We start from the raw sequence: 67,699 nt of genomic DNA, 5'->3' as shown, positions 1-67,699 counted from the left end.
CCCAGAGCTCCAGGTAATAACCTAGGGGCTACGCCAGGCTCGCCAGCACCTGAGCCACCGGCAGCAGATAATGACGGGGAAGCTGGGCAGGCAGAGCCAACCCCTCAATCAGGAAGCAAATTAAAAAGGGGAGGAATCTCCCAGACAGACCACAACAATGAGGCCGGCCCCTTTGCAGGGCACTGCCCGCTCTCCCCTCCCTGGCCCACTCTGCCTGCCAGTTCCTGATACCTAACTCCCCTTTAATTGATTGTGCATGGAATCCAACTCAGGGGTCTCTGAGTGGACCCTGGATACAGGTTAGTAAGTAGCTCTGCCTTGCAGGTTAGGACCCAAGACGATAGCGATAGCCTCTTATGAAGCTTTGTGCCAGACTGGCTTGGGACTGGGCACAGCATAGGGTGTGACTGTGGCGCATTACCTGGAAGCGAAGCCCCTACGGGTGGCTGTAACAAAAAACATTCAGAGAAAGACCACCAGCCTCTGACTTGGTGGCTCCTTATGCTCTATAAAGGGAGCCATTCAGTCCATTGTGGGCGCGCACCCAGTATCAGTCACCGAGAGAAGCTAGTGAGATCCAAACGCTAGCAGAGAAAACTCCGGTGGCTCAGTTAGCTCAGCTTCTGTCAGATCAGCTATCAGACAGATATCTGGATTTTTGGCTGAAAGAATAGGAGAAGCGGGGTACAGGAGTGTGGGAAGACACGGGAATGGGGGACACACAGGACAACATGAGTTTCAAAGCCCCTGTATAGGCTCATCCATCAGAGCCCTAATGAAAAATGGGCAAGTGAATGTCACATAAGGGCCACCGTAGGGTACAGAAGCTTATTCTCAAGAAGCATGGGACATGCGTCCCCGAGGCTGAGCACTGGAGAGGCAGAAGGAATATGGCTGGAAAAAAAAGATGGGGGATGGTACTTAAATTCTAGGCCAAAGAGCAAGCTTCCCTTGTCAGCAATGGGGAGAGAGTGAATGTGGTGACACGATCAAGATTTGTCCACCATTAGGAGAAGAATTTTAACTCATCCAGAGGGGGCAATGATTTGACTTCTTCTTGACTGCTACCCAGCCAGCCCTTTATCCCAGATCTTACTTATTCAACCCTTGGCTGTAATAAGATTGACAACCTGGCAGGTTTCAACCTCCAGTTCTCAACCAGCTGGGTCTGTCCCTGGTAGCCTCTGGGTCCTTCCACCTTTGTCAGGTGACATTAACCCACTAGGGGAGACCAGGGAAGCCGCATGCACGCATGCACATCACTCTCTAGGTGATAGATCTCTAGGTCTCTAGGTTTCAGAAGCCCCGCTGTGTCCCCTGCATCTGCCCCAGACTTTTAGAAGTTAGAGGCTTTTAGAAGCTTGGGTGGGTCGCAGAGAGACCTTCCTCTTTCTCTTGGCCATGGCTTCTCCACTTCCTTCACAAAGAAAGGTCCTGGAAGGAGGCCTGTGTGGTATGGAGAGGTAGTTCTTGCCCCCGAGGAGCTGGGAACCAGCAGGAAAGATAAGGCACCAGCCCTGTGGAGACAGTGTGAGGCAATTTAGCTAGGGAAATTCCAGGAGCAGGCCACTGATGTTCCCGATAAGAGCAGATTCCTAGAGAAGCAGGCTTGGAGGACGGTGGGCTTTCCCCAGCCAGGGATGGGTGGCAAGGGGTAGACAGACTGAGCCACAGAGCTAAGGCCAGGTGTGCTAGAGAGCATCAATGGATCCAGCCAACGAGGGCCACTGGGTTTTTATAGGAACCAGAGGAAACCAAGACTGGAGTTTTTAAGGCCAGACATTAGGGTCTGTGGTGTCACAGCACAGGAGAGCCCTGGATGAGTTAGCTAGCGGGAAGGGAATAGCATTTTAGGAGGATAAGTCTGTTTCTTTGGTTTGGTTTGGTTTGCAGGACAGCTTAGGTAGCGGACATAGAGGTGGCAGAAAACCCATAGGAGGGGTTGGGACTAGTGGTTGAGTGCTGACCAGACCGGGTGTTCTGTCCCTGCTGACATGGAGAGATGTGAGATAGAGAGACACAGAGAGTCAGAGAGAGATCCCACAGGAGACCCCAGAAACTCATCCAGTAACTTAAGTTCCTCGGGAAGTTGGCATTTCCCTAGAATTTCCCCAGGACAGTGCTCAGTTCTTCTTAATTTATTCATTTAACAAATAATTAAGAGATAGGAAATGCCAGGCACTGTTAGCTTTCTTCACCTCTACCCATCTGAGACTAGGAGAGAGGACAAAGGCTTTCCACCCACACATACCTGGGGGACTTCAGCATATACTCCACTGCCTCCCTCCCCCAGCTAATCTAGTAGTTTCCCTGCCCCCGCCCCGCCACCCCCCTTTGGGGCAGGCATGTGGAGGAATCTCAGAGACCTGCAGGCAGGAGGGAGTCAGCTAGAGAGTGGGAAAGAAGGTCCCCCTGAATGCAGGGAGAACCTAGGATTGCAGGTCATGGGGGCTGGGGAACAAGGAGAGATCAGAGATGAGTTGAATCTAGGCCTCTGGGGCTGATGATATGGTGGAGGGAGGGAGAGAGGGAGGGACAAATTAGAGAGCTGGAGAAGGAAGCAGAGTCTTAGCAGGTGGGGTGGAGGGAGGGGGACAGGAGGCAAGCTCAGGGGAAATGGGCCCAGGCTCTGGAGACAAGAGTCTGGGTGTCTGAGCTGCCTAGGAGCCACCTGGAAGGTGTAGGCAGCAGAATATCAGACTTAAGATGGAGGGTTGGCTCCAGGAGTGAGCTGGGGCTGGCTTTAGTGGGAGCTTGAAAGCCACCAGACCGAATCTACCATTAACCCTGATGGTCTTCAGCTTCCTCCAGCTCCTTCTGCAGGTCCCTCCCTTAGGACTGAAAAGGGGCTGAGGGTGAGGGCTTACTCCAGAGTATTAATAATGCCCCACTGTTTAGCTCTGAGCCCCATGGAGCCCATCCTACCTCACCCCCATTGGTGGTGGGGAAAGCACATTGTTGGGAGAGAAGTGATTAAGGAGGAGGGGTCTCCTGACAATCAGGGTCCTGGCTGGGTTCATTACTCCCCTCCTCACTAGGCTCTTCACACCTCTGCCCCTGCTCCACTGGCTCTGGGGGAAGGTACGCTGGCCCTGCAGGTCCAGGTCCTGAGCTATAATCCTTATGCCTCTCAAATCCCCCAGCCTCAGATTCTCCCATCTTCTGGACTGGACCTGCTACCTAAGCATATGGAACCGATTGAAAGAATTTGTATGCTCACCTTATAATTTATGCAAATCAACTCTGTAATTAACTATAATTTGGAGGCATCCTTTGGTATTTCAGACATTTATCCATGAGGAAATGCCCTGGTGATAATACTCCCGTATTAACTCTATTTACTCCACCTGTGTGGTCTCCTGCACGCCTCCCCCCACCCCACTGGGATTTTCTAGGCTGGAAGGTGGGGAGGGACAGGGAAGCCCCTCCTTGGAGCCAGCTTGGGTCTTGCCACACAATCCCCTCTGTACTGGCCCTGTCCTCTTAATTTTGCAGAGGACTGAAGGTGCAGCTTTGCCTCCCAAGTTCCCCCATCGCTTTATTCTCTCCTGCTTGATGGGTGGTTTTCTACCACCTCAGTTTTCTCATCTCTGAAATGGGGAGAGGAAGAACCTGCCGGGAGGCCTTTACTCAATAATTACTGAAAAGCTAATGAACAGACTGGGAATCCCCAGTCTGGAGACTGCAGGGAGGAGATGGAGGGGGAGGAGCTAGGGTGGGGGTTCCCTGGCTCACTTCTGGGAGAGAGGTAGCAAGCAAGCCTTGAGATACTGGGTTCAGTGCATGTACGTGTGTGTGTGTGTGTGTGTGTGTGTGTGTGTGTGTGTGTGAAGGGACCTGTCCTCAGTGTTTAGGGTTCCTGTGGTTGGGAATGGGACATGTCCTATGGTAAGGCCGCAGGCTGTTCTCCTATGTGAAGGGACCTGTCCTCAGTGTTTAGGGTTCCTGTGGTTGGGAATGGGACATGTCCTATGGTAAGGCCGTTCTCCTATGTGGGTCAGAATGCCCAGTTCGGAGAGCTTCAGAAAGACAGCCTTCTGTTTAATCTCCTTTCTTCTTCCTAGTCTTGTGTCTCACTCTCTGCTCCAGGACATGCTCCAGTCAGCCAGTGGACACCCTAAATTAGGTGGGGGAGGATTCTGGATTCCCTTCCAGGCCCTTGCTCTTTCCAGTCTCCAGTCTCTTTGCTTCCCTGTGGATCCAGATGGGCTGCTGTCTGTAAAAGTCCACGGTGGGCTTCAACTCTAGTCTAAGAGACACTCGGTCCATCCCAAGCCACCCAGTCCCTGCTCAGTGAAAAAGAGGGGCTTCTCATTCACTCGAAAATGAGGCACCAGACTCAGAAAGTTTTACATTGGCTTCTTCTAGGAGGGTTCCAAGTCAGGATTTGAACAAAACAGACATAAATCACTACAGGGGTGGGGGTGGTGAGAACAGACTCCTGGGAGTAAGCAAGACTGGCTGGAGTAACCAGACCTCCAGTTAGGAGCTTTTGGGAAAAGACTGGCTTGTGTGTGTGTGTGTGTGTGTGTGTGTGTGTGTGTGTGTGTGTGTGTGAGAATGTGAGTTTGGGTGGATGTGTTTGTATGTGAGTGTGAGTTTGAGTGGATGTGTTTTTGTGTGAGTGTGAATCTGGGTGGATGTGTGCGTGAGAGAGTATGTGTGTGAGTGTGTGTGAGTGTGTGTGTATGAGTGTGTGTATGTGAGTGTGTGTGCATGTGTGTATGTGAGTGTGTGTATGAGTGTGTGTGTGAGTGTGTGTGTGTGAGTGTGTGTATGTGTGTGTGAGTGTGTGTGAGTGTGTGTGTGTATGAGTGTGTGTATGAGTGTGTGTATGTGAGTGTGTGTGTGTGTGTGTGTGTGTGTGTGTGTGTGTGTGTATGTTGGGTCTTAAACACTGGAACTTCTTTTCTTTCCCACGAAATCCAAGTCAATGGAAGAAAAACCTCAAAAGCCCGGGGAGGCGGGGTGTGAGGAGGCTGGGACTCAGAGAGTTCCAGCCCCCTTGTCCCCCACCCCCCCTAGCAATGTGCTCATTTCCTACATCCCACAAGAACCACTTGGTCCGTCTCCCACTGTCCACTCTGGACTCTGGAGATGGAAGTCCTGTGCAGCACTCTGCCCCCACCCCCAGCTGCCTCTTCCAGATGAAAGCCTCCTTTCCTGGCAGCCAGGAGAGACTCAGATCTCATCCACTACCACTCCCCCCATGAGAGTCAGGCCACTACTTCCTGGATTATCCTAAAAGCTTCTGAGGCCGAGAGGACTTGGCAGCATCCTGCCTGTTCTCCCACCTCCCTCTTTGGCTCCAACTGTCGCCTCCTTTATAAAGCCTGCCTCTCCTGTCACCCCACGTGCCTCTCACTGCTTCTGCCAGCTCCGGGCTCCATGGACCGGTAAGCGAGGCTATCCCCTGTCTAGCACAGGGACCTCTGAAAAGAAGACCAGGTCTTCACTCTAAAGAGATCAGAGAGAGAGGTCTGGAAAGCTTCTTACTTTCTCAGTTTAAGAAGGGAGATAAAAGGGAGATGGAGGGTGGGGGAGGAGGGTGGGGAAGGACCAGAAAGGATCTCTGGGAAGTCTTTGGAGTGGGTTGGGCTGAGATCTGGGCAAAATGTGGGGCAGGGATTCAAGACTGGGGACTTCAATTTGAGAGAGAGTATGAATAAAGATGAATAGACATACAGGGTGTATACATGCATGCGCGCGCGCGCGCGCACACACACACACACACACACACACACGCATGCACACACACAAGGCTCTTCTAAGAGGGGCTCATCCTTTAGATTGAAAACAGGTCATTGCTAGTGACATTTGGATTTATCAGTGAATCAGTACAGCAGTACAGTGCTTGGCCCTGGTAGATGCTCAATGTCTTTTAGATAAATGAAGGATAAATAAAACTGTCTGATCCCATATCTGAACTCTGCCTGGTTTTCCAGGAATCTGGAGAGTCAACAGTAACAGAAGAAAGAGCTGGTGTCTAGGGTCACCAGCGTAGGAAATAGTGAGGAACTAGGAACCCAGAAACTAAAAGATAAGGTCTAGCCTTCTCTGCCTCTAACTTTCTGGATGACTTTGAACTATCTCTCTCTCTGTTGAAGGGTTCAGTTTTCCTATCGATACGTCAATTAGATCATTTTTATTGTTAGAACAATTTTGTTGGTTGTTGTTGTTGTTTGAGACAGGGTTTCATGTAGCCCAGGCTGACCTTAAACTTACTATATAGCTGAGGATGACCTTAAGTCCCTAAGCCCCTGCCTCTACCTCCCCAGTGTTCATCACCACACCCAGTTTTGTTTGGTACTGGGGATTGAATACATGTTAAGCAAGTCCTGTGCCAACTGAGCTACCTCTCCAGCCCCTCCTAGTGCACAGGCAACATGAGTTCTGGAAAGGAACATGTGTGTGAAATGTGATTTGTCCCAGTGATTTCAAGTAGATCGAGTCACCCTGTCAGACACAAGATGTTAGGACTTTGAACCAAGGGATCTGTTCAGACTGTTGTCTCTTGCTGGGCAGTGGTGGTATATGTCTTTAATCCCAGCACTTGGGAGGCAAAGGCGGGCAGATTTCTGAGTTCAAGGCTAGCCTGGTCTACAGAGTGAGTTCTAGGACAGCCAGGGCTACACAGAGAAACTCTGTCTCAAAAAACCAAAAAAAAAAAAAAAAAAAAAAAAGAATGTTGTCTTGTTTACCTTGGGGACCTTGGGGAGAACCCCCCAGGGCCATCACTTTTTGTCAGAGTGAAGCCAGACAGAGCTGCAGGTAGAATGTGGGCTTTGGAGCTGGACTTATCTGGACTCAGTTTCCTCTTGTGTCTTTTAACATGTCTGTAATCTTGGGCATTTAGTTTCTTTGATCCCTGGTTTTCTCATCTGTCCAGTGGGAATGATAGCAATAATTACTTCTTTGCATGTCGTGAGAATTAGAGGCATGTGTGAGGACTAAGTACCCAGACTACATATAGTAGCTACTAAATAAACAAGTGCTGCTTCTGATGAACATACCAGCCAAGGAGGCTGCTATAGGCACAGCAAGAATCACTTACAGTAAAAGGTATTTGAGGTGAGGGCTGGCAGGTTATAGGAGACAGAGACTTGGGAAAATCTGTCTTAAGACTTTGAGATAACAAAAGAGAGAAAGAGAAGTGAGCCCTGTCCTGAACACGCCTCCATTCAGTTTTGAGTCAGGATGAGAACAGGGGCTAGGGTGACCTTGGTAGTCAAGTCAAAGTTAGATCACCAGCTGTCATTTGGTAGGAAAACAACTAGTAAGAGGAAGAATCGAATGAGTTGGAAACCAGAGAACGAAGTCTAGGATGTCTGAGAGAAAGAGAGACAGGCAGGGTAGAGAGGTGGAATGGCTGAACGGTATAGAAGCAACCTCCCTACAGGAATCTCATGCCAATAAAGCCACAAGCTGTGTGGTGGGGTCTTTGCTCCAGGATGGGGCAGTGTTAAGGTGAACCTGGGGTGGGGTTTCTACCATTCTCTTCCCAGGTGTTTTCCAAGAAAAGATGAGCAGTACGGGGGTGGGGTGGGGAAAAAGGTAGTCTGGCACCTTTAAATGCATATATGGATTAGAGATGACCTTAGACTGGTGTTATCTCATGCCCGCCCGGCCCTTAGCACCAGCTTTGCCTGCCTGACCCAGAGAGCAGTAGACCGGTGGTCCTCAACCTCCCTAAGGCTGTGACCCTTTAATACAGTTCCTCATAAAATTATATCCCTTTCGCTTTATCACTGTAATTTTGCTACTGTCATGAATCACAATATAAATATCTGATACGCAGAATATCTGACCCTCCACCCTCAAAGGGGTCGAGAGAGACCCACACACCACCACTGGTTACAGTAGATGCAACAGACTACGGACAACTGGGAAGGAGGGACTGGCATAGCGAGGGATCTAATTAGTGTTATTCCAGTAGTCACTCAGGACAGGCTCCTCCGCTTCCTACATGACGAGCCTCTAACTCTGCTGGAGGGAACTATGAACTGAGAACCCAAACCCCACTAGTCAGGACTGGGAGGCTGGGAGGACCAACCGTGTTGATAAAAAGTGTGAATTTGGGCACAAGGAGACAAAGGGATGCTTAAGAGTCTGTTATGTGATCCTGAAGGCAGGGAAGAGGAAGCTCCTGACTGACTACCAATCTCTCCCTAATGTCTTCCATTTCCAAATGGCGATCCTTCACTCCCAGGTCAAGTGAAGAAACTGAGGCATAGAACAATCTAATCCTCGAGGGCCACCATATTAGATACAGCACTGGGTTCAGAATTTAGGTTCTTGAATTTCTAGTCCAAAGGGTTTTGTGAATGTACTTTTACTCTGTACATGTAACACATTTATTTAAAAAAAAATGATTAAGGGTTTATTCTGTTCCTAGCAGGGACCTCACAGAATTTGCTCTTTTAGATACAATTTATTTAAACCCCAGGAAAGCCTCACAGAGTGTACCCCGGTTCTCCAGGTGAAGGACTCCGGTTTTAGAAAACACACAGGTTCCCAAATGGCTAGAACACTGTCCACTAGGAAGGCATACATACTCTGGGAAAGCTATACACATACATTGATGTTCTGAAGCCTCATAGACTCAGGTAAGCTGTTTCAAAGTCATACTTCAGTGCATCTCAAACGGGAACAGAGGGCAGGTAAACTATTCAGAGTAAAATGAGAACCTAGGAGACTAGGTGATTCTAGGAGCTGGGAAGTTGAGGCTGGAAGATCTCTGTATGTTCGAGTATGTTCAAGGCTAGCATGAGCAACTGAGTCATGCCAGCCTGGGCGAGACAGAGAGAGAGAGAGAGAGAGAGAGAGAGAGAGAGAGAGAGAGAGAGAGAGAGAGATTAAATCAGCCTAATTTCAGAACTTTCGGAAACTGACTGTAAAATGTGCATAGGGAAAGCCAACAGCGGTAACGAAAGAAACAATGAAAATCGCTTTGAAATCCCGTGTTTGTTTGTTTGTTTGTTTGTTTGTTTTTAAAAATGGGTTAGCAGGGCAGTGATGGCAAACGCCTTTGATCCCAGCACTTGGGAGGCAGAGGCAGGTGAATTTCTGAGTTCAAGGCCAGCCTGGTCTACAGAGTGAGTTTCAGGACAGCCAGGGCTACAAAGAGAAACCCTGTCTTGAAAAAACAAAACAACAAGAACAACAACAAAAAACAAACAAGTCACCTCGGTAGGTCAACGTGCTCTGAAGGCGGCAGGGATGACTCGTGAGCTACTTCCAATCTGGCCATCAGGGCAGAGTTAGGGGGACTCTGGTACCCACCTGAGCTGGGGGTGGGGCAGTGTCTCAGGATTTCCACCAATTCGGATCCTGAGAGTTCTGTGTAGGTGAGTGGCCGTGTGGCTGTGCTGAAAATGTACCAGAATGTGACTTTGCACGGGCGCGCTTATTTCCTCCAAAAGACCTTTCTCTAAACCTATACTCAGCTGAGACTAGGAAAGAGCCCGCGACAAAAAGTCTTGTTCAATCCGCTGCTGAAATGTTCCTTCCCAGGCTCTTTCAGATGCCCGCCCAACCCTCTGATCCCAGTGCGCCGCAGCGAGGGTGTCAGGCGCAGGCTGAGCAACCCGGACCGGGAGGAAAGCGGCGAGTTTAGGAGGTGGATTTCTGTGGTACCCGGCTTGCGGGAAACTGAGGAAGACATTGAGGGCATGGTGATCACCCAGAAAGGCCAGTGATGGGAGAGAGGGGAAGGATCTCTGGAAACCAGGAGGGGAAAGTTCAGCGCATAGTGGTAGTGGAAAGGGACGGGGGAGCGGTGTAGCCAAGATACAACTCTCATGGCTTAGTGCTGGGTGTGAGCCGGCCAGAAACGTAGTTTTCAAACCTGTTTCCTTTTTTCCCCACTCAGTTCTAGCACTGCGGGGCTAGGACGGGTGGGTCAAAAGCACTGGTAGCCACGCGTGCCTTAAGAAGGCTCGGTAGCTTCTCCAGGACCCTCTGTCCTTCGTCCCATCCAGGATCTGAACCTTGCTCCCCGCCTAGACCGGGCCAGCTCCGGGTTAGATTTCCATGGGATCGGACGGGTCTCCGAACTCGGGGGAAAAAACTCTCCCAACTCAAGATCTTAACTCCTAAGTGGTGGGGACCTGGGAGGAGTGAGGGAGAAGGAGGGAGGTGGCCTGGATAGCCATCCCTCTTGTCTGCCCCCTCCTCGCACTGGGCTGGGCTTCGCCTCCAGCCGAGCCTGCAAGGGTTAAAGGCGGCCGCAGGTGAGGTGGGCGGGGCCGCGGGTTCTGGGGAAAAAGGAGCGCAGGGGAGAGGATGAAGGCAGAGAGCGCGGTGAGTCACGGGCGGAGCTGGCCTCGCTCGCTCGCTTACTCGCTCACCGGCGCCCGCCCGCCCTCCGCCCTCCCGCCGGCTCTCACTGCCTCCACCGTCGCGGATCGCCCAGCCAGGTCGCAGCCCCGGCTTGCCCTCGGCTCCTGTCCCACGCCGCTGAGAGCCGGCCAGCGCGCAGGGCCCATGAGCGCCCGTCTGTAGCGCGCCAGCCTGCGGTGCCCCAAGCCCGAGCGCAACCGCCAGGTAGGAGCCCGGGTCCGCGCGGTCACGGGTGCGCGCTGCGGAGATCTGGGGTCAGGGGGTGGGTGGGGAAAGATGTTCGGAACACACCGCAGCCTACACTGGCTTCTTGGGGAGGGGGGCGTCCTAAAGGATCCGAAGGGCTGGGAGCCCCGACGGAGGAAAAACCGGGAGGACGGGAGGGACCAAGGGAGTTTGGGAACTGGGGAAACTGGAGCAACTGGGACAACCAGAGGATTGAAACATTGAAAACCTTGTTTGAACGGAAGTCCCCACCGCCTGAGTACCGGGAAACGGGAGAGGCAGCGGATCCAATGGGACTTAGGGCGTCTCTGCCGTCTTTCTCCAATTGGGGAGCCGATGTGCTCGCTCCTCTTTCTTTTCGTGCAACCTTGGTGGCAGGCCATTACACGCTAGGCCTGGGCTCAGGCTCTCTGTCCAGAGAGGCCCCTCTGCAACCTGGTCACCCTAGCCTTCCCATCCCCCAGACCCCGGGGCAGTTCCCAGGCTCCAAAAGCTCTTAGGGTCCCAGAATCTCACTGCTCCCGCCCCAACCCCTTCTGGGCTGCCCCGCCCCGGCCTGAGGCTCCGTTCCTGCTGCTTCACCCAGTCCCTTTCTTGTGGTAAGGCAGCCCGAGTCTGAGTAGGCACCCGGGTCCTCCTCTTCCTTGCCTCTCCCAGATTTTCAATGCTATTTCCCTGGTCCCAGAGTCGGAAGGTGGTAGGGTCAGCTGAGACCTGCTTGGGGAAGGCCCTAAATCATTGGCCTCCTGCACCCCGGGCCCCACACGGGCAAGGTTCCAAGGCTCTAGGGATAGATGGAGAGAAGACTGGGACCTTCGGGTCACAGATTTGTAGTAGAGAAAGGGGTGGAAGGGGGTGGAAGTTGTAAGCTCTTCTCTTCTCTTCTCTTCTCTTCTCTTCTCTTCTCTTCTCTTCTCTTCTCTTCTCTTCTCTTCTCTTCTCTTCTCTCCTCTCCTCTCCTCTCCTCTCCTCTCCTCTCCTCTCCTCTCCTCTCCTCTCCTCTCCTCTTCTTTTCTCTTCTCTTTTCTTCTTTTTTTTTTTTTTCCTTTTGAAACAGGGTCTCATTGCGTAGCCCACGCTGCTGAAGCCTTCTGTCTAAGGCTCTTGCGTTGAGTACTGGGAATATTTATTAGCCAGTTCCCACCAGGCCCAGCTCCTTCCCTCTCTCCCTTCCTTCTTTTGCTGTGTAGCCTAGGCTGGCCTGGAACTCTGCATTCTTCTGCTTCAACTTCCTGAGTGGCTAGATTAAAGACTTGCATCACCACACCCGGGCCAGGTCTTTAGGTTTCTGCTGGGCCTTAGGTTTCTAATGTTTTAAGAATGAGAATGGATTCCCAGAGGGACTGCACAGAGTGTGTGGGCTGCATAGAGTGTGTTTGTTGATTGAATAATTAAATGAACATTTTATTCTAGTCACTGATCCAAGTTCAGCTTGCTTTAAATGAGAGCAGGCTCTGGACACTAGCTCAGAATACTTGGCTGGACATTAGAGGTGCCTATATGTCCCGTCCCCTCCCCGCTCCCCCTCCCCTGCTTGCCCTTGAGTTCTGGGTTAAGGGATCCTTCAAGCTCGGGTGCTGTCTCCCTTAGGGAGCTGCGGTTAGATTTGACTGAGTGTCTAACAAGCATCTCTGGGTGATCTCCTTCTGTGGTAATTCCACCCCTCCCAGCTTCATATGGAGGGAAAAGGAGGTGGGTGAGGGAGTGGGCCAACCAAGCTAGTCAGGGAGCAGGGGAGTGTGTAGCAAGGTTAAATGCCTTTCCACATCGGTGGTACAGCAGGTCTGGGATTGGCTCTAGGAAAAAAAAAAAAAAAAAAAAAAAGCTCAGGCCTTATTTTGGGCTTTCTGAAGAGCAAAACACCTCAAACAGCCAGCAGCAGACATATCCTACCTACTGTACCCCATCTGTGTCCTGAGTTAGACTGGAGCTAAGACGTCTCCAGATTGTCCATATAGGTTGGCAGCAAGTCTGCGGGGGGGGGGGGGGGGGGTGAAGGTCCAGACGGCTGTGTGGAGATGGCTCCGGTGGCATTGGGACCAGCCCAACCCCCGAATAAGCTGAGTCTTAAGGGCGGGGTCACTTAGTGGAAAGGCCATCCTGTGCCCTGACCTGGACTTTCACATCCATTTCTTCCTAGCATTCCCAAGCTCTAGTCCTCACCCAGAGGCACGCCCCTTTTCCTGATAGGGGCTGGGAAGGAGCCCGTTGCTGAGAAGGGATCTCGGTTAGAAGGGAAAGTAAGCTCTTGCTCACATCTCATCCTTGCGTCTTCTAGGTTCCATCTGAGGTACCCTTGACCGTCCCTGCCTTCATTCCACCCCGGATCCCGGCAATGCTAACCGCTGTCTGTGGCTCTCTGGGCAGCCAGCACACCGACGCGCCTCACGCTTCACCGCCGCGCCTCGACCTGCAGCCTCTCCAGACATACCAGGGCCACACGAGCCCGGAGGCTGGGGACTACCCCTCCCCGCTGCAGCCTGGAGAGCTGCAGAGCCTCCCGCTGGGCCCTGAGGTAGACTTCTCACAGGGCTATGAGTTGCCAGGGGCCTCCTCGCGGGTAACCTGCGAGGACCTGGAAAGTGACAGTCCCTTGGCACCGGGACCTTTTTCCAAGCTCCTGCAGCCGGACATGTCACACCACTATGAATCGTGGTTCCGGCCGACTCACCCAGGCACGGAGGATGGCTCGTGGTGGGACCTTCATCCCGGCACTAGCTGGATGGACCTCCCCCATACTCAGGGAGCGCTGACCTCACCTAGCCATCCGGGGGCGCTTCAGCCTGCTTTGGGAGGATACGTCGGAGACCACCAGCTCTGTGCTCCGCCGCCCCACCCGCACCCGCACCACCTCCTCCCAGCCGCTGGTGGGCAGCACCTTCTGGGGCCACCCGACGGGGCTAAGGCCTTGGAAGCGGCCGCACCAGAGTCCCAAGGGCTGGATTCCAGTCTAGATGCAGCGGCCCGACCCAAAGGCTCCCGGCGATCTGTTCCCCGCAGCTCAGGGCAGACCGTGTGTCGCTGTCCCAACTGCCTGGAGGCGGAGCGACTCGGGGCTCCGTGCGGGCCCGATGGGGGCAAGAAGAAGCATTTGCACAACTGCCACATCCCAGGCTGCGGCAAGGCATACGCAAAGACGTCGCACCTGAAGGCGCACCTGCGGTGGCACAGCGGCGACCGACCCTTCGTGTGCAACTGGCTTTTCTGCGGCAAGCGCTTCACGCGCTCCGATGAGCTGCAGCGCCACCTTCAGACCCACACCGGGACCAAGAAGTTCCCCTGTGCGGTCTGCAGCCGAGTCTTCATGCGCAGCGACCACCTGGCCAAGCACATGAAAACCCACGAAGGCGCCAAAGAGGAGGCTGCGGCGGCGGCCCAGGGCGAGGGCAAGGCCGGTGGCGTGGTGGAGCCACCCGGGGGCAAAGGCAAACGTGAGGCCGAAGGCAGCTCAGCGTCCTCCAACTGAGCCCCATGGATGTCGCATCCCTGCTGTTCTTTATTTGGGGGGCAGGGGGAAGGGGGCGGCCTGAGTAAGAGGAAGGTGGTTATTTATCGGTGATGAGAGGACAGGGAAAGGGACGCTAGGGGTTTTTAGTCTCGGGGGCTACATGGGAGGCTGCTTGGATATTTAGGCTGCCAGGAGCTGAACACGCCCCTTGCTTCTTCCCTTTCTCACTATTTCACCCTCCCCTGAGTTGCTAAGAGTTGGGATGGAGCGCCCCTACCATGTGGAGGGGTTCGCATAGTAGAGATGGCATGTCCCAGAAGCTGAGGGAAATCGAGATTGGGTCGGGGCGTTGGGGGAAGCTGTCTGGACACGTCTTTAGTTCCTGGGAACCCGGACATAAAAGCACCTTGGAGCCGCCCTTCAGCCTAGGTCTCTTTCATCCCCTCTTCTGGTGCTGCTCCCTCTAAAGTTTCCGGAGAGAAAGCAGAGATGAGGTGTGTGTGTGGGGAAGCCTGGGGTGGTTCCCCTTAAGAGGCTGTCTACCTAGCTTGGAGGGTTATTAGTATAGAAAGAACTCCCTTTGGTGAGTTTCTTCTAAACCCTTCTGGATGGTAGAGATCAGCTCAGCTCTGCAGCCAGGGCTTTGAGCTGGAGGTCAGAGCTGGATGGCATAGGGGAGGGATCCAGCAGAAAAATCCTCTTACAAAGTGGAAGAGCTAGCCGCTCCTTTCAACTCGAATTCAATCCTTAACTCTTAGACCTTGTAAAAGAAAGCAAACTCAGCAATCCACATTCCCCATCCATTCCCCTAGGTAGTTTCCTGAAGTCAGCTGCCAGCACTAGCTCCAGAGTTGACAAAACAACCCCCAACCCACTCCCAGGTCCCCATCCCTTGCTTTCCTGTTGGGGGTGGAAGGGAGAGGGGTTGTCCTAGCAGAAGGATTACAGCAGAAAACCCTGCCTGGACTCCCCTTCCCTCTCTTTCTTAGCTTGACCCTTCCTTTCCGTGTTCCCTCCATTGCTATAGAGTCCTCCCCAGTAGAAAATCTCCTTCCATGTGAAGAATATTGTTCCCCCACTGGAAGGGATTCTGGGAAGCTGTCTCTCTGTCCCCTTCTTTAGATTCTAGAGATACATTTGGGTTTTGATCATAGGATGAGAGGGTAGACTTCTGCCTGGCAGACTGCAGGACCCTGGGGCTGGGGGCACTCTCAGGTTTGAGGTAGAGGCCTTGAGACCCTCCGACCCCACTCTTGCTCTCTTCTCTCCACCCAGAACCCTCTGCAGGGAATAGCTGTGTGTTGATTTTTAAGTTATAAGCAAAGGGTATTTTATTTAATAATTAGGGTGTGAGTGTGTGTATGCGTGTGTTGTCTGCACCTGTATGTGTGCATGTATGTGTTTCTCTACTGAGCCTGGGGTCTCCTGAGACCCCATCTTGTTGTTCACCCCATCCAAGACCTGGGGACAAGAACCTCAGCATCTTCCTCTCTGGGGGATGCTGGAGCCCAGTCCAAGGACTGGGACCTGTATGGGAAGTAGGGGCTGGGATCTGGGTAGGAATATGTTTGTGTAGAAAGGCCTCCTCCTTAGAAGGGACAGAGTGACTCCCTGTGGGACTTAGGGGCCTGAGATAGTTTAAGAATAAGGTTCTTTCTGTGTTCTCCCTCTTTCCCCACCTCCTGTGAACCTAGCCAGAGGTTCCCTTTCTTACAAAGAAGGCTGCAGGCAAGAGCGAAATTGGCCATGCCCTGCAGGTTGCCTAGCTAGGTGCAGAGGGGCTGAAAGGAGGGCACCGTGGGTGTGGGATGCCTTCTTCTCCACCCATCGAAACTAGCCACCTCTCCCTGCGCTACCAAGACAACCTTTTTTCAGTGACCATGCTTAGGGGGAACTCCTCCATGGAGTATTAGGGGGCACGGAGATGCTCCCCTTATAGAGGCCTTGAACCCTAAGGTCTGCAGGTGGGGCTCGGATAGGTTTTTGTCTGGCCTGCTCTTTATCAAATCTAGGTTTCTCAGCTGCCTGTCCTTCCAGGCAGCCCCTCTAGAGGAAAATGTAGGATTTTTTTTTTTTTCTTTAACTGCTGTGAACCCACTTGGGGGCGAGGAGGAGGCAGAAACAGCCTGTGTTTTTTATGCAACAATAAAGTCATCAACCAACCACACTCTTGCTTTGTTTGTCTTTCAGTTCAGCCTCCTATTTCGACTCCATCCCTCTGCAGTGAGGACTGGGTAGGGGGATCTTTGGTCAAGCGTCACCTCTTTTCAGTTGGAAAGATCTGAGATGAGATCAGAGCTCAGATCTAATCCTATCCTGGAAGGAATGGCTCCCTCTGGCTCTGTAGTCTCTTGGTGTTCATCTGTGGACATGAGATGTTTCTAGATGATTCTTTCCATAGAAGTCCCACGTCCCTAAAGGTCCCTCTCCCCACCCCCACCCCCATGGGAGCATGCATGTCAGCCGGTCCCTCTGGCTGTGAGGGAGGTGGGGGGGTGACTGACAGTGATTTCTTCACCTAGGGTGATCCCTATCAGAGACAAGGCGATGAAAGGCAGCCAAGATATCTGATGGGCAGCTGCCCAGCTGGAAACCGTGAAGGAAAGGTTGCTACCACTACTCAAAGCGAGAAACCTGCCAGGGTTACTCAACCACAGGGTGCACAGACGCACCCTCACGGGACTCACTATCTTCAGAGAGACTGGAAATGCCCATCCACTGTTGGTGCCTTATTCATGTCAGTGAGAAAAAGTCTCATGACTCCAGAGGACCGGTGCGTGGAAGGTGACAGGGAATTCGTTTTGTTTTCTCGTATATGTAGGATAAGGTTGGTCACCGTGCACTACCTAGTGTACCTTTAACTTGCTTTTCTTTGAATCTATTGTTTTCTCATCTTGGCGTTCCTATCCCTTATGACCCCTAACCCAATTTCTCCTGCCAAATCTGGCTCTCAGGATGGCCCATCCCATCATCCGTCTGAGAAATTTGGGGGCCTAGAGTTTTCAGGGAAAGTTGGAAAGGGGCATCAGGACGATTTAGGGGCTGTGGAGAAAACCTAGACTGGTAGGGGTGGCGGGAGAGGGGGAGCCTGTTTCCATCGGTTGCTGAATTTAACAGTTCAGAATCTTGTTTACCTGTGACGGCCTGCCTGAGGCTCTCCTGCAGGGCGCCTCTTTTGTTTTCCTGGTTCTGGGGGAATTAGACCCCAGAAACCTAGTGAGTCCCCTCCTTTTCCCATATCTGCCTCCAGGGACAGGAGGGCAGCTGTAGGGCCGGCTGGGCTTGTCTGGGCAGGGCCCGGGCCCTCCCTCCTCCCCTTGCAACTCCTCCAGCTGACCTGCATTCTTAGCAGGGGCCTTTGGTGGGGCTCTGATGCATGCTTGATCCTCTGCAATGCAGCCTGGCTGGCCTGGGCCCCTGAAGGAGCTCGGAGTCACCTCTGACCCCTCAGACGTGGCACCCCAGCAGGATCCCATTGTACGGGAGAGGCTGGGAGGGAGGGAAATCATCATGTTTGGATTGACCCTCTGGACGACTTCTCTGAGTCCTATCCTTACCAGAGAAGTAAAGTAGAATGCCTCTAGGGCGGGTGAATGAAGTCAAAAGTGGAAACTTGACGGATAGCAGCCTGGTGTTGCAGCCACCGCCTCCTTCGGCTCCGCCTGCTCTTCCGGCTGCCTCCTTCCTCGGCCTATCCTGCCCCCCAGCGGACATCTGCGGAAGTGCAGAAGAGGAACCTGCTTTCCCCAAAGGGTGCCTCAGAAGATCTGTGGGTAGCTACAGCTTCAGTTGAGGTTTGAGGTGGGATGGCATCCAATCACACCTCGCACCCCTCCTCCAGAACACACCGAAGCACCTCTTACGTGACCATTAATCCTATACTGCCTTATAGATGAGCATACTAGCAATGAAGGTTTTAAAAGAATCTTAAAAACAAAATCCACCAAAGGGCCGTCAGAACTAATCAGAGCAGAGTCAACAGGAAACAATAAGAAATATTTCTTTTAAAAAAATTTTAGGGCTGGTGAGATGGCTCAGTGGGTAAGAGCACCCGACTGCTCTTCCGAAGGTCCAAAGTTCAAATCCCAGCAACCACATGGTGGCTCACAACCACCCGTAATGAGATCTGATGCCCTCTTCTGGCGTGTCTGAAGACAGCTACAGTGTATAAATAAATAAAATAAATAAATAAATCTAAAAAATAAAAAAAATTTAATGAGTACGAATGTTTTGCCTGCATGTATGTATGTATGTATGTATGTATGTTCACCACGAGTGTGTAGTGCCCTTAGAGACTAGAAGAGGGCATCAAAACCCTGGAAATGGAGCTACAGGTGACTGTGGTGTCTGAAGATTAAGGAGAACGTCATCTCTATACTGATTTTAATTCCAAAGATGCGACCTCAGTGAGGTAGAATGGGCAGCCACAAGCCAGGAGCCACGTGAATAATTTGTTACTTAGCTGCGTTGTTTATTTTATTTTTCTAAAGATTTCTTTTTACTTAGTAATATGTGTACAAGGAATTTGTACACTTGGCTGCAAGTGCCCACTGAGGCCAGAAGAAGGCGTTGGATCCCCTGGAGATAAATGGAGTTCCTGGACTATGTGAACTACCTGGTCGAGGAGCTGGGAACCCAACACTGCTCTTCTGCAAGAGCAAGCGCTCTTAACTAATGAGCTGCCTCTCTAGCTCTTGAGAAATATTTCTAGCCAGGCAGTGGTGGCAAAAGCCTTTAGTCCTAGCACTTGGAAGACAGGCAGAGACACTCAGATCTCTGAGTACCAAGCCAGTCTGGTCTACAGGAATTCAGGACATCCAGGGCTTCACAGAGAAACCCAGTCTTGAAAAACACAGAGAGAGGAGACATCAAATATTCAAAAAGAGAAATCAGAAAGCAATGCCCTTTACAACACACACACAGTTCTAAGGACTCACACACACACACACACACACACACACACAGTTCTAAGGACTCACACACACACACACACACACACAGTTCTAAGGACTCACACACACACACACACACACACACACACACACACACACAGTTCTAAGGACTCAGAGACGGAAACCCTGTACCTGGAAATTCAAGTTTATTTTGGTTCAGAGACGCCTGCCCAGGCCGGCACTGAACTCCCTATTAACCAAGGCTGCTCATGAACTTCTGATCCTTCTGCCTCCTGGAATTACAGGCATTCTCCACCACACTGCGTTTACTCGATGCCTAGGTTTGAATACAGCACTCATACGCGTTAGGCAAGCACCCCAACTGAGCTACATCCTCAGTCCAGATTCTGAAAAACTGATTAAAGAAATGGAAGCATCTCCGAGCAGTGGTGGCGCACGCCTTCAATCCCAGCACTTGGGAGGCAGAAGCAGGCGGACTTCTGAGTTTGAGGCCAGCCTGGTCTACAGAGTGAGTTCCAGGACAGCCAGGGCTACACAGAGAAACCCTGTCTGGAAAAACCAAACATAAAAAAAAAAATTAAAAAATTTAAAAAAGAAATGGAAAAATGTGCACACATGTGCACATGGACACACACACATATGAGCACACATGGACACAGACACACACACATGTACACGCACATACATACACACATGCTTCTGTGTTTATACATTGTAATAATTAAAATGTTAGCGGTATCACAGATTCCATGTAATCCCTACAAGTAATTCCTAGAGGTCATGGGACCATAAGTGTGTGAGGTGCATGCTCTTCAGTGCCAATGACAGAGATGATTCATAGAGGAAAAAAAACAAAACCATAAGAAGTCTGAATCCAGCTTCGCACCACTGCATGCCTCTCTGAGCCCAAATTTCTCCTTTCTGATCTCCTCCTCACTGCGCGTAGAAGGTAGAAGCAGCACAGCTTGGCAATTAGAAATCCCTAAATCCCCTTCTCAACGTTATCTTTCTAAGCACCTAGTGGGCAGAACTGAACTTGGGTTTCTGGAGACAGGCGGGGTTTGCGTACGTCTCCTTGTGACATGGGAGTACACGGGGGTCAGGAAGATGGCTCAGGCAGTACGGGTCCAAACAATCCAGTGCCTGCCACATGAAGCATGAAGGCCTGGGTTCCATGTCCAGCATGGGAACTATAATGCCAGCCCTGTGAAGGTGGAGACAGGAGGCTCTCTGAGCTCGCTGGCCGGCCAGCCACCGAAGCAGAATCAACAAGATTTAGCCTTCATCCGAGGCCCTGACTCAGAGAAGAAGATGGAGCACAACTGAGGAAGACACTCAGTGCTGACCTCTAGCCTGCACAAAGACACACCTACATGGTGTTGTGCACTTGCACACATGTATGTATACACACAGATAGTCTACCAAAGTTGTAAAATATGTACAACAATGACAAAACGAGGTGGACAGCTCAAAAGATATGGCATCTAAGGTTGAAAATAAAAAAGGGAGGCTGGAGAGATGGCTCAACGTTAAGAACACCAACTGGTCTCCCAGAGGTCCTGAGTTCAAATCCCAACAATCACATGGTGGCTTACAACCATCTGTAATGGGATCCGATGCCCTTTTCTGCTGTGTCTGAAGACAGCTACAGTGTACTCATATACAATAAATGAATCTTTAATAAAAAATATTTAAAAGGGACCAGAAGGATGGTTCAGAAGTTCAGAGTGAAGATTGCTCTGGTAGAAGACCTGAGTTTGGTTCTCACCACCCATGCCAGGCAGCCCACAACCACCTGTGACTCTAGCCTCAGGGGATAGCTCACCCTCTTCTGGCTTCTGTGGGCACATGCCCTCCCCTACATGTAACCCCCACATACATATTTACAAAATTAAAAAAAAAAACTTATTTTATGCGTTTTGATGTTTTGCCTGTATGTGTGCCTGCCTGAGCATCACATGTGTGTCTGGAGTCCATGGAGACCAGAGAGAGCATCAGGTTCACTGAAACTGGAATTACAAACAGCTGAGACTCGAACCCATGTTCTCCTCAATGGCAGCTTTGACGCACCCAGTTATCTCTCTAGCCTATAAAAATACAAATTTTAAAAATTAGTAAAATAAGTGCCGGACGGTGGTGAAATAAGTGTTGGCTATTTTATGCATTCTTTCTTTTCGCTAGGGCTTCTTTTTTCCTTCAGCTCCACCTCCTGTTAATGACTCTATCTGATAAGCCTGTAGAGAAAGCCCAGGACTCCTTAGCAGGATTTGAAAGGTCTCTCCGCTCTAAGAAGTGGTGCTAGCTAGCGCGCACCCTCGTGGAAGACGGTGGCATTGCAGGTGTCCTGTGCCGGCCCCGCCCCCGGGGACAAAGGCCTTCCAGGTCACCTACCAGAGAACCTGGGTCCAGGGGAACAGATCTGACCTGAAGAGGAGGAAGTGGCGCCCGGAACCGAGCCTGGGGGTCTTGGAGGCAGAGAGGGTGAGAGACCGAAGCACTGAGGACTTGGAAAGGGGTGGACGGAAGAGGCGCGTGAATGTGGGCATGCGCAGGAGCGTGGGATTCTTGGAGCCATGGTTTGTGCCTAGAAACTACCCTGTAAGTCAGCCTGGAAGGGCTAGGACTCCAAAACAGACGCTTTTAACTTGAAGAGTTTGCTTTGTCTCCTGACTCCAAGCCAAGTGCATTGTTAGTGCACACCAAGCTTTGAGTGTGCACACAGTGCTGTTGTCCCAGAGCGTCAGGCTTTTGACCGTGTCGTCTCAGAGTGCACACGTGGGGAGGAGAGTGCCCTGCGCCCCACCGTGGGTGGCCAAGACTGTGGAGAGGTTTGAGGGACATGAACATCCCCACTTCTTCGCAGATGGCGTCGTTGAGCCCCGATGCCCCTTGTTCCTGCGACTGCTTTGTCTCTGTGCCCCCGGCCTCAGTCATCCCAGCTGTAATCTTTGCAAAGAACTCAGACCGGCCCCGAGATGAGGTGCAGGAGGTGGTGTTTATACCAGCAGGCACTCACGTCCCTGGGAGCCGGCTTCAGGTGGGTTAGGACTTAGAAGGAGCTGGAAGGTTGAGACATTATTCCCAGACCTTCGTTTCCTTGCCCCTGGGACGGGAGCAGATGGAGTGGAACGAGTACGTAGTTCCAGTCCACCAACCTGGACCCTTGAGTGGAGTTAGCTTCTGCTAACTCGGTTTACTTATGTGTGACCTGAGAATAAGACCTTTCTCAGGGCCATTTAAAGTGGCTGACAAAGGGTCCGGGCAGTGTAAGTTCTGGGTCTTTTTTTTTTTTTTCCACTGAATTCTTTCCTCTCTCTTCTTTTTTTTTTTTGGTTTTTCGAGACAGGGTTTCTCTGTGTAGCCCTGGCTGTCCTGGAACTCACTTTGTAGACCAGGCTGGCCTCGAACTCAGAAATCCGCCTGCCTCTGCCTCCGGAGTGCTGGGATTAAAGGCGTGCGCCACCACGCCCGGCTTTCCTCTGTCTTCTTTACCTCCAGTGTACCTATATCGAGGTGGAACAGGTGGGGAAGACACATGCTGTGATTCTGAGCCGCCCCTCTTGGCTGTGGGGAGCTGAGATGGGGGCCAACGAGCTTGGTGTCTGCATTGGAAACGAAGCAGTGTGGACCAAAGAGCCTGTGGGGCAGGGGGAAGCCCTGCTGGGTATGGACCTGCTCAGGTAGAGAGCTGTTCTTCAGTGCCCCACTTACTCCCACTAACACCTGAGTCTATTGGGCTTGCCCTTGAGGCCTTTCTAAGGCAGCTGCAGTCTTATATCTTCCTAGTCTGATAAAGGACCTCCCTTGGCCTAGAGTGCTTTAATTTTTTTTTCAGTACTTTTTTGTTTGTTTTGAGACAGGGTTTCTCTGTGTAGCCTTGGCTGTCCAGGAACTTGCTCTGTAGACCAGGCTGGCCCTGAATTCACAGAGATCCTCCTGCCTGTGTGCCACCACACATAGCTCAGTACAACTTTTGTTTGTTTTTTGGTTTTTCGAGACAGGGTTTCTCTGTATAGCTCTGGCTGTCCTGGAACTCACTTTGTAGACCAGGCTGGCCTCGAACTCAGAAATCCGCCTGCCTCTGCCTCCGGAGTGCTGGGATTAAAGGCATGCGCCACCACGCCCGGCTTCCAGTACTACTTTTGTTAATTGAAATATTACATAGTTGCGGTTTATAAAAACTGGTAAATGTGGGGCAGCCCCGCCTGAGGAGAGGTTCAGGCGTTTCTTCCTTGGAAAGAGTGTTCCAGACCTTTCCATGGAATTCACAGTTCAAAGCTTGGCAACAATATGGCTTATTATTGTTTTTTCATGTTTGTTTGTTTTTGTTTTATTTTATGTTTTGAGACAGGGTCTCACTGCATAACCCTGACTGGCTTAGAATTCACTATGTAGACCAGGCTAGCCTCAAACTCACAGAGATCTGCCTGCCTCCCAAGTGCTGGGGTTGAAAGTGTGTACCACTACTCCAGCTGATTTTTCATTTTGCTTTGGTATTTTTGTTTGTTTGTTTTAAGAGATCATGTAGTATGTAGCTGAGTCCAGAGATGAACTTCTGATTTCCCTGTCTCCACTCCGGAGGAATCACAGGCCTGGCCTGCATGACTGTTTAATATCAACCATCATTGCTGCTGGGTTTGCTGTGTTACGTGGGCTTTTCATCAAACCCGTGTGGACCGCTTCTGTACTCTGATTTTCTATCAGGCTGGCTTTGGAACGGAGCAGCACTGCCCAGGAGGCTGTGCACGTGATTGCAGGCTTGCTGGACCGCTATGGGCAGGAAGGCAGCTGCCGGGAGGATCCAGAGCCATTCTGCTATCACAACACCTTTTTACTGGCTGATCGGACAGAGGCGTGGGTGCTGGAGACAGCTGGGAGACTGTGGGCTGCTCAGCGGATCCAGGGTAGGAGTCTAGCATAGAGCCTGCCTCCGAGAGGGAACCTAGACCTCCCCAGGTACTGCCCTCCACTTCTGGAGGCTACCATTTTTGTTCTTCCTGACAGCCTTGGGCAGTGGGAAAGCTGATGGGTCATAAAGGGACAGGGAAGGACACCCTGGGAGACTAGAAATGAACACACTTAGTAACTCTCTTTCTCCTTCACCTGACCAAATGTTCTCATGCTTCAGCCTGCCCCTTCCTCTGGGAAGCCTTCCTGGATCTCCCTGTGTGGTTGATTAGGAGGGTCTTATACAAGCAGCTACCACTTTGCTGTCACATCTGTCCCTATGATTTAGTTCTGATTGCTTTGTCAGTCTCCTCATACCACAGGCCCCTTAAGGGCAGGTTGTACTTGTTTAAACTGTCATCTAAGTATGTCACCCAGGGTCTAGCACATAGTGGGTACCCCATAACAGATAAACAAGTTCCTCTTCTTATACAGGAGGTGCCCGGAATATTTCCAACCAGCTGAGCATTGGTACAGACATCTCAGCTGAACACCCAGAGCTCCGCAGCCATGCCAAGGCTCAGGGTTGGTGGACTGGGCAGGGCCTCTTTGACTTTGCAGAGGTCTTCTCCCTGACCCAGCAGCCTGTGCGCATGGAGGCTGCCAAGGCCCGATTCCGGGCAGGGTGTGAGATGCTGCAGCGACATCAAGGTCTGTGAGTGGTGGGCAGGAGGGCCACAGCACCCCAGCTGGAGTCCCTGTCACACTCTCCCATTTGCTGAGCCCCCCACCCACTCTGTCCTGGGCAGGGAACATCACAGCAGAGGTGATGATGGGCATCCTCAGGGACAAGGAGAGCGGCATCTGCATGGACTCCGGAGGTTTCCGCACCACAGCCAGTATGGTATCGGTCCTGCCCCAGGATCCCACAAAGCCCTGTGTCCACTTCCTTACTGCCACCCCAGACCCATCCAGGTGAGGGGTGAAGGGGACATACTGCAGTGTCAGGGACATGACAGCACCTGTTCCTGGTTACTACTTCAGTCCTTCAACCTGTGTCTTATTAGGTCGGTATTCAAGCCTTTCATCTTTGAAGTGGGTGTGTCCCAGTCCCCCCAGGTGTTGTCCCCCACTTTTGGAGCCCAGGACCCTGTTCGGATCCTCCCTCGATTCCAGACTCGGGTGGACCGTCGGCACTCACTCTATCGTGGACACCAGGCAGCCCTTGGGCTGATGGAGGATGAGCAGGTAAGCCCGGGGAAATGTGCTGAAGGGCTGAAGGTAGGTAGGAAATATCTTTTGGGATATTCTGGGACCAGAAAGGGCTGTAGATCTAAGGAGAGGTGGGACCTTCAGCTAGTCTTGGGAGACCCTGCCTGCAGGGAGAGGGTTCACATTTTTCACCTCTGATTTTCACAACAGGAGCAGGCACAGCAACTCCGGGAAAAGCAGCAGCGGCTGGAGCAGGAAGGCCTAGAGGCTCTCAGAGGGCTGCTTACCGGTGAACAGACCCCACCACCCCAGGGCCTGGGCAGCCTCTTCCAGGCCTTTGTGGAGAGGGAGCAGCAGGCCTATGCTTAAGCATGCAGGAGCTCTAGGGTAGTTGCCCTGAGCTGTGGTGGGTGCGGTGGTGGGGTTGAATCACAGCCATCCCTTCACCCTGCTCATCTAGGTTTGGAGTGACTTAATAAATGTTTTATCTCCTTCTTCAGTGAACTGGATCTCAAGTCTATTGAGAGAAGCTGAGCTGGGGCAAAGGGCAGCTCCCAGCAGGGTGGTTGCTAAACCTGTAGTGCCAAGCCACAAACCCTAATGATGGGACCTAGCTTTAAATGGTGGTGGTGGTGGTGGTGGTGGTGGTGGTGAGGTTTTCATGAAGTCCCCTCACTAGGTAGATGGCTACTATTTGGGGACAATCAGGATCCCAAGGTTTAGTCCTTAGCTTGGACTGCATGGTGACATGTCTTTAAAACAATTACTCAGGAGGCAGAGGCAAGTGGATTATCTGTGAGTTCCAGGCTAGCCTGGTCTGCACAGTGAGTTCCAGGCCAGCCAGGGCTACACGGTGAGGCACTATCTTTAAAAAAACCACAAAGCTATCTCACCACAAGACAGCAAGGTGCTCCTGCTTCGTGCCCTTGAGGACCAGTGGGACCCAGCCTTTTTAGCCACCCCTAAGAGGTTAAGCTGCTTTGAGGGACTGTTTTTGCCTCCTGGTTTTGAGTCCTTGACTTGCCCCCTGTAACATGAAAAACATTCCAAGCCCAGAGACACTTTATTGGGGCAGAGCCCGAGGAGGAGGCTGCATAGACACTGTGCACTACTTTGTGCTTTTCTTGTTTGTCGTTTTTGTCGTGCTGGGGGTTGCAGCCTGAGAGGTCTTGGAGGTTGTGACTGCTAGAGCCCCCTTCCTTGCCTGGACAGAGCTTTTCTGGTTCTTGGAAACCTGTTTCTTGGTAGAAGAGGCAGTCTGGGTTGAGGAGGTAGCTCTAGGGGCTGACTCCTTCCCAGGCTGGTCAGTGGCAGTAGAGCTGCAGTCCCCAGCCATGGGCACGGCAGGCAGCAGGGGCAGGTCTGTGAGGACAGGCTGTGTCTCCATCCTTGACAAGTGCTCTGTCAGTGCTGCCTGCTGCCTGCGTTCCTGATGCTGATGCAGTTCCTGCTCCAAGTCCTTGAAGAATCCTGGGGGAGGAGAGGTGTAGCCTGGGCTCAGCAGGAGGGCCTTGGGCTCTGGGATATCCCTGGGTAAACCTCCCGTCATGCCCAGTAAAAGGAGTATGGAGCTGGGGCTGGGAGGCATGAGTTGCCAGCATCCCCTAGTTAGATCGTGCCCTGATTCCAGACAGAGGTGGGTCATTGGCACTCACTTTATTATGGACAGCAGGTGGCCCTGAGGCTGATGGAAAGTGAGCAAGTAACCCCCAGGGACTATGTGCCACACTGGGAGGGTGACACACATGCCACCCTCCTGAGTGGCTCTCTGAGAACATGAAGGGCCTAGAGTGGAGGAGACCACGAAGCTGCAGAGAGACCACTCCACAGAACTAGCTGCCTAGGACGGTGTCAGTGAGGTTCTCCCAGTCTCTGGGGCCAGTGTGAGCCTGGGGTGACTGCAAACTGGAAATTGTCACCTCGCTCTGCGCAGAAGGGGCCATTGAGCTCTGGAAACTCCTCATCATCTGAGGATTTATCCTCCTCATCTGAGGTCCACCGCTCCAGTATAGGCTGCTTGTCCAGGTCCAAGAGCAGTGGCAGGGCTCCTATCACCATCTTCCTGTAAGGCAGAAGGAGCAGAGGCTACCCACGAGGATGTCCTTGGTGTGGGACCCGGGAGGGTACAGTGACGTGTGCTTTAGTGCCCATCCCTGGATGGGAATGACTTTAGGAGATGGGCTGGGGTCAGCCTCAAAGAGCACCAGGCTGGCTCCTGTGAGGTGCTGGATATGGGACTCAGGCTAGGGGCAGAGGGCATGATGGCTTGCGGCTGACAGTGGCTGCCTAGAGCACGGGTGACGCGCGCTCAGCTCACCCTCAGTCCCTTCTCACCTGTAGCCATCCTGGTTGGTGCAGGGATTTCCACACAGGTTGAGGATAAGAAGGCTCTCGGGGAGCTCATCTGTACGGCAGAAAGAATGGGGTCTCATGCCTGCTCTGCACCCCCTTCCCCAAGAGAGACAAGCATCGGGGACTATAGCAAAAATCAGAAGGAGCTTGGAGCCAAGAGGAGGGAGGACCCCCCATTCCATGAACTAGGGCCAGGCGTCCCTACCTAGCTTCAGCGTTTCTATCAGGTTCTCAGACAGGTCCAGAAACTGGAGGTACTGGAGGTCAAGGAGGTTTTCCACGTGCCTGATTTGGTTTCCTGCCAAAGACAGGAAGCTGCAAAGGAGGAGGGAGGGACAGAGACAAGGCTGAGCTACAGAATGGCTGGAGGAGGAGGAAAGAAAAAGGAGGAGGGCGCCAGGTACCTAGGCTCCCTGTGTAGGTAGCTGGCTGACAAAGTGGGGACTCAAAGCCTTGTGGGCTGAGGGAAGCAGAGTCAGGCTTAGAGAGCCCCAAGCCAGTTCCAGGGGTGTAGCCAGTTTCTCGCCACCTGCCACCCGACACCCACCACCCACTCCCTACTCTTTCCCTGCCTTGGTGCCACATACCGCAGGGAGGTGATGCATGCCAAGTTCTCAATGCGCTGGATCTTATTCTGCAGGAGGAAACCAGGGTGGGGAAACCGAGTTAAGGCAGCTGGGTGGGAAGTCTTGTGAAGGGGATGAAGGTCTACGACCATGGCTATGCTCAGCAGCAGCCATTACCCTTGGAGAATGGCCACTCAACCTGACCGAGTAGCTGGATGCCACTTCCTTGGGGAGAGAGGATTTGTTTTCTCTCGTCAATGGTTAATGTGTAAACTTGGGGCTAGTTCAATGAGTTGACCAAAGAGGGACTGGAAACTCAAGAAGGAAACCAAGGGGCCCTAGGGAAATGGAAAAGGCTTCCTGGGGGTCTGCAAACCCAGAAGGAACAATGATTGTGTACGAGTTGGCTCACAAGACTTTTATAGGAGAAGTTTAAGGCCTCTGGCTATATTCACCCTAGGAAAGGCTGAAGATCACCCAACCACCACAGCACAGCCTCCAAAAGATCTGAAGGGCCCCAGGCACTGCTGGAGCCCCTGGTTCTACTGTGCAGACATGGCCAAGTCCAAGAACCACAACACAACACAACCAGTCCTGCAAATGGCACAGAAATGGCATCAAGAAACCCTGGTCACAAAGATACAAATCCCTTAAGGGGCTTGACCCCAAGTTCCTGAGGAGCATGCGCTTTGCCAAGAAGCACAACAAGAAAGGCTTGAAGAAGATGCAGGCCAACAATGCAAAGGCAGTGAGTGCGCGCGCAGAGGCCACCAAGGACCCTGTGAAGCCTCAGGTCATCAAGCCCAAGATGTCAAAGGGCCCCAGCCACAGATTCAGTCTCCTGGCTTTCATCGCTCACCCAGGCTTGGGAAGTGGATTCAAAGCTACATCACCAAGGGGCGTAGGCGCTGCCAGCCAAAGCCCAAGGTTCAAAATGAGGCAGGGGCCAAGGCTTCAGCTGCAGCCCAGGCTCCCAAAGGTGCCCAGGCCCTTGTGAAGGCCCCATGGAAAAGGCTCCTGCCAGTGTAAAGACAGATGGACTGCTGTGACACACCTACCCACACACTATTTGCAGATGACCAGTGTCCTATGCTGTTTTTACAAATAAACTCAGGCAAGATCAGAGAGAGAGAGAGAGAGAAAGAGAGAGAGAGATCTGAAGGATGTAGGCAGTATCAAAATGGTAACTGGGTACTTGTTTAAACATTTTAAATGACATTGTATGTGTGTATGTGTCTGTGTGTGTGGTGCGAGAGCACATCTGCATGGAGGTCAAAAGACAAATTGATAGTTCTCTCCTACTATGTGGGACTTGGGTTGAACTTAAGTTACAGGCTTGGCAGCAAGCCCTTTTATGTGCTGAGCCATCTTGCCAGCCTTTGTTTGTTTGTTTGATGGTTGGTTGGCTGGTTGGTTTTTCGAGACAGGGTTTCTCTGTGTAGCCCTGTCTGTCCTGGAACTCACTCTGTAGACCAGGCTGGCCTCAAACTCAGAAATCCCCTGCCTCTACCTCCCAGGTGCAGAGATTAAAGGCGTGCACCACCACTGCCAGGCTGTTTGTTTGTTTATAGACACAGTCACTCAATTTGGCCTTGACTGGCTTGGAAATTATAGAACAGGCTGGCCTCTAACTCAGAGATTTGCCTACCTCTGCTTCCCAAGTGATGGGACCAGAAACATGCGCCCCCACACTTGGATCTATATTTATTTTAAGAGTTCTGTGTGGCAGACTGGGACTTCCTATGTAACTTAGGTAGCCTCGATCTTGTCAGTCTTCAGTGCTCAAGTACTGGGGTGACAGGCATATGCCACCACCCCCAAATGGGAACAGGCTTGAGCCTGAGAGGATCTTCAACAGTCTAGAAGGCCTGGAATCTAGACCAAGAGAAGTGTCTGAACATAGTGATTCTAAAGCTCGGAGCTCTTGGTAAGGTGGGGTAGGAAATCAGTCTTTATGCTGGTTTGTTTGTTTTGCTTTGTGTTTTCGAGACAGGGTGTCTCTGTGTAGTCCCAACTGTCCTGGAACTCACAGAGATCTGCCTTGCCTCTGCCTCCAAAGTGTTGAAATTAAATGTGTGTGCCACCACCACCCAGCCAGTAATTAGTGTTTCAATTCAGGAGAATTCCTACACTTGATCTTAGCCAAAAGGCCGAGAAGCGATTCAGGAGAATTTCTGATCCACTTGGGAATGTTCTCCTGGCCAAAACACCAGAAACACAGAGATGAGCTGTTCAGCTGTTTTCAGATTAGATAAACTAGGTTCACAGCAGGGAAAGGACAGGAAGCACGTGTGTGTGCACGAGTGTGCGTGTGTGCTGGGGGTGGGGGAGACTTTACCGATTGCAGGTAGAGGCTGTGAATATTCTGGAGTTTCTCTAAATTTCCGATACAAGTAATCCCTTCCCCGTCCAGGCGGACAGTCTCCAGTTCATCGAGAGTGTGAAACCTAGAGGAGAGTAGGCAGGGTTCACACCTGTGGCCTTCAATAGATGACGGGAGGGAGGGAAGAGGAGACGTGTCTCACTCAAGGAAGAGGGCGAGGGCTAAGTGGCTTGGAGATGTCAAGGACAGCTTTGTGACACTAGTCTAAGTCATGAGACTGGCTGGTCTCAGACACGTGGTTCTCCAGTGGTGGCACAGAGAAAGCCAAGCACAAGCTGGACAGGGACCCTCTGGAAAACTGCTAGGTGGCTGTTCATGCTTCCTGGAGATTCAGAACAAGGGAAGCTTTCCTTGGATGGCGGTGGCAAGGCTGGGCTGAGGATAGATGTAGAAATACCCTCCTGTCTCCTAGCAGAACCTTTCTCCCTTTCTAATGATTATGGAAGGAAATCACTTGTTCTGTCCTTACGCTCATTATTTCCAAATGTACTGAGTGTCCTCGGGACAAATGACGTAGGCCCTCGGCCACGGTTATTAGGGAGTCCAACAAGATAACTATGACAGGTGGACGCCAGAGGCACAAAAGTGGGTACATGGGCCATGCACCAACTCCACACTGGGGGCGTCAGGAACTTCCTAGAAGAGGTGACCAATGCATAGGCAGTGAGAGGGGGGAGGGGGAGGGGGACAATGCCGTGCATGCATGTGCTAATCCAGCTTGTCTTGAACTTGCATATGCCTGCGAATCCTTTGGGTACTGTAAGGTGTGGATTCTAATTCAGTAGGTTTGAGCGGGTGTCCTTCTTTCTTTCTGGTAAATGCAAAGAGCTTCGTGTAGCCCTGGGTGGCCTCAGACTTTCTGTGTAGCTGTGGAGAATGAGCTTGACCTTCAGATCTTCCTGCCACGACCTCTTGAGTGCCAGGATTACACGACAGCCAGGTTATTGTGGTTTTTAGCAATGTGTCCAGTGAGCTACATCCCCGGTGGAAATTCACTTCTAATAAGCCAAGCTCTCAGGCGATGCCAAGCAAGACCATGCATGGTCTGAGGGCTGGAGAGATGGCTCAGAGGCTAAGAGCATCACTGGCTGCTCTTCCAGAGGTCCTGAGTTCAATTCCCAGCAACCACATGGTGGCTCATAACTATCTTTAATGGGATCTAGTGCCCTCTTCTGACATGGAGGCTGGAATGAATTGTACACATAATTAAAAAAGAATGCTAAAAAAAAAAAAAAGAACATGGTATGAGAAATTGCACACTTGTAGAATGTGGCTGTAAATAAGGTTGGTTGATGCTATTTGGATTTTACTCTAGCTGTAGTAGGTTGCTGAGGAAGTTTCTACCAGGGAATAATTAGATTTATTATTTATAACAATCAATGGGGCAACAGCAGTATGGGGAGGCCAGACTGGGAACTGGGCAGAGAATTTTGGGGTTTGCTAAGAGGTGAGGTAGTGACCTCCAAGGCAGCTGAGGATGTATGAAAAAATCATCTTCAAGAAGTAAAAACCGCCGGGTGGTGGTGGCGCACGCCTTTAATCCCAGCACTTGGGAGGCAGAGGCAGGCGGATTTCTGAGTTCGAGGCCAGCCTGGTCTACAGAGTGAGTTCCAGGACAGCCAGGGCTACACAGAGAAACCCTGTCTCGAAACAAAACAAAACAAAACAAAGAAGTAAAAACCAACCGGAAAGTAATACTGATTGGTAAGTGGAGTAAGTAAAGAGAAACACGAGTTTCAAAGTCAGTACAGCTCAGCAACCTGGACGTCAGTGTTCCCGCCTTCAATCACCCCTTTCTCTCCTCTTCACTCACATCTTTTCTGACAGGTCTTCATCTCCAGGGAAGGTCAGGTTCCGCTTGGTGATAAGGGCTTCAGTAATGTGGACACCTTCCTCGGTTCTCTGGGCAGCTTTCATAGCTGGGGAAAGATGAGACGTTTGTTGCCTGGATTTTTTTTTTTTTTTTTTTTTGGAAACCCGACCTCACTGTTGCCCAACTATTCTGTCAACTCACCTTCCTGCTCGTCTCCTGGCATGATCTAAAATAAACAGCCGCTGCTTGAGGCAGATAGATGGACGAAGGCGAGCAGAGAAGCTTAGACGGTTGGGCCGGTTGAACCCAGGTTGGAGGGAAGACTGAGGAGACAAGGACAGGGGGTTCTGAGAATTACTGGGAGTGCGGTGGAAAAATAGGAGTAAATGGGAACGAAGGATCTGGAGTTAGAGGTGTGTGGCGTGGCTTTACTGGCCTTAAACTGAAAGGACTAGAAGGAATAGAAAGAACCGTTCCTTGAGGTCTCGCGTCGTTGCTAGGAGACAGGACGCCAGGTCTGCCGGAACGGAGGGCGGGGTGGGCGGAGGAGGGAGGAGCCCAGCTCCACGCATGCGCATAGCGGCCCCATCAGGCGCCACGCCCACTATTTCCGGGCCCGGGTTTTTTATTGCTACCCCACAATCCTTAGCTACTTCCGTCTCCGCGCAGCTCTCATGGGAGCTTCCTGTAGCGATGGCTGCGGCGGTGGCCGGGATCCTCCGTGGAGGTCTCCCGCCCCGGGCGGGTAAGGAGTGGCCCAGGGCCTCCCTGCACGCAGGCTGGCGCTCTCTAGCCCTCGCCTCCCTCCTTTCCTTCTGACCTTTCCCGTAATCTCTGACCGTCGACAGCTCTCGGAGACCCTGCCACTAGCCGGATCTCTGATGTGACTGGGTCATTACCTGTCGGTGACATCCCTTCCACAGCCCCTCCCCCCCAAGCCGGGAACCACAGCAGCGCTGTCACCAAAAACAGTGACAGGTTCCTACACCCCAGAACCTCGCTTTGGATTTTTCTAACCCTTCGCTCAGTTCTTACTCCTGGTCCCGGAGAGTCCTTGCCAGAAATTTTATGTATTCCTTCTTAAGGTCTTAGCCCAAACACAGATTCAAGTCTTCTCTCAACTACCCTCTCTCCATAAAGAGCAGGTTCTTTGGTCAAATTTATTTTTATCAAATCAGTCTAGTTTTGTTTATGCACTTGTCTCGTCTGATCTGTTAAACTTCACTGTGTCCATCTCAGCTGTGGTGTCTGCTGTTAATAGGCATCAGGCATTTAATGGGCAAAATTGACACCATACTGTAGGATTGTACTCATTGCTTCAAAGCAAAGGCACCTTGGGAGGAAGGCATTATTTTTATTTTTTAAAGAAGTATTTACTTTATGTATGTGAGTACACTGTTGCTGTCTTCAGACACATCAGAAGAGGGCATCAAATCTCATTACAGATGGTTGTGAGCCACCACGCGGTTGCTGAGAATTGAACTCGGGACCTCTGGAAGAGCAGTCAGTGCTCTTAACCACTGAGACATCTTTCCAGCCCCATCTCATCCCAAAGGCACTCGTAACAGCTCTTGTGGCCCTTAACCATAAAACCTCTCATCCTGGCAATCCTCCATATTACCTGGAGTCTTCTAGCTGGTCTTTTCCCTGCAAAACGACGCTGTTGGTCTTTATGTTAGGGTTGAAAGAGTCACCTTGGCTCAGAGCTTCGGAGAATGTCCTTGGGTGCAGAGGGGACCTTCCAAGCTTTTCCTGTCATCAAGATTGTGCTATTGGGCACAGAAAGGTCAGAGGGCAGCTTGCATGCCTCTTTTCTCCATCATAGGGGGATTCCAAGGGTTGAGTTTAGCTTGTCAGAGTTGGTGGGAAGTGCATTTACTGTACTGGATTAGTCGTCTCGCAGGCCTTAATCTTACAGTTTGAGTCAGGGTCTCATTAGTGAGGTTGATCTTGAACTCAGATTTCAGGTATTCACCATCTGACCTGAAGAAAGACTCCTTTGGGCGAGTTGTGAGGTTGTTGTGTTTTTACCCCCTACTTGCTTCAAGTCATAGGAGCCTCAGAGCCGTGGGATGAAGCCATCATTAGCACGGGAAGAGTTTATTAAAGTACAACTTTCTGGACCCCACCACCGAGTTTCAGATTTTAGAGGTCTAGGGCAGGCAGTAAAGTATGTGCGCTCCCACACAAAGCTGATGGTGGTGTCTTGATGGAGGTCTTTGTGATTCAAGAACTGCGGCTCAGAGCGAGGACTGGCATGGTTGGTCATGGGGGTGTTCTTTCTTTCATTTGCTCTGCTTTTCTTGCTGGCTAGGGATGGAACCTCGGGCTGGGCAGGTGGACAGTTCTGTACCTCTTAGTTGCATTCCCAGCCCGGATGACTGCTTTATGAATAGTTTGACTGGAGCACGGTCTCTTTGCTTTACATATTGTTTGTGGCTGCACCGGTTTCTGATTGGTTAGTTGGTTGATTTTTTTTACATCTTAGTACCCCCAGCCAGCCTGAGCCTGGACCTGAGAGATGCCTCTATCGCCGGAGCCCTACGAGTGAAGATGTGCAGCACCATGCCCAGCTTGTTTCTTCATTTTAAAGAATACTATCCTGTCGTGTAGCACTGACTGGCATAGAACTCAGTGTGTAGACTACTCTGGCCTTAAATGTGGGGCAGTCCTCTTGCCTCTGTTTTCTGAGGGCTAATTTATACGCATGCTCCACCATGCCTAGGTTATTATTACGAAGTTATTTTGTGTGGTTTGATTGCACATATAAGGTATACTACATTTCTGCCTGGTGCCTGCAGGTGTCAAGAGAGGGCTTTAGCTCCTCTGGAACTGGAGTGACAGACAGGTGGATGTGAGTCATCATATGGGTGCTGAGAAGTGAACCCAGGTTCTCTGTCAGTCAAAAAGTGCACTTAACCACAGAGCCATCTCTCCAGCTCCAACCACGCCCAGGCTTTTATGGCTGCTTTTAGCAGGGTTGACTGACAAACTATATGAACCCCCAAACTTAAAATATTTATTATTTGGCCATTTAAGGAAAGCGTTTTCTCGTTGCGGATGGTTGTGAGCCACCATGTGGTTGCTGGGATTTGAACTCTGGACCTTCGGAAGAGCAGTCGGGTGGGGTGCTCTTACCCACTGAGCCATCTCACCAGCCCGAAAGCGTTTTCTCAATCCTCTCCTCATATGCTTTGATTATTAATTTAGGCACTGCTTTGCTTTTTGAGTGGTCTTGTACCCGGGACTGTTGTTGTCTTACAATGGCAATTCTGCCTTAGCCTCCTGAGTGAATTACAGTGTGCATGCTAGTCCTGGTTCTCCATTTCCCTTGTACTTTTAAAGTACTTCATCTTGTAAAAAAAAAAAAAAAAAATCTTTTAAAATTCTAGGACTGTACACAAGGAGGACCTGTGGAGGAGGACTGGATCTGTAGTCCACTTGGTAAAGTGCTTGCCAGCGCCCGCACGGGGCCTGGATTTACCCCAGCAGGCTTAAAGCAGGCATGGTGACATAGACCTGCAGTCCTGAAGGCGGCACACGGGTGGAGTGGGCAGTGAGTTCAAGCCAGCCTGGGCTGTATGAGATCCTGTCTAAAGACAAACAGAAAGCAACAGTAACAAAAACCTGGAGAGAGGATTGAGCCTCTGCTAAGGTCACCCACTAAGAGGAGAAGAGAATTTTTTTGTGCCATGCCTAACTCTGTGAACCGTGCCTTTCTCTGTGGAGGTGGAGGTGTCGGTTGAAGACAAGCAAGGTCCTCCAAGGGGCTGTGTCTTATGTTGCCATCTCCCCTTGTAGCTTGGCTGCCCACCCTCCAGACTGTGCGCCATGGCTCCAAGGCTGTGACCCGTCACTGGCGAGTCATGCACTTCCAGCGGCAGAAGCTAATGGCGATAACTGAGTATATTCCTCCCAAACCTGCCATCAACCCGAGATGCCTGCCACCTCCTCCCAAGCCCCCCAAGGAGGTAAGGCAGCTCAGTGTGTGTTACTTGGTGGTGGGTTCATGAAGCTGGACTACAAGCCCTGTGGCTACTCAGATCAACAGTTCACTTTCTGAGAGACAGAGTGTGTGTGAGAATGTATGTACACACTTGCCACAGCTCATGGCAGAGGGCAGCTTTCAGGATTCAGGTCTCCTAACACCTCATAAAGTCTTCTGTTTCTGCCATGCTGCATGCTCCACGCTGGCGCACGGCTTCCGGTGAGTGAGAACCGGTGAGTGTCTCACCACAGGAGCTGTGACTACAGATGTGTGAAAGCACACCAGACTTCCTTACGTGAGTCCAGGGGGTGGACATCAGATTGTCAGGCTCCTACAGCGGGCACTCTGACTCTCTGAGTCTCACCCACCCTAGATCCTTTATAGTAAAATACACACTTGGTTCTGCGTTGATGTCACACTCTGCATTTTCTGTAGTTTTTACTTGTCTCCAAAAAAAGCATCTGGAAGCTTTACTAGTCAGTGGGCGGAATTCCACTCCTGCTTTTTTTGTTGTTTTTTTTTTTTTTTTGAGACAAGGAGTTGTAGGACCTTCTCAATTCCTTCATGCTCTTCTCGATTCCTGGTTTTTCTTCTTCTTTTTTTTTTTTTTTTTTTGGTTTTTCGAGACAGGGTTTCTCTGTGTAGCCCTGGCTGTCCTGGCCCTCACTCTGTAGACCAGGCTGGCCTCGAACTCAGAAATCCGCCTGCCTCTGCCTCCCGAGTGCTGGGATTAAAGGCGTGCGCCACCACGCCCGGCTCTTTCCGGTTTTAGAGGAGCCGAAGCTTCCCCGTTTTCCCTGAGGGGTGGATGATAGAAATTTCTGTCTTTTGAAAGGAACAGGAAGAAGCTAGGTGTGGTGTCACAAGCCTATAATATTAGCATTTAGGAGGTGGAAGCTGGAGGCAGGGTGAAGCAGTTGTTCAGGGCCATCCTTGGCTATATAGGGAATTCAGTATTAGACAAGCTGTTTTGAAGAAAAACCAAAAAACTGGGCAGAGCAGCACACACCTATAATTCTGGCACTCAGAAGGCTGAAGCAAGAAGACTGCTTATGAGTTTCAGGCTAGCCTGATCTACATAATTAGTTCCAGATCATCTAGGACTAAAAGGAGACCCTGTCTCAAAAAAAAAAAAAAAAAAAGGCGAGGGCCTGGAGAAATAGCTGAGCAGTTACTTGTTCTTCCAGAGGACCCAGGTTGGACCTAAACACCCACATGCCAGCTCATGACTATCTGTAATGCCCTCTTCTGGCCTTCTAGGTCACTGCATACATAGGGTGCACACATGCATGCCAGCAAATACTCATACACATAATACACTGTTTAAAAAAGACAAGAAGGGCTGGAGAGATGGCTCAGAGGTTGAACGCACTGACTGCGTCTCCAGAGGTCCTGAGTTCAATTTCCAGCAACCACATGGTGGCTCACAACCATCTGTAATGTCATCTTGGCGCCCTCTTCTGGTGTGCAGGCAGAACACTGTACATAATAAATAAATAAAAAAAAAAAAAGAAAGAAAGAAGAAAATGGACTCCTGCTAGAGAAGTGCAGGCGCTCACTGCTAAGCTGGGCTCTAGGGCCCAGACTCACTTCCTCCAGGTTTGATGCCAGGCGCCTTTCCCCACTGAGCCATCTTCCAGTCCCCCATCATATATTTTAAATTGGTAAAATGATTCACCGTTGGCACAGCGTGTTGGCACAGTGTGAGATGATAATTGAAATAACTTTGTGTGTGTGGTACTGGGCATTGAACCACACTGGACAAGTGGCCTGCGGCCAAGTCTATCCTGAGCCTTTATTTTAACTTTTTTCTTGAGAGAGCCTTTTTTTTCAGTTCTAAAATTCAGCCATTTTTTTTTTTCTTTTTACTCTGTAGCTCAAGCAGGCCTTAAACTTTTGATTTTCCTGCCTCAGCTTCCTGAGTAGCTAGCATTAATTTTACAGGCTTGCCGGGCAGTGGTGGCGTACGCCTTTAATCCCAGCACTTGGGAGGCAGGGGCAGGTGGATTTCTGAGTTCAAGGCCAGCTTGGTCTACAGAGTGAATTCCAGGACAGCAAGGGCTACACAGAGACTCCCTGTCTCGAGGAAAAACAAAAACAGGCTTGTTTACTACAGCCTATAATGAAGTAACACAGGCTGCCTGGCAAGATGTCTGGAGCCAGCAGTGCTCTCAGGTTTGCAGACTCTGCTCTGAAGCCTACGGTTCTCTAGGGGAAGTGGAACAGGTATGGAAGGGGGTCTTCCACCCTGTAGGAATCAGGCCCAGCTCCCCTCCCCGTTCTCCAGTTTGTTACACCTGGCATCACTGACCATCCTGGTGCCTGTGTGGGGTAAGGAAGGATACCAGACCATCTGCGTATCTCCTCAGCCATTCCTTCTTGCTGCAGGAGTCAGGCCTCGTCCGGCTCCTGCGTCAAGATATAGTAGCAGTTTTTCGGGACAACCGAATGATAGCTGTCTGTCAGAACGTGGCCTTGAGTGCAGAGGACAAGCTTCTCCTGAGACACCAGCTACGGAAACACAAGATCTTCATAAAAGTCTTCCCCAGCCAGGTAGGGCGGCCCTGGCTCAGGCTTGTCTTCTCTCATGCCTGCTGAATAGGAGACTTCCAACCTCTGTCCTAGGCAGCCTAGACAGCCCGAGAGCCTAAACTGTGGGTGGGGGCTGAGGAGACCCTTGGGTTGCACTCTGCTTGGTACAGCCTGTGACTAAGCTATGTGGCTTTCCCCTCTTCTTGTCCCCCATTAATCATTCTTTCTTGTGATCCCAGGTCCTAAAGCCTTTTCTAGAAAATTCCAAATACCAAAACCTGCTCCCCCTTTTTATTGGACACAACCTGCTGCTGGTCAGTGAGGAGCCCAAGGTCAAGGAGATGGTGCGGGTCTTAAAGAGCGTTCCTTTCCTGCCGCTGCTGGGTGAGTGGGCAGCCCTGGGGTAGGGCTGGGCTGAAGTAGGATGGCTGCTGCAGAGCCCAGTGTGTAAGGCCTGAGTCAGCATGTTTGTTGGGGACTGACTGTGCCACTCAACACCTATGCCATGGTGCTGTAAGTGGCATGTGCATGCCCCCCAATAGGTAAATAAAAATGATGAGAAAGAAGTATCTCAGATAATAGGGCTGAGGTAAAGTGCCATGACCAGTGTATTGGGGTTCATTCTATAGAGAAGACTGCCTGTGACCCCAGAAAATTCAGACTAGATGGCAGCTCTACTTCGTCACTCCAAGATCTTCAGAGAAGTTTATGAGGCACTGATGTTAGGGAGTTTTAGATTCTGGTGGATGTTTATTTATGTTTTCAAGGAAAGAAAGAGGTGATGCATCCCCAACAGTGGGCTGAGGCACACGTGTGACCCTGAATTTAAGACCAAGGTGGGGGGAGAAGGCAGATTCTCGGGTTTGGCGTTTGCAGGGAGCCTGCTGACCCTATGTTCTTGCAGGTGGCTGCGTTGATGACACCATCCTCAGCAGGCAGGGACTCGTAGCCTATGCCAAGCTGCCCAGCCTGGATCAGCTACAGGGGGAGCTGGTAGGAGGGCTTACTCACCTCACGGCCCAGACCCGCTACCTGCTTCAGCACCAGCCTGTCCAGCTGACTTCCCTGTTGGATCAGTATGTCAAACAGCAAAACGAGGGAGAGTGTGCCACGTCAGCCAATGAGAAGCTACATCCTCCCGATCCTGCTCCAGATTCCTAGCCAGCCTGTTTTACCCAGCTCTGCCCATAAACACACTCTGTCCCTGTTGTCTGTCTTGTTGTCTGGCAGAGATCTAAAAGAATTTGGAGTGGGGAGTGGCCTTGTGTGACTTGGCTCTCATTCACAATGACCTCCTTGGGGACAGGCCTCTTGATGATACAGAGAAATTCCATTCCAGAGTGAGGCTGCCCATTGTCCTTGGTTTCACTGATCACTGTCTTTAGTTGTTCCAACTAGGGACCCGATAGGAGCAGTCTCCTTGAGTTCTCCCTGCACAAGGCACAGAGAACAGAGACTCTTGCCCAGTCTCCTCACCTACTACCCCATGCTGTTTCCCCAGTCCACCTTCTCAGTGCTCATGCCATGGTGGACCGGCTAGGAAGACTTGTGAATGGCACCTGCTGGGTCTTGTGCCAAGCACTCTACAGACACAGATGCCAGCTCCTTTAGTCCTCACCATTCAGGAAACAGCAGAGAAGCCTGAGTTCTGGATAAGGTCTTAAATTCGGTTCTCTGAAGCCTCAAATTCTCAAAGTAGAACTTCTTCATAAAGTTACCCACGAGTGGGTCCTGGTGGGCTGACGTTGGTATTCCACCCTTCGGGTGTGCTGGGCTGTGGAAGGAATAGGGAAACTGCTTTGTGATAAAAATAAAATAAATTTTATTGCCTTTTTTATTTTTTAAGAATTATTTTATGTGTAAAACTGTGCTTACGGGCTGTAGAGATGGCTCGGTTAACAGCACTGACCGCTCTTCCAGAGGTCCTGAGTTCAATTCCCAACAACCACATGGTGACTCCCAACCATCTGTAATGGTCTGGTGTCCTCTTCTGGTGTGTCTGAAGACAGCTACGGTGTACTTATGTACATAAATATTTTAAAAAGCCTGCCTATGTTTATATCTGTACACTGTGTATGTGCCTGTGCACACAGAGGTCAGAAGAGGGCATTGATCTGGAGCTAGAGTTCCTGGTGGTGAACCACCATGTGAGTAGGCGATTGAACCTGAGTCCTCGGAAGAGCAAGTGCTTACAGCCAAGTCTCCAGCCCTGAACTCCTGATCTTACAAAGTTATTGTCTGGGTTGTTTCAAGTCCTCTCTAAAGTCTCACTTTTCTTCCTTAAAAGCCATCTTCCCTAGTTGCCTGTCCTTCCAAATACTACACCTCACATGCTTTTCCTTATGAAGGCTGGGGGAACTAGAGTTCTCATGTAATACGAGCCCTGGGGGCTATGGCAGGAGGCCCTCCCTGAGTCTTGGGAAGCAGCACTTCCCGCCTGTGGCCTGCCACTGTCCTTGATCCTGAGTGGATCAGGGTTGAATGTGGAGTGACTCCTTAGCATTCCTTCCCAGACTTGGAGCAGTGCCACAGCGTCTTTAGTCCTGGACAGTTGGAAGATCTGCAGCAGCTATCCTCTGGCCTGGGCCAGGACCAGCTTCCCACAGTCCCCACCTCTGCAGATGCCCAGGGATACTCAATCATTTAAAAGGCCCTTGAGGCTCTGGATGTCAGAGTAGCTCCTCCTGGTGCCACTTCAGTGGCTTTGCCTCCAGAGGCCTGCCTGGTGCTGCCCACTGCACCCCTCCCTCTTGGGAGGCTAAATCCATGCTGAGGTTTTGAAGGGAGCCCAGACAGCAGGTACTACTGTGGTGTGTAAGACTTTGATGTCTAGAAAGGTGGAGCAGACAATTGGCCCACATCATCTCTGAGGCCACACAAGAGCCTTCCATCATATCAGAGCCTGCTGGTGCTACCATCTCTCAGGCACCAAACCTGTTAGTCCGTGGTCATCCATTTGGGAATTGTAGGTCTTTCTCAAAATGTAATTCTTAATTACTTCAGCAACTGAACACAGTGGGGTAAAGGTGTTTGAGGGTCAGGGGAGGGGCCCCAGCTAGGCTTTGTTTTATAACTGCCAGCCTATGACTGCATAGCTGCTCCCACCTCTCTGCATCTCTGCTCCTAGAGACTTGCTGCACCCACACTTCCTGATTCCCACGCGCTGACCTGGTAGGGCATTGCTCTCAATGAGGAGCCTCGGTGGGGCTTCAGCTGTCCCTCTTGCCTGCTGACTGTGCTCCTGGCACAGATTGTCACGTCCCAGAGTATGTGGGGGGGGGGGGGACGGTGTCTCTGTCCCTTCCCAGTCAACCTGATATCTTTGCTGGTCTAAAATATGCCATCTATTTCAGGTGTAATTGAGAGGCAGGGTGAATAAGGAAATGGCCTTGAGTGTTCACTGGGGTCAAGGCCATGTTAGTCTGAATAAAATCCTTTACCTCCTATGGCTTGAAGCCAGCAGTTGTTCAATCCTCTGAAGCATGTGGAACTATGCCCAGTGGGGATTGGGCCCCTCATTTCCAAGTCATTTGGTACCACTCCGTTCTTAGTCCTCCAGAGAGCAGGGGGGCAGAGCTGAGCGGCAGCCCAGAGCTTGGCGGGAGGAGGCAACGGGGGAGGGGCAGGTGGGGAGATCCGGCTGGAGGGGAGGCTCCGACGTCTCCTTCCTTCCTGGTTCCTGCAGTAGCTGCTGCAACTGCTCAGTTCTGTGAAGAGGTAGCCGGTGACTTGGAGACTGTCTCAGGCACAGCAGCATACGGATCAAGAGGCTCTGGCGTCCATGGATCCTGGGGTAAGGGGGCCTTGCTGTCACGGCCTGACATTCCTGGGAGGGCTTCCTCTCCTCTGGAGCTGGTGGGTCTACTCCTCTGGTAAAGGCGCTGAGAATGGAGGTGGTTAAGGGGGGCACTCACCTGTCTCACTCCACCTCTCCTTCTTACCGGTAGATACTTCCCACCTCTGCGGGGGGGCCAGCAGCAAATGGCCAGGGTTCTAGCGGCCAGGACAAGGGCATAGAAATACCCCAGCACCGGAAGAGTTTTGAAACTTTAAATGGCTGAATGCAGGAGTTTCCCCTTGGGCCAGCCTCTCCTAGCCTGGTCCCTTATGCTGTGACCTCCTGGCCACACTCACACTGTCCCTTTCCTGCCCCTTCTGGGCCTCAACTCCTCAGGTGCTTGCTAGCTGCATGAAGCTCCGAGCTGCTTCCCCAGACACAGGGCAACATCACTCCTCCAGTCCCTTCCCCTTCACACACACACACACACACACACACACACACACACTCCTCATGTATTATTGATCTCCTGGCGGAGCCAGGATGGCCAGAGCTGGTGCCAAGGGCGCCTGTGGGCACTGCCGCGGGACCTGGGTGGACCACGACATGTTCTTGGCCACCTCTTCTCCCACCCACAGGGTCATAGCCGGTCAGTGCCCTGCTCCTTCTGGGTGGGAGGTTTCTCAGGAACACAGAGGACTAACATGGTAGCAAGGGGCTGGTGAGGCTTTGCAGGGAGGAGAGTCCAAGGTGGGTATTCTCAGCGTGTCTGGTGAGAGGAGGCATGGGAAGATGGGACTGTCTCAGGCCTCAGTTTCTCCATGCAGAAAATGGGAGTGTGAGAACTGACAGCTATAGGGGGCCAGTTAGTAGAAGTTTGAGAGCAGTTGTGCCAGAGGGGTGGCAAAGCCACAGATGTAGGCAGAGATCCTGGAGGGGGAGGCAGCTGAGCTAAGGAGATCTTGCCCACCAAGTCTCTGAGCCCCCCCCCCCCATCTTTTCTTGGACTCTCCATTCCCCAGCCTCACAAACACAGAGTGTTTCCTGGATTCCTGGGTGCATGTCCGGGACGGAGGCACACATTGGGTGCAGTGGCGACAGTGGGGGGTTGGGTTGGGTGTAGCTGCCCAGGCCTAGGGGTGGTCAGGGAACTGGGGGTGTGGGGATGTCATGTGAGTGGAGGATGTGTGTCTCGGTGTGGGAGGGACCAGCGGTGGGACACATGGCAGTATGGTAGTACTCATGGGTCTCTCTTGCTTCAAGGGTTCCCCCAGGACAAGGTGACATTCTCCCCATCCCACCCGGCTCTGCTGTCCTCGTCGGGGAGCAACTTCTTCCTCATGGACTTCCAGGAAAGAGACACGCCCTCTTTGGCTGAGAGTACTCAGTCTTCAAAGCCCAGCAGTACCCAGCAGGTCTGAGCAGAAGAGCCTGGGGAGGGTAGGCGGGGCTTGGGTCCCCGGGGCGTGGACTGAGGTAGCAGTGGGCTCAGCAACTGTTGTTCTACTTCTACTCTGGACTTCAGGCCTCCGAGCTGTGGGAGGTGATGGAGGAGCCTCGGGGCAGGCTGGGAGCAGACGACATCATGCCTGAGAGACAGGAAGGACACCTGCTCAAGAAGAGGAAGTGGCCTCTTAAGGGCTGGCACAAGGTAGGGTGGCAGGGCAAGGGAGGAGCTACGTGTGGAAGGCTGCTGGACAGCCCTGGTATTCCTGTGTGGAAAGGAGAAGAAAAATGTGTGTGTTTGTTCTCTCCCCACCCCCCACCCTCCATGCTCCTGGCTGCTTGTTCTGTCCCTCTGGGGTACAGAGGTACTTTGTGCTGGAGGACGGGATCCTACACTATGCCACGACTCGACAAGATGTGAGTCAGGTTCTGGGCTTGGGGGCTGGGGGGAGCCTGCCCCAGGATGTTCTGAGCAGGTGGGGGGAATCTTGAGTTAGCCAGAGCAGGGTATGGCTCTCACTCAGTTCCACCTTTCAGCAACCTCTGTCAAGTTACAGTTGGCTTTTTGTATCCATAGGCTCCACATGTGCAGGTTCAACAATTTAAACAAACACACACACATACACACACACACACACACACACACACACACACTTTCAAAATGCCTGCACTAAACACATATACAGGTTTTTTTTTTTCTTGTCATGATTCCCTACACACTAGAACTGCCAATCCCATACCATGCCCATTGTTTGCCATTAGGTATTAGAAATCGTCTAGAGGGCTGGAGAGATGGCTCAGCGGTTAAGAGCACTGACTGTTCTTCCGGAGGTCCTGAGTTCAATTCCCAGCAACCACATAGTGGCTCACAACCATCTGTAATGGAATCTGATGCCCTCTTCTAGTGTCTCTGAAGAGAGTGACAGTGTACTCATATAAATAATAATAAAATAAAAATTAAAAAAAGTAGAAATCGTCTAGAAATGCTTAAAGAACACAGAGACCATATATATAGGTTATGGGAAGAAACTGCGCTGCCTTTTACTGCTAGAGATGAGCAGGTTTGCATTTCGGTTTCCTCTGTGGCTCCTAGAACCCAAAACACCACGCAACAGCTGCTTCTCTGGAGTCAGCCTCCTTCCTGCTGACACAGGGTGGGGGGCACACTCAGCCACCTGTGGAGCTATCTGAATGATGCCCATTACAAACTAAATGTCCAAAAAATGGGAGCATTGTCACCCTAGACCTTATCCTCTTCCTGTGCTGGGAACAAGAAACAAGGCTGGACTCTCAGGTTCCTTCCAGGGAGTGGTCCTTCCTCCATCATGTAGATTCCCAGGGGTTTTTATCACCTCTCAGACCTGGATGAAGTTGGACATAGTATAATGTTCTGTACATACGAAGTGACGAACAACCCCCTTTATATATGACTTGAGGTGCTTGACTCTTGAGTCTGGAGTGGCCTCAAGGAGAAGGTGACTGTCCTCCAGAGATCTTCAAGCCATTCCCCTGTCCCCCACAACCCCCCACTCCAGATCACCAAGGGGAAGGTCCATGGCTCCATCGATGTCCGGCTATCCGTCATGTCTATCAACAAAAAGGCCCAGCGCATTGACCTCGACACAGAAGACAACATTTACCACCTAAAGGTGACATTCCTGAGGATAGAGTGTTGTGGGCATTAGCCTGGCAGAGGTGGCCAAAGAGCCAAGGGTCTTCTTAGAGTTTGACAAGAAGAAAGTTTCTTTTGTGTGAAACAGTCAGGAGCCAGCCCACTCTGATGGTTGGCTGTTAACAGATACAGAGATAAGAGCTCTGACGATTGGAATGTCATACTCTCTGTCTGCGAGGGTTTTGTGCAAACTGGATGCTCTAGGGAAATTGCCTGCTTGCCTGGAGATAGAGAACTGATATTTTGCCCCTGGGAAGCAGCCCCTCCCTTCTTATCTCTCTCCATCACTTCTTCAGATCAAATCTCAGGACCTGTTCCATAGCTGGGTGGCCCAGCTGCGAGCCCACCGCTTGGCCCAGCGCTTGGACATGCCCAGTGCCACTCATCGGAAGGTAAGATGGGCCCTGGAGTGGGAGCAGGTGATAGGAAGATCAGGTGAAGGCTGTCGGGAGCTGAAATCTAGAGGACTGGGTATCTTTCTTAACCCTTGGCTTACTCCCCACAGGCTCCTGGTACCCAGATGCTAACAGCAGGCAGTGCTTCCGCCTTACCTGGGGTTGGACCTCGAGAGAAAGTGTCATCCTGGCTAAGGGACAGTGATGGGCTTGACCGATGTTCTCATGGTGAGGGCACCTGGCCCAGGCCTCTGTGGGTAGGACCCATGTCCTGAGATCTGTGCAGTATCAACAAGAAGGGAGAATGTTATCGCCACCACTTCCTCAGAGGGGCCCCTCTGCCAGGGGAGACCCCCTCTGCTCCAAGATGATCAAGTCCTCTCTGTCAAATCTTCTTGACTCCGATGAGCTCCGACTCAGAGAAGATAGCAGGCTCATGGCCTAGGCACGCAGCAGACACAGGGACTCCTGTCTGATATCAATGCAGTAAAATTTCTGAATAGCAACAGGGAAAGGCTGTGTCCTAGAAATGTATTCCTGCAGTAAGAGACCAAGACAGTGACCCAGAGAGGGTAGTGTGTATAAATAAGGAGGTACAGTAAGGGCGCATGGCCTGTGCACAGGCGGAAGAGGTAAAGGGTGGTCTGCAGAGAGGGTGGGGATAGACCACTGGTCGCCCAGAAAATCAGAAGCAGCTACACCAGAGACCTGGAAGTGCTTGCACTCCTGAGACAGACAGACATATGGAACAGTGTCAGGCTGTCTCTGGAAGCCAGTGATGTTTTTGGATGGAAAGAAGCTGAAGGGTTGGGGAGACTGGGAACCCTGGTACCTCTAGGATATCAATGACCTCTCCTTCCTCTCCCCCCACCCCCAGCACTCTCAGAATGCCAGGGTAAGCTGCAGGAACTACACAGACTCCTTCAGAGCTTGGAGTCCCTACACCGAATCCCCTCTGCCCCTGTGATCCCCACACACCAGGTAAGGGTCAAGGGGAGGAGGCAGGGACTGCTCAGGGCCCCTCGTTCCCATCACTTCGTGGGACAGGACTGCCTGCCTCATACCTGCCCAGTAGTCTCCAGGCTGTTTTCTCTGCTCCATTTGCCCGGGTTTCACGCTACACCCTGTGCCTGGGCAATCTGTGCTCTCCTCCATGGCCTCTCCCAACTCTGTCGGAAGACTAAAATTACTCTTCAACTTGGCAGACCTCAGTGACGACCGAGAGACCCAAGAAAGGAAAACGGACCAGTCGCATGTGGTGCACACAGGGCTTTGCCAAGGATGACACCATTGGACGGGTGAGATGGGGTGTAAGCCCCAAGTTGCAGGGACACAATGCCCTGGAGAAAGCTGCCCCTTCACCCTTCTTTTTTTTTTTTTTTTTTTTTTGGTTTTTCGAGACAGGGTTTCTTTGTGTAGCCCAGCTGTCCTGGAACTCACTCTGTAGACCAGGCTGGCCTCGAACTCAGAGATCCGCCTGCCTCTGCCTCCCAAGTGCTGCCCTTCACCCTTCTTATTCACCGTCAGGTTGGCCGTCTCCATGGCTCTGTTCCCAACCTATCTCGTTACTTGGAGTCTCGGGATGCTTCTGGTCCCCGTGGCCTGCCACCTCCAGACTATGCCCATCTGCAGCGCAGTTTCTGGGCTCTGGCCCAGAAGGGTGAGTACAGGCTAGGTGGGGGCTAGGGATGGGGTCAAGAGGTCAGGAGAGGAAATAGAGTCTGAACGTCTGGCCTGCCCCCTCTGCAGTGCACAACTCCCTCAGCAGTGTCCTGGTTGCCCTCACCACAGAACGGGACCGACTGAGAGACCTGCACCAGGGCTCAGAGCTGTCAAGGATGGTGGTGAGTCTCAGGGGCATGATAGCTGATCAGAGGGAAGGCCTGAGACTGAGGACTGCAGGTCCCATTGGCAAAATCTGTGCCAGGGCTCGGGGGTTAACAGAGGCTGCCCCTGACTCGGTGCGGGTTGTAGGAGGGGAGGATTTCTCCCTCCCACACCCAGTCCTTCGCCCTCTGCCTCAGGTTTCTGAGGCCCCGGATGGTCAGAGACGCCTCCACTCACTCTCCATCTCTTCAGACACGACGGCAGACTCCTTCAGTTCCCTGAACCCGGAAGAGGTGAGGATCTAGGGTGGACAATGGCGTCATGCCTGTGCCTTTCTCCTGGGTGTGAGGGCCAGGGCCAGGGGCCAGGGGTGATTTTTTTTTTTCTTTCTCCTTTAGTCTAGAAATGCATGGAGGGGGGGGGGGTCCAGCTTCCCTTTCTCTCACATAACACTACAGTTCTCTTGACTGCTCCTGTAGATAGATGGCTTGTGCATCATATTTTGGGTTGGATTGAGTTGGGTTGGTTGTAGTACTGAGGCATGAACCCAGGGCCTTGCCCATGCTAGGCCAGAAGTCTGCGTCTGAGCCACATGTCTGGCTTCTGGGGACTTTTTCCCTTTTACTTCAGAGCCCATGAGGCGTTGGTTCTTACCCTTTAGCAGGCCTGTCCAGCCTTTGACATTACAGTTCATACCCAAGGACAACATAATCCACCCCTGTAGACCCAGCACTTGGGAGGCAGAGGCAGGCAGATTTCTGAGTTCAAGGCCAGCCTGGTTTACAGAGTGACTTTCAGGAAAGCCAGGGCTACACAGCGAAACCCTGTCTCGAAAAACCAAAATAAATAAATAAATAAATAAATAAATAAATAATAAAATAAAAAAAGAAAAAAGGAGCCGGGCGTGGTGGCTGGCGCATGCCTTTAATCCCAGCACTTGGGAGGCAGAGGCAGGCAGATTTCTGAGTTTGAGGCCAGCCTGGTCTACAAAGTGAGTTCTAGAACAGCCAGGGCTATACAGAGAAACCCCGTCTCAAAAAAACCAAAAAAAAAGAAAAAAAGAAAAAACAAGCAAACAAAAATGTATGATCAACTTAATAACAACAAAGAAAGTTGCAAACTATTTTCATAATGTTTTGAGTACGTTTGTGATTTTGCTTAGTCTGCATTCATTTGTGTACAGCTCATGGGCCACAGGTCAGACATATCTGCATCACAAAACTAAAACCCAAAGAATCTAATTGACGGGTTCATGGACCCTCAGTAGTGGCCAGGCTGAATTAGAGTCTGAGTGTGGTGATTGCATGCCAGCTTTGTATTCTGAGCCTCAGTCTTCTAATATGCAAAGTGGAGACATAACTGCACCTGTCCATGGGGTGTGGGTCCAGTCTGAGTGGGTCAGCTAGGAGAAGGGTGGCCGGGCGTGGTGGCGCACGCCTTTAATCCCAGCACTTGAGAGGCAGAGGCAGGCGGATTTCTGAGTTCGAGGCCAGCCTGGTCTACAAAGTGAGTTCCAGGACAGCTAGGGCTACACAGAGAAACCCTGTCTCGAAAAACAAAAAACAAAACAAACCAAAAAAAAAAAAAAAAAAAAAAGCAAGAAGGGTGGAGCCAGGCTCTGTTGGTGCCCAGCCTCTCTTCTAAGTCCAAGATTTTCTCTCTCCCTTAAGCTCTTCCTCTCTTTTGCTACTTCTGCTTGGCAGGAGGGTGGGGGGTGGATAGTTCCCACTCCAGGGACTGTCACTCCAGTGGCCTCTGAGGTCTCACACCCATCTGGCTCCCACAGCAAGAAGCTCTGTACATGAAAGGCCGAGAACTGACCCCCCAGCTGTCCCAGAGCAGTGTGCTGTCCCTCGCCGACTCCCACACCGAGTTCTTTGATGCCTGTGAGGTGCTCCTCTCTGCCAGTTCTTCTGAGAATGAGGTGAGGGAGGAGGGAGCTGGCATCAGGAGAGAAGGGACATCTCTCCTGCAGGATGGGGGTGGGGCCTGGAGATTCCTGGGTCATTTCTCACCACCTTAGCAGCCATCTCTGAGAGCGTACCCAGCTCTGTTAGATTTGTGTGACTCCAGAAACCTCTTCTCCTTGTTGGACATGCCTTACCTGTCTGCTCTCTGAAGTTATCCTTCCTGGGACCCCTTTCCACTTTCATGCTTCTTTGACCCAGACTCTGGATCTCAGCACCACCATCAGCTTCTCTTTCCTCTGTGTCTCACCAAGTTCCCAGGCTCTTTTCTATAAGTCGGTTGTTGTTATCTTAGGGCTAAAAGTCCTCCCCTCCCTGTCATCCTTCTTTCCACCAAAGGGCTGGGGTATTATCACATTCTTACCAGGTCCTGGGCATTGCCAGTCTGTCTACTCCTACCTTCCAATTCTTCCCGCCCAGGGCTCTGAGGAGGAAGAGTCTTGTGCTAGCGAGATCACCACCAGCCTATCTGAGGAGGTGCTGGATATCAGGGGGGCTGACCGCTATCAAAAAGGTACCAACTGGATGGGGGCCTCGAGACTGGGGGACCTGGGTGTGTGTGGGGGGGCAGCTGTTTGATCATGCTTGCCTCCACTCTATTAGGCTTAATAGGGTGTGGCGGGGAGACAGGTGGTTCCACTTGAGCGCATTGGCAGAGTAGCTTTGGGCTTGACGTTTTACTAAAAATGGCAGAGGACAGGAAGTGTAGTGTGGTTTGTGGGGCATTGCCTCCTTTGCACAAAGCCCTGGGTTCAGACCCCAGCCCTGCATAAACTGAGAGTGGCGGCAGACAGACACCTATAATTCCAGCACTCGGGAGGTGGAGCTGGAAGGATCCAGTCGAGGTTGTTCTCAGCTCCACAGTGAGCTGGAACCCAAGGGGCCCCTGCCCCTCCAGACCAGTGGGAGGATAGTGGATGATCTGGACCCTAGCATCTGTTTTGTTCATCAGGGGACAGAGGCAAGGATGAGACTCAGGCCCAGCTTCTGTGTTCTTGTGTGCAGCAGTGGAACTGTGCTGGCTGGGTGGTTCTTAGCCCTGCTGCCCACGCACATAGGATATCACAAGCAGTCAGATGCCCCAGTCACCTCCCATAGCGGGCAACGCTGGGATGCCTTAGGAGGTTAGGAGGCAGCCCTGTGCAGTGGGCCTGGCACGTCTGGAACTCCAGTGTCCAGAGGGAGACTAAAATGTCGGCACTGGCCCAGGGCCGTGTGTTCCAGGGATTGCTGTGGGACCTCCTCGCCGCCGTTGCCTGCCAGCTGCCAGTGGGCCTGGGACAGACGTGAGCCTGTGGAATATCCTCCGCAACAACATCGGCAAAGACCTGTCCAAGGTGTCGATGCCTGTGCAGCTCAACGAGCCGCTCAACACGCTGCAGAGGCTCTGCGAGGAGTTGGAGTATAGCAGCCTCCTGGACCAGGCCAGCCGCATGGCCGACCCCTGCGAGCGCATGGTATCCACTCAGGGCCGCCTGTTCCTCCCGGGTCCCCGCTGGGTGGGTCCCTGATGCTGGAGCACTCTACTTCAAAACCCCAGACTTTGTTTGTGACAGGCTGCTGTCCCCATCCCAGGGCTGCTTTACACGGGTGACACTCAGCTTGGCCTTCCCACAGGTGTACATCGCAGCCTTTGCTGTCTCCGCCTACTCCTCCACGTACCACCGGGCGGGATGCAAGCCCTTCAACCCGGTCCTGGGAGAGACGTACGAGTGTGAGCGGCCTGACCGGGGTTTCCGTTTTATCAGCGAGCAGGTGTGGGCCCTGAGGTGGGAGGACTGTGTCCAGGGCTGGGCTGGTGGGGTGTGGGGGGGGGGAGGGGGAAGGCCTGGGCTGTGGGGACCAGAAGGTGGGTCAGTGGAGCCAGTGCATGGGGAAGAAGAGGAAGCAGGTGGCCCGGGCCCAGGAACATGCTAATGGAGGAGAGCTCTGCTCTTCTTATGGGAGACAGAAGTCATGAGGTACTAAAAGCCACACCCCAAGGTGTGCTGCGGCGGGGGGGGGGGGGGGGGGGGGGGGGGCACGGGGAGAGCTCTGCTAGCTAGGTCTTGAAGGATGAATCGGAGAAAGCCTGGGTGAGGGATTGGAGGTCTGGTTTGTTTCCTGTGTGTGTAGGACATCAGCAAAGTTAGAGACGGGACTGAAGGCAGGGCAGGCTAAACCCTGTGCTTTCCTAGGTGAAGGTGAGGTGCATTCTGGGATTTTATTTGCTTCTAAATCTGAAGGCAGTGGGAGGCGTAGGGGACAATCTCTAAAGAACATTCAGGCACTGGTGTGCAACAGTTGGCAGAGGCCATTATCAGGCCATTAAAGTCATCTGCCTGAGAGTCGAGGACATTCTGCACTTAGCCCGTGGCACACTGAGTTCAGAAGCACTTGTACGCGCTGCGCCACCACTGACAGAACTCAGCAGCTAGGGAGATGGAGAGGGGCCTGGGAAGTGATCGACCCTGTGCCGGGCACCAAGGCCCATGGTGCAGTGGAGGCCTCAGCTCCCAGGAGCTGCCAGCCTTGTGTGCCAACTGAACAACTGTGGAGGGGCCTGTCGCAGCCCTGGGTACTGAGGCTGGTGAGCTGTCAGAGAAAGCTGGGCGGCCCTGTCTTTCTAGTTAAAGAGACCCTGTGCATGGATGCAGGTGCCACTTAGCAAGACAGAAGGTGGAAGGCAAGAAAGGAGCTGTACCGTGTTGCCCACTGGGTGGGACTTCCTCAGAGAAATGTCCTGTTGGCTTTGAGGCCTGCAGACCTGGGGCTGGGAAGAGGTGACAAATCAGGACCCCCAGGGAGTGTACCACCAGGAGAGGCAGTGGCCCATGGGCCCGGGGACAGAAAGGACAGGGGAGAAATGAAGTTACAGAGAGTGTGGGAGCAGGTGCCTCCAGCTTTCAGCCCACTGGCTGAGTGCATCTGTGGACAACTGTGACAGCAGCCCAGCACGTTTGTAGATGTCATCATATTGCCACATCAGGGTTGGACCAGGAGAGGTGTGGTGGCACACACCTTTTAACTCCATTACTAAGGAGGTAAAGGCAGGAAGATCTCTGTGAGTTTGAGGCCAGTGGTCCACACAGCGAATTCTAGGATAGTCAGGATTATAGAGAAAGACCCTGCGTCAACCCTTCCCTCCCCACAAAGGTTGGACAGCCCTGACAGGAGTGAAAGTTGTTGTTGTTTTGTTTTTTGTTTTTATTTTTTAGACTTATTTCATGTATGTGAGTACATTGTTGCTATCTTCAGACACACCAGAAGAGGGCATCAGGTCCCATTACAGATGGTTGTGAGCCACCATGTGGTTGCTGGGAATTGAACTCAGGACCTCTAGGAAGAACAGTCAGTGCTCTTAACTGCTGAGTCATCTCTCCAGTCCCCTGTTTTGTTTTAAATTTTATTCTTCTCTCATACATTACATCATTACATCCTACTTACAGTTTCCCCTTTCTCCTCTCCTCCCAGACCCTCCCCCTACCTCCCCTGTCCACAGGAAGAGTGAAAGTTTAAAAAAATAACAATAAAAGTTTAGAAAAAGGGCAGTGTGGTGGCTCAGTAGGTAAGGGCACTTGCCCACCTGGTTCTGCAGAAGACAACAGAGTGCATCAGGTTCCCTGGACCTGGAGTGAGAGATGTGTGTACGCTGCCATAGGGATACTGGAGATTGAATTTGGATTTATTTGTTCGCATAGAAAGACCTCTGGAAAAGCTGCCAGTGCATTTTACTGCTGTGTAATCTCTCCAGCAGCATCTTCATTCAATTTTTTAAAGTGAGAGTGTGTGTGTGTGAGAGAGAGAGAGAGAGAGATCATACGAATGCAGTCCCCATGGAGGAGAGAAGAGAATTAGATTTCTTTTTTTTTTTTTAAAGATTTATTTATTTATTATATGTAAGTACACTGTAGCTGTCTTCAGACACTCCAGAAGAGGGCGCCAGATCTCGTTACGGATGGTTGTGAGCCACCATGTGGTTGCTGGGATTTGAACTCTGGACCTTTGGAGGAGCAGTCGGGTGCTCTTACCCACTGAGCCATCTCACCAGCCCGAGAATTAGATTTCTTTGGAGCAGTAGTTACAAGATGTTCTGAGTAGGTTCCCAGAATACGCTCTTAACTGCTGACCCATCTTTCAACCCCTGAAATGCATAAGTGTATTTATGTGCATGTGTGTATATTTATATGCACACACATGCGTGCACACATATAATTTGAAACTAGGGATTAGAGAGATGGCTCAGGGGTGAAGAGAGAGCACCCAGGTTCAGTGCCTAGCACCACAATTTGGCTCACAACCAACTGTAACTCCTGTACCAGGAGATCCGATGCCCTCTTCTGGACTTTGCAGACATATGGCATGTGTGTGTATACACACACACACACACACACACACACACACACACACGGGCAAACATTCATTCACATAATGTTTAAGAAAAAAATGTCATTCAAGACTAGAAAAAAATGCAGACTGTTTTCTAGAAATGTTATCACAAGGCCAAGAGAAGACAAGGGGGTGGTCGCCAGAGGGAACATGAGAGGCTGAGGCATGCTTGTTTAGTTTTTTTTTTTTTTAAAGATTTATTTATTATTATAAGTAAGTACACTGTAGCTGTCTTCAGACACACCGGAAGAGGGCGTCAGGTCTCATTACGGATGGTTGTGAGCCACCATGTGGTTGCTGGGATTTGAACTCTGGACCTTTGGAAGAGCAGTCGGGTGCTCTTACCCACTGAGCCATCTCACCAGCCCTTGTTTAGTTTTTGTTGGTGGTGTTCTGCTTCGTTTTTTGAGGCAGGGTCTTACGATGTAACCCTGGCTGGCCTTGAACCTGCCTCTGCCTCCTGAGAACAGAAATTAAAAGTAAGAGAATGACATTTTTACACAGCAGAATAAAGTGTAGATCAGGAAGAAGCCTCCCACTCTGCCCCGCAGGAGGACCTCTGACCTGTCAGAAAGGATGGCCACAGATGCCAGCAGAGACATACGCATCCAGAGAGGGAAGGCTCACAGTGCAGTCATAGAATCTGGACTCTCGCTGACGGCTCCAGTCACTCAGTAGAAAGCCTTATTCATACAGCCTAGTGTGCCAATGGTTTTGTTCCTTTCATTCCTGAATATCCCTTTGTGTGGACACAGGGCAGTTTGCTTATTTTCTTTCTGATTGGCGTTTGAATTGTTTCCTGTTTGGGAGATTATGAATAACAGTGCTAGGAGCGTTGATGTGGGAAAATAAAGGGGAGACTTGCTGCTTAGGACTGGAGAAACAGGAAATCCTTTTGTTCAGAGCAAGGGGCCACGCAGAGGGAGGAACTGCAGGGAAAGGTGTGGGAGAGTTGCTGCACAGGGTGGGGGAGCCAGTCTGCAGACAAGAAGGGGGAGCAGGGAGCAGGTGGAGTGGAAGGAGTTACCTTCTCCTGTTCTCTGTTCTCCCTCTGACTGCAGGAGCAAAGGGCATGACAGGTGGCTTGGGTTTAGGGCCTTAGAAGATGGCTGAGTGCCCAGGGCCTAGATGCAGAGTTTTATGGAGCTAGACTTTCCTGCTACAGGTCTTGTGTCCAGATAAGGCTGTGCGGCCAAGTTGTTTTCTTTTGATTTATTTCTTTTGATTATATCTGTTAGTGTTTTGCTAAGATGTATCCCTGTGCCGTGTTCATGGAGTACCCATGGAGGCCAGAAGAGGGCATCAGAGCTCCTGGAACTTGGAGTTACAGGCTGTTGTGAGCCTCCATGTGGATGCTGGGAACCAAAACTAGGTTCTCCGAGAGAGGGCAGCCAGTGATCTTCACTACTGAGACGGCTCTCCAATCCCCAAGATTTTATTTACTATTTTTATTTATGATGTAGGTGTCTATGAGTGTATGCCACGTGTGTGCAGGTAGCCACAGAGGCCAGAAGAGATTGCCGAATCCCTCGGAACTAGAGTTACAGGCAGTTGTGAGCTGTCTGATGTGGGTTCTGGGAACGGAATCAAGGGTCTCTGCAACAGCAGCCGCTGCTTTTAACTGCTGAACCATCTCTTCAGCCCTTGTCTTTTAAAAACGTTGTTTACTCCATTTATTTATGTGCCTATGTATATTGCAACTTATGTTCCATGCGCAGCACACACATGGAGGTCGGAGGGCAGCTGGTGGAGTCTGTCCTCTCCCTCCACCAAGCCGGTTCTAGAGATCAAACTCAGGTTATCAGCGTTGGTGACAAGCATGCTTTTCTTTGTTGTTTGTTTGTTTATAAGATTTATTTAGAGTCAGGCATGGTGGCGCACGCCTTTGATCCCAGCACTTGGGAGGCATTGGGAGGCAGAGGCAGGCGGATTTCTGAGTTCAAGGCCAGCCTGGTCTACAAAGTGAGTTCCAGGACAGCCAGGATTACACAGAGAAACCCTGTCTCGGAAAAACAAACAAACAAACAAACAAACAAAAAGATTTACTTACTTTATGTTAATACACTGTAGCTGTCTTCAGACATATCAGAAGAGGGCATCAGATCCCATTACAGATGGTTGTGAGCCACCATGTGGTTGATGGGATTTGAACTCAGGACCTCCGGAAGAGCAGTCAGTGCTCTTAACTGCTGAGCCATCTCTCCAGCCCCCAGTGACAATCGTGTTTACCCATCAAGCCATGTGCTGGCATATCTGGCGAGTGGGGGAGCAAGTGGCTAAAGATCCTAGGTGAGAGGGTAGGGATGCTGAGTAGAAGGAAGGGAAGCCAAGATGCTGTCTGAAGGCCACGAGGAAGTCTTAGCTGCAGCCAGAGTCAGGGAAAGATGGGGAACAGGAAGGTGAGGCTGTGGGAATGTCCACGTTAAAAGTTGCAGATGTGAAGCCATTTCTAAGTGAGGATAAGGCCAGGAGTTCCCAGAGTGTGACGAAGAGTCGACGGGGAGGAGGCAGATGGAGAAGAAAGCCCTGTCCACGGGGAGGGCATAGGCTGGAGGAATGTCTGCCCAGAGCAGGGCTGGTTAAGGGCTCTATCGACAGGGCTGGCCAAGGTTAGCCAGCAAGGCAGATGAGCAAGGAAAACACAGGGCCCCCGAGGGGAGGAGAGAATACCGACCTGGGTGGCAGCAGGAACAAAAGACTTACAATTAAATGATTCTTGTGAAACTAAGTCAGAGTCAGAGAATTTGGGGGTGGGAGGGAGGCACGCTTGGAGACCCCTAGCTTCTCAAAGACAGTGCTAAGGACGTCTTTGCCCATCAAGGTCTCCCACCATCCTCCCATCTCCGCGTGTCACGCAGAATCTGAGAACTTCATCTTCTGGCAAGGTGAGGAATGTGGGGCTGAATGACCATGAAGGTCGGGGAGAGCAGGGGAGGGGTTGGCGGCTGGAACATTCTGGATCACTCTGGCCTTATCTCTGCTGCTCCCTGTCCCTCCCCCAACTGCGCTCCAGACATGAAATGGAAGAACAAGTTCTGGGGCAAATCCCTGGAGATCGTGCCTGTGGGGACAGTCAACGTCAGTCTGCCCAGGTGAGTACTGGAGATCCCAGTAGCCAGGCCTGCCTGTGGGCCAGAGCTGTCAGGGACAGAGGGGTCTAGTCTAGCCCTAAGCTTCAGGAGGTTACAGCAGGAGGCTGCCTTTGTACAAGTTACACCTGCATTTGCAACAGTTACTGTAAAAAGAAAAAACAAGGTGAGATGTCTAAGAACGGTGGTGGGGGCAGGGCTTAACGAGGTCATCTGACTAAGTGTCTTTCACAACTTTTTGATCATGACTCACATTAAAAAAATGCACTTGAGACTTCAAACTAGCATGCGTGTGAAGCATACCACACACACATACACATACACAGAGAAAGGGGCAAGAATCTAAATGGATCTTGGGATACACAGAGAGAGAGAAATCTAAATGAATCTTAGGGCTAATGGATCACAAACCAAGTTCAAAAACCCTCATTTCAGCCAGCTGTGGTAGAACACAACTTTAATCCCAGCACTCAGGAAGCAGAGGCAGGCAGCTCTCTACGTTCAAGGGCAGCCTGGTCTACAGAGTGAGTTCCTGGACAGCCAAGGCTACACAGAAAAACCCTGTCTTGAAAAAAGAAAAGAATCAGAAAGCCCTCACCCCAGCCCATCGTATAGATGGGCAGCTGAAGCTGAAGAGAAAAGGGGACCTTTCCTAAGAGAGGCAGGGGCCAGGTGTGGTCTTTAACCCCAGCATTTGGAAGGTTGAACCAAGTAGAGCTCTGTGGGTTCAAGGACACCTGGGTTATGCAGCAAATTCCAAGACCGGCCAGGGCTACACAGTGATAGTCTGTCTCAAGAAAATCCAGAACCAGAGAGTGGTTGTGACTCTTGTATTCTTTTTTTTTTTTTTTTTTTGGTTTTTACGAGACAGGGTTTCTCTGTATAGCCCTGGCTGTCCTGGAGCTCACTTTGTAGACCAGGCTGGCCTCGAACTCAGAAATCCGCCTGCCTCTGCCTCCCGAGTGCTGGGATTAAAGGCGTGCGCCACCACGCCCGGCTGACTCTTGTATTCTTATTTCCATGACTCGGGCACTCAGGGACTTTATAATGGATGCAGACATGGTCACTGATGTTCTGTGATGGAGGCTCTCCTTTATGGACAAGGGGCATACCTCACAGAGCCGGCACTAGGACCCTGGGACGCCTTCTTTCAGGCCCACGTGACTTGACACAGCTAGTTGGGAGCCCACTTGTTTCCCAGCACTGTCTGACTGCTGTCCTATGTGTCTGTCTCTCTCAGGTTTGGGGACCACTTTGAGTGGAACAAGGTGACGTCCTGTATTCACAACATCCTGAGTGGCCAGCGCTGGATCGAGCACTATGGGGAAGTGCTTATCCGAAACACACAAGATAGCTCCTGCCACTGCAAAATCACCTTTTGCAAGGTAGGCGGGCTGCCCTGACCCCGCCCCTTTACCCTGGCCCCGCCACTCCACCATGAAAGAGGCCTCTGATCCCAACCCTCGGGGAAGTGGAATCAGCCTTCACTTGGGCCCCGCCCTCTCCACCCTAGGCCAAGTACTGGAGTTCCAACATCCATGAGGTACAAGGTGCAGTGCTTAGCAGGAGTGGCCGCGTCCTCCACCGCCTCTTCGGGAAGTGGCATGAGGGATTGTATCGAGGACCCCCACCGGGTGGGCAGTGCATTTGGAAACCTAGTAAGTAGGGTGTCTAGGGAGGGCTGGGAAGGATGAGGGTGGCTCTAACATAGTTCACCTGTCCCAGCTCCTTGCTTCCCCCAGATTCGATGCCTCCAGACCATGAGCGAAACTTCGGGTTCACTCAGTTTGCCCTGGAACTGAATGAGCTGACGTCAGAGCTGAAGCGGACCCTGCCTTCCACTGACACACGGCTCCGGCCTGACCAGAGGTCAGTGCCTGCCCGGAATGCCTTAAAATGGGAAAGGGGCGGAGACGTCATGTTTGGGGACCCCTGAGACTAGCCTGTGCACTGACCGAGGCTTGGATCATCAGATACCTGGAGGAGGGGAACATACAGGCTGCTGAGGCCCAGAAGAGAAGGATAGAGCAGCTCCAGCGAGACCGGAGAAGGGTGATGGAAGAAAATAACATAGTCCACCAGGCGCGCTTCTTCAGGTGCTTTGACCCTACAGCTCTGGGTCCCTCTGCTGCCCAAGCTCCTCATTGCTCCCTTATGCTTTGAGTAGGGTGATCATGGGAGGCAGTGCCAGGGACCTAGCCTGCACTCAGCTATTCCCTACCCACACCTAATGATGCTTTTTCCCCCCAGGCGACAGACAGACAGCAGTGGCAAGGAGTGGTGGGTGACCAACCATACTTACTGGAGGCTGCGAGCTGAGCCAGGCTACGGGAACCTGGATGGGGCTGTGCTCTGGTAACCCTGGCCTTGGGGCAGGAGACTCAAGGTCCTTACTCCTGCCCCAACTCCTGCTATGGACACATGGGTGAGGCCGGGCTCCCTCGCCGTGCCCTTGAGTGCAAAGGGGCAGCCTAGGCTCTAGCCCTTTCCTCCTCTGCTGGCCAGAGGGGCTATATCTCAGCACACTCCCGTCCCAATGCTGGGGTGAAAGTGGACTCGGAACGGAATCCGTGCTTTCCCCGTCTTGTGACCCCAAATCTGGCATGTCAGACCCTTCTCGCTCAGCCATCCTCCTCATCTGGGAGTGTTTGGGAGAGATGCCAGGTTCCCCAGACCTGCTCCCCATTTCAGTGCCTTCCTTGGACACAGAGGGCCCCTTGATGCTCCCCAGACTTCCCGTGCCCGGGGCGCTGGCTGTGCTGTAAGGTTGGAGTGAGTGAAGGAGAGGAGATGCCCCCTTCCCGTCTGTTTGTCCTCTCTTCCAGCATCTTCCCTGTGCCCTGACCCATCCCCTTGTCCTGCATCCCCTTCTCCCAGGCAGCAAAGCACCCTCAGCTTCAGCTCCTCCATCCCTGCTCCACCAGTGGTCCCTTCAGGCTCAGCTTAGCAGAAGTCCCAAGAGATGGGGAGCAGTCTTGGGGTGCCTGGCCTCAGATTCACCCAGGAGGGAGTGAGCCAGTGTGAGTGTAAGTTTGTGTAGGAGTGTGAGTGTGTGTGTCCTGCTTGCCGGCGAGCGGGATTCCTAATGTAGCCAGGACACCTCCGCTGCTGCTGGTGTCTGTCACTGTTGCTGCTCATTTCTCAGTTTGCCTGAGTCAGGTGAATTGCTCTTACATTCCAAGCTCCAATAAAGACTGTCCTAGACTTTGGCCTGTGACCACTCATTGAAAAACACAGGTTCTCAAGCTCTGGGGGAAGCTCAGAGCCACTGCTGTAGATTGACTTGTGTCCCTCCAAAAGGTTCATCTCCAAAGAGGCAGGGATGTAGCTCAGGGGCAGAGTGATGGCCTAGCACACAGGAAGTCAATCCTGGGTCCAGTCCTCAGCACTGACCAAGGACTGGGGGAGGAGCTTGACAAACGTTCACTTGTTTGGGCCAGCATTATGGCTCAAGGGAGAGCTAGGTGTGGTGGTGCATGCCTTTGATCCCAACACTTGAGAGACAGAGCTAGGTAGATCTCTGCGAGTTCAAGGCCAGCCTGGTGTGTAGAGTGAGTTTCAGGATAGCCAGGGCTGTTACACAGAGAAACCCTGTCTCAAAAACAAACAAACAAACAAACAAAACAAAGTAAAAGTTGTCTCAGGGATAAAGACACTTTGTCATATAAGTATGCTGGTCTGAGTCTGATCGATGGAAACCATGGATCACACAGACACACACAATGTTTTTAATTCCTGGAACAGACAGACAGACACACACAATGTTTTTAATTCCTGGAACTGTGGCCTTTGGAAGCAGGGACTTGGCAGACCAATTGGTTCCTTGTGTGAACAAGAAAGTTGGCCACAGGGAAGAGCACTGTGGGAAATGGGCCATTCAGGGCCAATACACTATGGGTGGTGGGCAAACTGACAGGAGGCCTCCACAGGCAGGACCATCCAGCATGCTGGATGACACCAGCAGAGGCAGACGGTGTCTGAGCCCCTGAGAAGGAGCTGGCCCTGCTGACATACCAGCTTCCAGATCTCTGGCTTTGGTTGTAGGTTTTCATTTGTCTAGTTTGTGTGTGTGTGTGTGTGTGTGTGTATGCAGGTGTGGGTGTGCACATATTTTCATGTGGAGATCAGAGGACAACCTCAGGTATCTTTCCTCTGGAACCTTCTATCTTTTATTTGAGATAGGGTCTCATTGACCTGGAACATCTATAGGCTAGCTGGCCAGTGAGGCCCAAGACACTCCCTGTATCTATCTCTGTGGCAGTTTAAATACACTTGGCCCAGGGAGTGGCACTATTAGAAGGTGTGGCCTTGTTGGAGGAAGTGTGTCACTGGGCTTGGATTTTAAGACCCTCCTAGCTGCCTGGAAGCCAGCCTTCTGTTTGCCTTCCAATAAGATATAGAAGTCTCAGCTCCTCTAGTGCCATGCCTGCCTGGACGCTCCCGTCATTCTTGATATGATTATAATGGACTGAACCTCTGAGACTGTAGGACAGCCCCAGTGAAATGTTGTTTCTGTAAGAGTTGCCGTATGGTGGCTCTTCACAGCGATGAAACCCTAACTAAGGCGATCTCCCTTCTTATTCCCATGGGATCACAGCATGAACTGTTCTGGGAAACGAATGTGGGTCCTTGGCACTTACAAGGCACGCACTTTACTTACTGAGCCATCAGACTGTCTGCCTACCTTCCTGTCTGTCTTTGTCTGTCTCTGTCTCTGTGTGTGTGTGTGTCTCCAGTTGTCTTTTTTGAGACAGAGTGTCTATGCTCTACCCAGACTCCCTGAAACCCTAAGTAGTCCAGGATGGCCTTGAATGTGCAGTGTTCAGCAATCTTTTTGTCTCAGCCTCTTGAACACGGACATTGCCTGAGACACAAATCTCAGCTCCCAAGTGATGTTTCAAATGAACAGTTTTCCTGCTTAAAATACCCCATCACCTCCACCCCCCAGTGTCCAGAAGCCTGTGCGAGCTGAAGCAAAAGGCCGTGGAGACTTCTGCACAGGCGTTTTCTCCTCTACCCCCATCTTGAGATGGGGTGAGTGGGTTCTGCATTGGCAGGGACTTCTGTTGGTGGCAGAGGATTTTGTTTTGTTCTGTTTTAAGATATGTTCTAATGTCACCAAGGCTGACCTGGAACTCACTCGGTAGCCCAGGCTAGTTTTTTTTTTTTTTTAAGATTCATTTATTTATTATATGTAAGTACACTGTAGCTGTTTTCAGACACTCCAGAAGGGGGCATCAGATCTCATTACGGATGGTTGTGAGCCACCATGTGGTTGCTGGGATTTGAACTCGGGACCTTTGGAAGAGCAGTCGGCGCTCTTAACCCACTCTTAACCACTGAGCCATCTCACCAGCCCCCCCAGGCTAGTCTTGAACTCACAGTAGCCCTCCTACCTCAGCCTCCCAAGTACCAAAGCCACAAGCATGAACCATTATGGCCAGCGGCATTATAGTCGCATCAGCAGTTATTAGATTGGTTTCATCTTGTCAAATTAGTCTATTTTTTATGTTTGGTTTGGTTTAGACTTATTTATTTCATGTACATGAGTACTCTATCACTCTTCAGACACACCAGAAGAGGGCATCAGATCCCATTACAGATGGTTGTGAGCCACCATGTTGTTGCTGGGAATTGAACTCAGGACCTCCGGAAGAGCAGCCAGTGCTCTTAACCACTGAGCCATCTCTCCAGCCCAGACAGTCTTGCTATGTGGCCTGGCCTTGAACTTGTGATCCTCCTGCCTCCCATCTCCAGTTTATTTATGGAGACTATTAACATGAACACACTTGACCTAACACCATATGCCAGAAATAACTCCAGCGCCCATCCCCCAAGCCAGCTGAAGCCTACATACATCAGGACCTTTTTATAACACTGAGCACACACTCCCTCTAACCCCCCCCCTCCTCTCGGAGCAGCAGAACAACAGCGAGAGCAGCCTGCATCCACCCTCCTCTACATAGTCAAAGAGCTGGGGTTTGAAATAGACCCATGTCCAATATTAAAGTCCCTGAGAGGTGAGAACTAGGTCTTCTATTGCGTCTGCATCTCAACTGTGTGTCCTCTCTCTCAGTGGAAGGCAGGTGCCAGCTGAACAGGTGCAGGTGGGGACAAGGCGACAAGATAAGGCTATGGTCATCCTTACTGGTCCCATATGTCTGCTTCCTTCAGAAAGGCCCTTTTCTTTCTTTTTCAATCGCATTTGGAGACAGAGTGCTCGTGTGTCCCTCGAGCTGGATTTCAGCTTGAAATCCTCTGCCCTGCCAAATGCTGACATGCACCGACACACCGGAGTTTAGCTATAGTGGGCCTCCCCCACTTTCTGAGACAGGGTTTTGTTAGATAGCCCAGGTTGGCCCTGTACTCAAGGCAGTCTCTACTGTCTTAGCCTCCCGAATTCCAGGATAATAGGTGTATGGACATCCACTGCCCTATCCCTGACAGGGTCTGCTGCGTTGTTACTGACACGGTCAGGTGCCAGCCTGAGAGTTTGTGGTCTGGCTCTGGATGGGATCTGTGGAGAGGGTTCAGGGCCTATGGCAGCCATTCAAGTAGACAGGGATCATCTTTTACTGCTCAATAGAAAGGAATGGCCATCACCACTCTCAGGCCCCTAAGTAGGGTCCTGACAGCACTGTTAACTGCTGGGCCTCAGGACAGACCTAAACATCTGGCTTTGGCTAGAAAGCAGGGCCAGCTGAGGTAAAGGGGACGCATGTGGACTTCATGATCTAAAATCTTGACTCAGCTTGAAGCAAAGCTGTGTGTTAAGCCAAGCCCCTTCCATGGTGGACAAAGGGGAAGAAGAGACCTGACCACGGTGGTGAGGTCACTGCCCTCTTACCCCAGATGCCTCGGATCTTCCAACCACACACAGCTCTACCTGAAAATACATTTGCCATTTTTAATTTTGTTACTGAAAATATGACGGAGATACCGAAGTTGCATTTAGAAAAGAAAAAAAAAAAAGCCCAAAATATCCCAAGGAGGAGGGTTGTTTCACACTGGCAATTCCAGACAGGAGGCACCAAGCCATTGATCTGGTACATTCTAGATTCTTAATATGAAAGGTACCTCAAAATGAAGTATCTGTCTCCAGGAAGGAAGTGGGTGGGCTGAGCTATGGGAATGGTATGGGTAGGAGAATGGACTGGAAGGGTCTCGGGACAGTGCTGGAAGGAGAGGAGAGCAGACACACACACACACACACACACACACACACACACACACACACACACACACAAAGAGCAATTCTCAAATAATCCTCAAGAGGGCGCCTGGCACTCTAGAAATGAACAATTTTGCCATACACAGAGACTCAAAGTATTTCAAGCATGTGACTATTGTCACTGTTAAATGAGAAGAAACGACATCCAGTGTACATCTTGTGAATGTCCACTTAGATCACCTCTGCCCCACCATAACTCAGAGTCCTCGAGAGAAACTTCTCGCTCTTGTAGACCCCAGGCACACCTGGAAGCCACTGGAGGGTAGCTGAGCCTCTCTACCAGGTCACAGGGCTCTGGGACAGCGGGGCCAGGACCTTCCACCCCTGAAGCTGCCAGAAGAGGACTTTTCCTTAGGTTCTGACAACTCTCCTGAGCCCCACAACCCACACATCCTGGAACTGGGACCCTAAGTGGAACCTTGTGCCGTAATTTTGGACTTCCTTTTGGTAAGGCAGATAAAGGAGGACATACAAAGGATGTTCCAGGTTAACCAGACTTTTAGGACACAAGCTCTTGTCTCAGCAGCCTGAACAGATGTGCTTGGCCACTCATTCCAATACACCAACCAAAGGGATGAAGAATGGGGGCAGGGCAGAGTTTTAATCAGTGCATACGGAGAAAAGGAACATACAGTGTACTCCAGCTATGCCTACGTTCATCTTCATGCACTGACATGAAGCTTTGAGTTAAAGCAGACAACAGGGAGGCTGGAAAGAGGTTAAGAGCACTGGTTGCTGCTCTTCCAGAGGTCCTGAGTTCAATTCCCAGCACCCACATGGTGGCTCACAACCATCTGTAATGGGATCTAATGCCCTCTTCTGGGTGTGCCTGAGGACAGATCACTCATATACACAAGAATAAATAAGTCTAAAAAGTACAGGGAGGGCCAGGCATGGTGACTCACACCTTTAATCCCAGCACTCGGAAGGCAGAGGCAGGCAGATTTCTGAGTTCAAGGCCAGCCTGGTCTACAAAGTGAGTTCCAGGACAGCCAGGGCTATACAGAGAAACCCTGTCTCAAAAAAAAAAAAAAAAAAAAAAAAAAAAAAAAAAAAAAAAAAAAGTAAAGAGAGAAAATTGGGGAATGAGCAGCTAAGCCTTCCTGGCCAAGATGGTCTGGCCAATCGTGTTTTTTGGGTTCCGAGCTATACGGTGGCTGGCGGTGGCTGGAGACCTTCAGGTGCCTTCTTGGCCACTGTACGTGATACCTCAGATGTTCTTATCTTTGTGCCTTCAGCCTTAAGGAAGAATGAGGTTAGGTGTTACCAGTTTCTAGGTGACATCCCTGAGAGCACCTATTGTAGAGGCCATCAGGGGACCCCAAATAAAGGTCAATCCAGGGACAATCCAGGCTTTCCTCCTGCTCCTAACTACCTGGTGGACTCAAATGAAGAGTCAGCATTTTAAAAAAAAAAAAAGATTTATTTATTTATTTTATGTGACTATACTGTAGCTGTCTTCAGACACACCAGAAGAGGGCATCAGATCTCCTTACAGATGGTTGTAAGCCACCATGTGGTTGCTGGGATTTGAACTCAGGACCTTTGGAAGAACAGTCGGTGCTCCTAACTGCTGAGCCATCTCTCCATCCCTAGTCAGTATTTTTTGTTTTTGTTTTTCCCCAAAGTGATTCTTGTACAGCAAAGTACTTGGTGTACAGGAAGACAGAAAGCTCCAGCAGGAAGACCACAGCTGACAAAGAAGGCAGGTGAAGCCACGCGCAAATAGACCCCTGAACCATCACCCTACCATCTTCAGCCATCAGTGTAGCCGGAAACCGAGGACCCCCGAGCCATGCTTTGCAGGCACATGGGTAGAGATTTCTCTCAGCTACTTACATGGCTGAACCATGGCGTCAGTTGCCAGATGGCCTTCCTCAGTTCCCACTCCAGAGCTGGTGATAGAGACTTCTCATCCACCGTGTTGTAAAAACACACCTGTGTCCTTCCTTCCTCCCTCCCTCCCTCCCTTCCTTCCTTCCTCCCTTCCTTCCTTTCTCCCTCTCTTCCTCCCTCTCTCCCTCCTTTGTTTGTTTGTTTTTCTTTCTTTTTTTTGGAGACAGGATCTCACTATGTAGCCTTAGGTGACTTTGAACCCACAAAAGTCCACCTGTGTCTCTCTACCTCCCACGTGTGGGACTAAGGGTAGATACCACCATGCCCAGCACCCTCTCTTCTTTTGAAACAAGGCTGGCTCTACCCTTCACTGTGGGAAGGCAGCTTGAACTCCTGCCCCTTCTGCCTTGACCATCTCCCAAATCTAAGATTGTAAGCATGTTCCACTCTGCCCACTTTCTCCATCTGTCCTAGTCAGGGTTTCTGTACCTGTACACAACATCATGACCAAGAAGCAGTTGGGGAGGAAAGGGTTTATTCAGCTTACACTTTCCACGTTGCTGTTCATCACTTAAGGAAGTCAGGACTGGAACTCAAGCAGGTCAGGGAGCAGGAGCTGACGCAGAGGCCATGGAGGAATATTCTTACTGGCTTTCTTCCCCTGGCTTGCTCAGCTTGCTTTCTTATAGAACCCAGGACCACCAGCCCATGATAGCACCACCCACAAGGGGCCCTCCCACCCTTAATCACTAATTGAGAAAATGCCCTACAGCTGGATCTCATGGAGGCATTTCCTCAAGGGAGGGTTCTTTCTCTGTGATAACTCCAGCTTGTGTCAAGTTGACACACAAAACCAGCTAGTACACCATCTCTCTGCCTTTTCCAGAATTCTCATTTTACTCTCTTAGTGCAGAAACTCAAACCCAGAGCCTATGTGTTGGGAAAGCAGGCTGCCGCTCCGCTGCACACCCACCCCTTGCAGCAACTAGACCTTCCAACTTATGATTATGACCATAAAATACAACACACTTTCCATAATTTTTTGAGACAGGATCTTGCTATGTCACCCCCCCCCCCAACCTTTCGCTCACTCTCTTCAGCTCTGCCTCCCATGCCAGGATTACAGGTGATTTTTTACAAAATGTGAAATAAAAGCTACATATTATAATTGTTACTGGATGGCACTAGCGTGATCCAAGAGTATAAAAAACATTTTAGCCAAAACAAGCAAGAGATGTTTGTTAATGCCTTCATTTCCTGAGGGCATTTTGAGGTACTATTTATTCTGAAATAGGTAAATGGGACGTCATATTCTGTAGGATTGACAGTCGATTTCTGGTTGTTGCAAAGACATCAAGTTAGGAGCTGGGGCTTAGCGGGCGGCAAGCTTACAGGGTACATGCAAAGCCCTGGGTTCGATCCCCAGCACT

At 51.3% G+C, this 67,699-nt stretch overlaps 5 protein-coding genes and 1 pseudogene across 6 annotated transcripts; 4 read left to right on the top strand and 2 right to left on the bottom strand.

Annotated features, from left to right (window-relative positions):
* Window positions 1–12,814: 12,814 nt before the first annotated feature.
* Window positions 12,815–14,042, top strand: Sp6 (Sp6 transcription factor). The gene has a single exon (XM_029483938.2). The coding sequence runs from the start codon at window positions 12,902–12,904 to the stop codon at window positions 14,030–14,032; it is 1,131 nt and encodes a 376-aa protein (XP_029339798.1). The 5' UTR covers window positions 12,815–12,901; the 3' UTR covers window positions 14,033–14,042.
* A 7,253-nt stretch (window positions 14,043–21,295) lies between these two features.
* Window positions 21,296–25,530, top strand: Scrn2 (secernin 2). Its single transcript, XM_085829605.1, has 8 exons — window positions 21,296–21,408; window positions 21,791–21,964; window positions 22,426–22,607; window positions 23,632–23,831; window positions 24,310–24,525; window positions 24,624–24,789; window positions 24,882–25,062; window positions 25,237–25,530. Exons 2-8 carry the CDS (start codon window positions 21,791–21,793, stop codon window positions 25,393–25,395), a joined length of 1,278 nt encoding a protein of 425 aa, XP_085685731.1. The 5' UTR covers window positions 21,296–21,408; the 3' UTR covers window positions 25,396–25,530.
* A 540-nt stretch (window positions 25,531–26,070) lies between these two features.
* On the bottom strand, window positions 26,071–39,735 carry Lrrc46 (leucine rich repeat containing 46). Of its 2 annotated transcripts, XM_021175790.1 has the most exons (9): window positions 39,672–39,735; window positions 32,342–32,463; window positions 32,141–32,246; window positions 30,283–30,391; window positions 27,966–28,012; window positions 27,584–27,693; window positions 27,361–27,430; window positions 26,946–27,088; window positions 26,071–26,496 (listed from the first exon to the last, which is right to left on the bottom strand). In XM_021175790.1, the coding sequence occupies exons 2-9, from the start codon at window positions 32,361–32,363 to the stop codon at window positions 26,135–26,137; spliced, it is 969 nt and encodes a 322-aa protein (XP_021031449.1). In that variant the 5' UTR covers window positions 32,364–32,463; window positions 39,672–39,735; the 3' UTR covers window positions 26,071–26,134. The 2 variants fall into 2 exon arrangements, with proteins under 2 accessions (XP_021031449.1, XP_085685730.1); XM_085829604.1 differs by lacking the exon at window positions 39,672–39,735 and having other exon boundaries at window positions 32,342–32,666.
* LOC115032746 (U2 spliceosomal RNA) lies at window positions 29,957–30,106 on the bottom strand (annotated as a pseudogene).
* Mrpl10 (mitochondrial ribosomal protein L10) lies at window positions 32,793–40,497 on the top strand. The gene is made up of 5 exons (XM_021175791.3): window positions 32,793–32,885; window positions 35,942–36,111; window positions 38,517–38,681; window positions 38,900–39,044; window positions 39,565–40,497. Exons 1-5 carry the CDS (start codon window positions 32,834–32,836, stop codon window positions 39,819–39,821), a joined length of 789 nt encoding a protein of 262 aa, XP_021031450.1. The 5' UTR covers window positions 32,793–32,833; the 3' UTR covers window positions 39,822–40,497.
* A 1,695-nt stretch (window positions 40,498–42,192) lies between these two features.
* On the top strand, window positions 42,193–60,399 carry Osbpl7 (oxysterol binding protein like 7). The gene is made up of 23 exons (XM_021175792.3): window positions 42,193–42,453; window positions 43,702–43,853; window positions 43,964–44,089; window positions 44,248–44,301; window positions 45,420–45,533; window positions 45,853–45,948; window positions 46,062–46,179; window positions 46,829–46,932; window positions 47,157–47,249; window positions 47,479–47,611; window positions 47,701–47,795; window positions 47,976–48,071; window positions 49,565–49,702; window positions 50,166–50,259; window positions 50,955–51,202; window positions 51,363–51,500; window positions 56,935–56,998; window positions 57,127–57,205; window positions 58,443–58,587; window positions 58,716–58,860; window positions 58,945–59,071; window positions 59,176–59,298; window positions 59,453–60,399. Exons 2-23 carry the CDS (start codon window positions 43,779–43,781, stop codon window positions 59,559–59,561), a joined length of 2,514 nt encoding a protein of 837 aa, XP_021031451.2. The 5' UTR covers window positions 42,193–42,453; window positions 43,702–43,778; the 3' UTR covers window positions 59,562–60,399.
* The last annotated feature ends 7,300 nt before the right edge of the window (window positions 60,400–67,699 follow it).

The sequence above is a fragment of the Mus caroli genome, unplaced genomic scaffold, assembly GCF_978045245.1.
Source record: "Mus caroli unplaced genomic scaffold, Mus_caroli_1 scaffold_13, whole genome shotgun sequence".
Classification (NCBI taxonomy): Eukaryota; Metazoa; Chordata; class Mammalia; order Rodentia; family Muridae; genus Mus; species Mus caroli.
Note: the sequence above shows the minus strand (reverse complement) of the source record. Positions and strands in the feature narration are given on the sequence as shown.

What these genes read in the sequence shown, in the direction of transcription:
- Sp6 (XM_029483938.2), top strand. Translation starts at nt 12,902, where the DNA reads ATGCTAACCGCTGTCTGTGGCTCTCTGGGCAGCCAGCACACCGACGCG.
- Scrn2 (XM_085829605.1), top strand. Translation starts at nt 21,791, where the DNA reads ATGGCGTCGTTGAGCCCCGATGCCCCTTGTTCCTGCGACTGCTTTGTC. An exon ending in TCCCTGGGAGCCGGCTTCAG is followed by an intron (nt 21,965 to 22,425) that starts GTGGGTTAGGAC and finishes CTTTACCTCCAG; the next exon opens with TGTACCTATATCGAGGTGGA. An exon ending in CTGGGTATGGACCTGCTCAG is followed by an intron (nt 22,608 to 23,631) that starts GTAGAGAGCTGT and finishes ATTTTCTATCAG; the next exon opens with GCTGGCTTTGGAACGGAGCA.
- Lrrc46 (XM_021175790.1), bottom strand. Translation starts at nt 32,363, where the DNA reads ATGCCAGGAGACGAGCAGGAAG. An exon ending in GAAGACCTGTCAGAAAAGAT is followed by an intron (nt 30,392 to 32,140) that starts GTGAGTGAAGAG and finishes ACTCTCCTCTAG; the next exon opens with GTTTCACACTCTCGATGAAC. An exon ending in CCCCTTCTGCGCAGAGCGAG is followed by an intron (nt 26,497 to 26,945) that starts GTGACAATTTCC and finishes CTCCTCCCCCAG; the next exon opens with GATTCTTCAAGGACTTGGAG.
- Mrpl10 (XM_021175791.3), top strand. Translation starts at nt 32,834, where the DNA reads ATGGCTGCGGCGGTGGCCGGGATCCTCCGTGGAGGTCTCCCGCCCCGG. An exon ending in AGGTCTCCCGCCCCGGGCGG is followed by an intron (nt 32,886 to 35,941) that starts GTAAGGAGTGGC and finishes CTCCCCTTGTAG; the next exon opens with CTTGGCTGCCCACCCTCCAG. An exon ending in TAAAAGTCTTCCCCAGCCAG is followed by an intron (nt 38,682 to 38,899) that starts GTAGGGCGGCCC and finishes TTGTGATCCCAG; the next exon opens with GTCCTAAAGCCTTTTCTAGA.
- Osbpl7 (XM_021175792.3), top strand. Translation starts at nt 43,779, where the DNA reads ATGGACTTCCAGGAAAGAGACACGCCCTCTTTGGCTGAGAGTACTCAG. An exon ending in ATGCCACGACTCGACAAGAT is followed by an intron (nt 44,302 to 45,419) that starts GTGAGTCAGGTT and finishes CCCCCACTCCAG; the next exon opens with ATCACCAAGGGGAAGGTCCA. An exon ending in CCAGTTCTTCTGAGAATGAG is followed by an intron (nt 49,703 to 50,165) that starts GTGAGGGAGGAG and finishes CTTCCCGCCCAG; the next exon opens with GGCTCTGAGGAGGAAGAGTC.